This window comes from Quercus robur, chromosome 4 (assembly GCF_932294415.1).
Source record: "Quercus robur chromosome 4, dhQueRobu3.1, whole genome shotgun sequence".
Classification (NCBI taxonomy): domain Eukaryota; kingdom Viridiplantae; phylum Streptophyta; class Magnoliopsida; order Fagales; family Fagaceae; genus Quercus; species Quercus robur.
Window position 1 is genome coordinate 617,000 of NC_065537.1, and position 72,089 is coordinate 689,088.

Consider the following 72,089-nt stretch of genomic DNA (forward strand, 5'->3'; position numbering starts at 1 on the left):
GAAACTACCTGACGTGCTTGGAACTCAAACAAACTAGCACAAGATAAAGCAACTACCTGGTGTAAAGCCATTGCTGGTTGGTGCATTCGGACCTTGTTGCAATTGTTCCAGATTGTCCAAGCCGTGAATGCGAACAGCTCTAGGTTCTTGTCTTGCATAATTATCCATGACAAAACTCCTTAAAATCAACAAACCCGACAGCACTTCGAAAACCCCACAACTCCAAATTACTCCACATAACGTCTAACTTGGAGCAAGACCACAATGCATGTAATGGATCTTCAGCAGCACCGTGGCGCCGTTCATACAAAGACTCGGCAATGATGGTGCGTCGAACATGAACATGTAATGGATCTTCAACAGCCAGCTTTGTTGGCACGGAATTCTGGCACGCCCTCCACATGAGTGTCTTCACCTTCTGTGGCACACACATAGACCAGATACCCTTCCATCAGGAGAAGCTTGTGTTGCTGCTTGTATTTCCGCTTCTTCTTTAAGGAATATATACCCAAATTTGCAGCTGTAAATCCCATTGGTCTAATAGGGCTAGTATAACCTGTCCTCTGATGCAACATGGCTCAACGAAATTTTCTTTATGATGTCTGCATCTTCTGTTTCAAATAGGCCATCTACCAATTCTGTTACCGACTCTCTTTTGTTGTAGTCAATTAATGTTTCCATTGTCGAGTGTGCAAATTCTCAATTGGACAAACGGGTAGTTGTGGGAGGTGCTTCTTAGGTAACCATTAATCTTGCCATATCTTTATATTCTGCCCGTTACCAACCTTCCATCTTGCTCCTCTTTGAATTACATCCCTTAAGAATACACTTCCAAGCATATGAGCCCATTCTTGAATCAGGAGCCTCAATAATTAGATGTGTTTGGGAAATATCGAGCTTTAAAGACCTTGTAAAAAAGAGATGTTTTATTATGCAAGAGTTGCCATATATGCTTACTTAGCTAGTAGAGAGTCATTGAATAAAGCAAGATCTCTAAATCCCATTCCACCAATTGTTTTAGACTTCGTCATCTCCTCCCATCTAATCCAATAAATTTTCCTTCGGTCACCCCTTTGTCCCCACCAAAATTTCTTGATTAGACTCTCAATTTCATTGCACAAACCAAGGAGAATTTTGAAGCTTCCCATGATATAAGTGGGGATAGCTTGAATAACTAATTTAAGTAGCACCTCCCTACTAGCTTGAGATAGTAATTTACCCTCCCATCCTTGAAACTTTCACCAATCCTCTCCTTGATGTAACTAAAAGTAGCATTCGTTCCCTTTCCAACAAAAGAAGGGAGACCCAGATATCTTTCATGTTGCTTGATTTCCGGGACACCCAAAGCCAACATGATGTTGTGCTTTATTTCTGTTGAAGTGAACTTCTAAAGAATAAATGAAAATTAAAGAAAGGAGGAAAGAAACAAAAACCCCAAAAACCCACGTGTAGGGAAACCCAAGAAACGGCTTCAACACATCTTGGCAATCATAGATCAACATGTATCACCAAAGGACCCAAAATGTCTTTCACAATAAATGTGATGGGCATGGAAGTCAAAGCGATTTGACCTTTCATATTCCAACTGCGTCTGTAAATACGATGGTAGGAATAGAAGGGCAAAACCATGCTGGGGATGGTTTTGCCCATCCGAAGCATCCATTACCAACGGATCCAAAACCATTAGTATTAGCAATTACTCATATCCTAAGGGGTAGGGACCAATATAAAGGCACAAATAACCAGAGAAAGGTACGCAACGCATTCGTAAGAACGTTTTGGCCAAATAGTGGTTCTCTTTACCATTAAACTTTGATCTTATATATTGTCTAGCCCGTTAGAGACTCTTTGGCATATACCACACTAGTGTATTCCAAATTTTCTTATCCTTTTTTGAAGGATTCCACAACTGCTAAATTGACATCGTCCATTTGTATTAACAAGGAGTTCAACTGACAAATTTATACTTCATCATATAATATTAAAATGCTAAACAAAACGTAGCCAATCTTGGTCAAAAATATTTGAGACTAAAAGATTAGTTATTGTTTTTGTTGTACTTATAGGTGGTTGTACATGCCTGTGATCCACGATAAAATAGTTCAGCTAGATTCACGAGAAAAAGAGACAAATTAGATATTACGAAAATTAAACTATACTTAATAAGACTCTTTTAACTAGATGGAATAGGTATATTTTCATAATTAAGTGTTGAATTTGTTAGGTTCTAAAATTTAGGATTTTATGTATTTATAACTCTAATGTGTAATGTTGGCAAACCATGATCAAAACAATGTGTTTAGAAGTGTTTTAAAGCTAGCTCAAAGTTGTGTGTCAATGTAAAGTTGGAATCGAGTGAAAGCAGGAAGCACTGTGGCTTTCGGCCTGGCTCGACCGATCGAAACTTAGGCTCGACCGATCGAAGTTCGGGCAGATTGCTTTTCTGCAAATTCGTTCAACTCAGCCCTATTTGTTTTAAAACATTTTTAGGGTTTCTTATTTGTCCTAAGTATAAAAGGCAAACCCTAGCCACGTTTTAGTGTTGCTCATATTTGCGATTTGTGTAAATCTCTTGTGAGATCTAGAGGAGCTTTCCTTTACACAAACTTAGGGTTTTCAAGGAGGAGATAATTTCTACACCTTGATGATCAATTCAGTTGTTGCCACTGAAGCTTAAAGAATACACAAGCGGGTGTGCTTGTAGCTAGTGGGAGTCCAAGAAAGAAGGAGTCCGTGGATTCAGAGCTTGCCCGTGGTCGTGTCAGTAAGTTCTACTGGTTGGTAGCAATAAGAAGTTGAGCGTGGGGGCTTGTAAGTCTTATTGTATGAACTTCGATTCTTTCAAGATAGTGGATTCAAGTTTACCTTGAGGATAGTTAGGTCAAATCCTCCCCAGGTTTTTACCGGTTTGATTTCCTGGGTGATCATATCATTGTCTTATTTATTTTCCGCTGCTTTGCATGATTTGATCTTTTATATTGTGATAACCTAGACTTGTTTAATTGGACTAAGTAACAACTTGGCTAATTACCTAGGTTTAATCAATTGTTTAAGGGGTCTAAAAACCATCAAGTGGTATCAAAGCGGGTTGCTCTTTTGTTGTTGATCCTTTGATCACTGAGCTGATCTTTGACCCCTGTTGTCATGGAACACGGACACTCTCTAGTTATTCCTCCTCACTTTGATGGGAATAATTATGCTTACTGGAAAGTAAGGATGAAAACTTTCCTGAAATCCATTGATGAGAGGGTATGGAACTCCGTTAAATACGGATGGGAGAAGCCCACTACTCCTGTTAGTGAGTGGGAAACTTCTCAGAAAGAAGCAGCTTCGTTTAATAGCAAGACTATGAATGCGATTTTTAACGCTGTTTCTATGGAGGAATTTAAGAGAATCTCGAATGTTGAGATTGCTCATACTGCTTGGAATATCCTCCAGACTATGCATGAAGGCACAAAGGCTGTCAAAATAAACAAATTGCAGCAATTGACTTCTAAATTTGAAAGCATTAGGATGTTTGATGATGAATCTTTTGATGAATTCTATGCTAAACTGAATGATATTGTTAATTCTGCTTTTAACTTGGGTGAAATCTATTATCAACCTAAAATTGTTAGGAAGATTTTTAGATCTTTGACTGAAGACTTTAGACCTAAGGTGACTGCCATTACTGAAAGTAAGGATGTGGACTCCATCCTTGTTGATGAGCTTGTAGGATCTCTTCAATCCTATGAGTTAAGGGTATGGCTGTAACCCTATTTGAAGTCTAAGGGTAAGGCTATGGCTGTAACCCTTAGTGATGGTGAAGTTTCTGATCAAGAGTCTGATTATGATGAGGATGGAAACTTCATTGCTTTCACTGCTACTGCTGTAGTTGATGAGAGCATATCTGTTGAAGAGAACCCTTCTGATGGGGAACTCTCTGAAGATGCAGATCTTACCGAGGCCTATAACAAATTTTGCAAAGTTGCTGCAAATGATGCTATGAATGTTGAATTTAGCCTGAAGAAAATTGAATCTCTTGAGCTTGAAATGAAAAATTTGCTTGTTAAATTGTTTGATGCTAATGATCTTTTGAACAATGTGAAAACTGAAAATATGCTTTTGCTTGATAAAGTTAAATCCTTGGAACTTGATTTATCTGTTGCTAGATCTGCTAGTTCTAAACTTGATCAAATGCTGAGTGTTCAAAAGTCGTCTTCTGACAAAACTGGTTTAGGTTATGTTGATAGCATTTGTGTGTCCGCTCCTCATTCCACTAAGTTTGTTCCTTCATCTTCTTCTTCTGAACCTTCAGTAAGTGAGATAGTGAGTGAAACTGTCAAACCCTCTGTGAGTGAGGTTGCTAAACCCTTAGAAGGTTCATCATCTAAGAAGATTAGGGTTGATCTGAAAGAATCTAAGCCTAAGAAGCCTACCCTATCTAAGGACAAGACACATGATAAACCTGCATGGGTTTGTTACTTTTGTGGAAAGACTGGACACATCCGTCCAAATTGCTACAAGCTGCAAGCTGCTAAGAGAGCAAACAAACCAAAAGTATCTGTGCCTCAAGCACTTGATCCTATGATACTTATTGGTGATTTGGTAAAGACTTTAAACCTTTATTCCAATCCTAGAGTTGGTAATCATTCTCAAGTGAATAAAAACTCCAATGCTCGTGGTGCATCTAAAAGGTTTTGGATACAAAAGACTCAACCTAACTGAGTCTTTCTGACATGGTCCTTGTGCTTCATTACTCTACCCTTTGTGACCATTGTTCTTTGGTTTTTGTCTTGTTTTTTTTGTTTCTAGGATTTGCATAACATAACATTCATGCATTTCATTCTAGGTATTTTTTATTTTTATTAAAATAAAAAAAATAAATAAAAAAAGGAAGCACATTTTGTTTTGCACTATTCTTCTTGGTTTTTGAGAACAAGGTTGGTCAATTTATTTTCACATAACATGTCTTTTGTACCTTGTTTAGCTTTGATGAGCTTATTTATTGTACTTTACTAGTTGAAGATTTGTAGTGCATGTTGTGTGGGAAAGATGTATATGGTTTTTGATTACTATGTCTTAATCTTGAAGTCACATGTTTTTAAATGTTGGACTTGAACTTTTAGAAAAATGAATAAATAACCATCTCACCACTGTTCACTAGCCAATCATGAACACCTTAGTGCATATCATAAGATTTTGTGCTCGAGAAAGTGTAGCACATGCACAAAAAGAACATAAAGTGAAGCCTCGGTTAAAGTGCTTAATTCTTAAAATCTAATTGGTGTGTACTATTAGGCTTGATGCCAAACTCACATAACTTAAAATTGGAATGTATATTATGAGGCATAAATACAAGAAACTTACATGATTGCAAGCTTATGATCTAGGAGATGTGGGAGTTATATGATGTAACTCTTTAGGTGATAGTCTCTTTTAAATTCTTTGTGATGAATTTTGTAGACTTTGTGATTGATTGCTATTCACATATTACCTCACATGTATCTCAATTCTTTGCTAGTCGCACACACTACACAAGTTACTCTTTGCTAAACATTGTACATGTTATTGTGTGTGTTTATGGTCTGACCAACCAAGTTATTGCAATTACTTTGAATTATGTGCAAACTAAATTTGTTGCTTAAAAATTTGTGGAGAATGCAAAAATTTTGTTTTTGGGAATTTTGGGCTTAAAATTCTTGATTTGAAAAACATACCATCTCATACTCATGCATTTTTGTTCTTAAAATTCAATGTTTTGAGTCAAATCATCTTGTTTTTTCAAAAATTGTGTTTTTTCTCGAAAATGGTGAGTCTCTGCCTAATTCGATCGGTCCATTCTGTTTTTCGACCGATCGAAACTCGTGGATCAGGTTTTTTAAAAGGCAGAATTAGACTTTTTCAAAGTCACTTTTCAAATAGTTTCTTGCTTTTCTCTCTCTCCGCGTTGGCTCTAGGCTCCACCATACATTTTTTTGTCGTTTTCCTTCAAGTTTTTTGCAAGGTTTTTGTCTTTGGAAGCCGGTAAGTCCCTTTTGCCCTTCTTTTTCAAGTTTATTTCTTTATTTCATGCATTTTCATGCATTCTCATGGGTATTTTCGGCCTTTCAAACATATTGGGGTTTTTGATGATTCGAGCCTATTCTTGTGAAATTGATCAATGGGTTTTTGTGCTATGATGTTATATTGATGTTCCCTATAGTTTAATTTGATCAATTTTGTGGTTTTTGAAAAATTGAAAATTCTAGGGTTTTGAATTTGATTCGAATTGGGGATTTTGTCAAATTGGCTTAAATTGATGAAATTGGCTTATCAAATTGATGTATTTGGTCATTATTTTTGTTATTATATCATGTGTAATGATCAATTCTCAATATTTTTCAAATTGATCAAGTGGTTTTCTAATTTTTGGGGTTTTTTGTGTTAAAAACCTTAATCTTCAAGCCAATTTTGTAATTTTAACCTTTTGACATAATTCACTGCATTAGAACATGCATCATGACATTTAAACTTGTTCATGCATCATATAGATTTTGATTCTATATTTTGTTTTTGTGCTAACTTACAGTCTGCTCTTGGTTTTGTTTTGTGGTTTTTGTCCTTTCGCTCTGTGTTTTGATCCTTATCTTAGCACCATGCCTAGGAAAACTAGAGCTCATAGGACCACTTCCACTTCCTCTGAGTCTCCCACTAGAGTTGAGTTGTTTAAGAATGATAAGTGTAGAGAAGCCTATGATACTTTGAACTGTAAGCGTAAGATATGGTCTGAGCGAGCAGTTGTGTTAGATCAGCTTGATCCGGCCATTACGGCCAATTTTGAGTCTAGGGGTTGGTTGCCTCTCTTAGAGATAGATCATCCACCTCCAACCGCCCTGATTAGAGAGTTCTACTCGAACCTCTCTTGCCACGTCTATAATTCCAACACCTTAGTTAGGAGTTGGATACGAGGTGTAGAGTTCACCATTACCCCTCCAGTAGTGGCTGAGGCTCTTGGGGTGCCGGTTGTTCGGGATGCTGACTATCCCTATGATGAGTCACCCTCTTTAGACGTTGTCATGTCTTACATCACTGGGTCATCTATCCAGTGGGGTTCTGATCCTCGGATCACGTCCGCTGAGCTTACCGAGACGGCCTATCTCTTCTTTAGGATTGCGTGTCATTCCTTGTGGCCTATCTCTCACTTCCACACCATCCCTTTAGAGCGATGTGTGTTTTTGTACGCCTTTGCTTCTGGAGCGTCTATCAGTTTTCCTCACTTGTTCCTTCGTTCTTTGAATGAGGTTCATAGGAGTTCTGCCGTTGGGCATGCACTGATTCATCCTATCTTCATTCATAGGATTTTGCTCTTCTTAGGTCTAGATGGTTTTCCGTCGGGTGAGCCTGTTCATGTGATTGCTCCCATGGGTGCCACCTTTCTTCGTCAGAGGGCTGCTCAGTTGAGAGTTGCTTCTCCTCGTACTAGAGGTGCGTCATTTAGTAGTGTTCCCCCTCCTCCCTCTTCTACAGGTACAGCTGCTACTGAGACTTCAAGTGCTGCTGCTGATGCTGATGCTGATGTTCCTCGACCGACTGCTTCGGATGATTCAGACATTCGTCGCACGTTGGATCATGTCTTGACCGTTCAGGCGGCTCAAGGACAGATTTTGGTGGACGTGCTTGATGAGATCCGTGCCTTGCGTGTGGAGTTGGCGCAGTTTAGACCACCTTCCTTTTGATGATGGATATCTTGTTTGCCCTTTGGCATTCCGTCACAAAAAGGGGGAGTACTTTGTAGAGTTTTTTTGTTTTCAGGGGGAGTTTATTTAATTTTGGTTGGAGCTTGTGGAGTGTATAGATTGTATCTAGGTGCTTCACTGTGTACTTATGCATTTTTAGCTCTTACCTTGCTTTTGATGGGATATTCATGTTAGGGGGAGTTTTATGTTTTTGTTGGTACTTTATTTGTTTTCTTGTTTCAAACTGCTTATTGATTTATATTTATGAGGTATTCATTGATAGATGTCTTTATTTGTGTGTTGTTTGAAATCAAGAAGTTATTTTGTTTACTTGTATTATTTCCACACATGTGGTTATGCATTTTGATTCAATTGAGCTGCTGTCTACACTTGCAACTGATGGATAGTAGTTAGGATTGAATTTGGTTTATGAGCATTATTTTGTAAAGGGCTTTTCATTTTGTAAACTTTGAGCTTTTAAGTTGTGTTTTGTCACGGATTGCCAAAGGGGGAGTTTGTTAGGTTCTAAAGTTTAGGATTTTATGTATTTAGAACTCTAATGTGTAATGTTGACAAACCATGATCAAAACAATGTGTTTAAAAGTGTTTTAAACTTAGCTCAAAGTTGTGTGTCAATGTAAAGTTGGAATCGAGTGAAAGCAAGAAGCACTGTGGCTTTCGGCCTGGCTCGATCGATCGAAGCTTAGGCTCAACCGATCGAAGCTCGGGCAGATTGCTTTTCTGCAGATTCGTCCAACTCAGCCCTATTTGTTTTAAAACATTTTTAGGGTTTCTTATTTGTCCTAAGTATAAAAGGCAAACCCTAGCCACGTTTTAGTATTGCTCATATTTGCGGTTTGTGTAAATCTCTTGTGAGATCTAGAGGAGCTTTCCTTTACACAAACTTAGGGTTTTCAAGGAGGAGATAATTTCTACACCTTGATGATCGATTCAGTTGCTGCCACTGAAGCTTAAAGAATACACAAGCGGGTGTGCTTGTAGCTAGTAGGAGTTCAAGAAAGAAGGAGTCCGTGGATTCAGAGCTTGCACGTGGTCGTGTCAGTAAGTTCTACTGGTTGGTAGCAATAAGAAGTCGAGCGTGGGGGATTGTAAGTCTTATTGTATGAACTTCGATTCTTTCAAGATAGTGGATTCAAGTTTACCTTGAGGATAGCTAGGTCAAATCCTTCCCAGGTTTTTACCGGTTTGATTTCCTGGGTGATCATATCATTGTCTTATTTATTTTCCGCTGCTTTGCATGATTTGATCTTTTATATTGTGATAACCTAGACTTGTTTAATTGGACTAAGTAACAACTTGGCTAATTACCTAGGTTTAATCAATTGTTTAAGGGGTCTAAAAACCATCAGAATTCATCTTCACTATCTAACACAAAAGAATAAATGAAAACAAGACATGTTGGCTAACAGGCTAACAGCGTCCTAGATGTTACTATATGGCTATAACTCTCCGACTACTCATATCGAAACGTTGAAATTGATTATGCAATTAAGCATTATCACATATTAAATTCATTTATCTAATGCTCTATATTAATTTAATGTTAACAGTTCATTTCTCTTCTTTAACTCATATTCATAAAATTCACATCGGTTGGATTTTTCCATTAGAAGTATATAAACGCATAATGCATGCACCAGAACAAGCACCGATACCACCTTAACCATTGGTGTCATCCTTAGTACGAAATGAACATGCGTGTCCTTGAGAATTTCAGTAAATTCACCTTTTTTCTCGTTTTTTTGCTCATATTTTTGCCCTCATCAAACGGTGGGTTCTTAAATGGCTTAAAGAATGCTTGGGATAATCTGGTTGATGGTTTTCCAATCACAAGTACCATGCAGCTTACGTCTCATGTAAACCACCCTCTTTCTGTAGCTTGTGTGTTGGACGAAGGCATTCGGAAAGCGGCCATTATTAAACCAGGCCAGACATTTAGTTTCAAATTTCAAGAACGATCCGTGGAAAGAAACCACATGATGTGTTTCTTGTGGCACCGTGGTAAAAAAGAGTTAGGGTGGTTTTATCCATTATATTATGGCACAGGTCCGTGTAAGCATCTAGCTACTAATATCTGGTCCAAGGATAGAAAAATTTGTAAACGGAACCTTTATTCAAACCATGCTTTAGGTGCCGTCCGGTACAATGGAGAAACTGAAACATTCAAATATGAGCCGATCAAGGACAAATGGTGGACTGTTGTCTATCCGAGTACAAAGCCATTGTAATCTATATATAAAAGTCCCAATCCTATGTGTGGGAAAGCAAAAATGAAGTTGAATTTATAGTAATAAATTATTACTGAGCTATATATGAATGAACCATTAACTACAAAGTAGAGAGAATCAATGTCGCAAACCCGCACACGCCGCACACCAGTATGATAAAAAAAGAAAGAAAAAAAAAAAAAAAAAACAATGAGGTTGCATGATCTTTTATACCAATTAAGGTGATATACAGATTTGAAAAGCTGTTACCTACACTCCGTTTATTTCAATATAAAATATTATTATCATTAAAGAAATTTTCAAATCTTTGGTGTAATGTTTCACAATTTCAAAAGCTTTTACACAAAAATTTTCATTCAATTAAAAATATTATACAAGTTTAACCATATTTTACAAGTTAATAAATATCTGAAAATTGAAAAATATTTTACTTTCAAACAAATGGAGGGTTAGTCAAAACACTCAAAACTTAAAAATCTTAATAGCCGTAAAAGATTCTGTTGAATAAAATAACTATGGTTCATATAGACACGTACCTTTGGTAGAACGGATCACCAAATTGCCGGATCTTGATCTTCGCTTGCTTTACTAACTCCTCACGATCACCTTTGTGGAACACCTCCAAGTTGCCGGAGAGGCTACTAGCGTCCCTCCTAATTTCCACGCTGCAAATCCTAGGGAACAGTAGATAGTGTCTCAGAGAGATGGCTTATTTTGATAGAGCACTGAAAAACTATACGTATGTTCACTCACTGTGACTATTCATCTGACTGATGTCATTAAATTCTAGTAGAACTCACCTTCTATCAGATATATGTTATCCTTAAAATTACTCGATTGTTAAGTTTAAATTACTCCACTACTGATCTTGACAACTCATATCATTATCAGTTAGTTTAAATTTAAACTTACTTACTAGATAACCCATCTGGACGATCCATGGGCCATGGTTTATGGGTTGGGTTAAACTAGCCCAATTTCTAACATCTCCCACTCATCCACACTAGGTACTACAGTCAGAACTATCTCATCTCAATCTCCTGTCCAATCCTCTCTTTATATAGAAAAATGGAGTGCGGGACTTGATGAGAAGGTGTAGGTTAGAAGTACTATATTAAATCACCATCTAAATTAACATAGTATATCACTCATAATATCTCGTCTATACCCTAGATTATTTTATCACACCCGACCAAGTTTCTTTAATCCCTCATGAGTTCAAAACTCAAAGCACCACTTGATCCCATACCATATAATATGCTCATGATTATGTTAAAAACAAATTCATCATAATCGCCCAAGCTATAAGTCATAACATAAATGGTGTGTTCTAAATAATCTTCCCCATAAACTCATGTTAATTCATTCACACCTGATCGCTTTTCTAGACATGCTCCACAAGATCATATTATATCATGGCCTTGAGATGACATGCTAAAGTAGCGACGTCAAATATTCACTTCTTGACATAGTTCTAGGTTGAAAAAGGGCACAAAATGGACCATGTAATGGTCGACTTGCTTTCTCTTTTGTTTTCTTTCTAATCTTTCTTTCTTTTCTTTTATCTCTCCATGTATTATTTTCCTCTACTCTTTCTTTTTCTTTTTCTTGCATTCCTCCTCCCTCCTTTTTTACTGTTCACGGCTACCCGCACTACAACAAAATGTATTTTTAGCGATGAAAATTAGTGAGGAAATATTTTTTGTCACTAAAAATACAGATTTAGTGACGAAATATGAATTTCGTCCCTAATAGTGAAAAAAAATATAACATTTAGCGACGAAAAATAAATTTCGTCACTATTGTGATCTAAAAAATGGGCGCCAGTGGAGGGAAATTTCAGCATGAGTATAATTAATCTATAGCGACGAAATATTTCGTCACTAAAAGTTGAAATTTTTAGTGACAAAATATTTCGTCATTGTAGGTATTAGTGACGAAAATCCTTTCGTCGCTATAAGGAAGAATTAGCGACGAAACATATTCGTCACTAAAAATAATAATAGTTTTGCACTTATATATTTTTAGTGACGAAATCAAAATTCGTCACTAAAAGTATACTACAGCGACGAAAGTTAAATTTTGTCACTAAAAATGTTAACAAAAAATGGTTTCTTTAGTGACGAAAATAAAATTCGTCACTAAAAGTTTAACAAATTCTGGGTCCTTTTGTGACGAAACAGAAATTTGTCACTAAAAGTATGCTTTCGTCGCTAAAAATCTTAACAAAAAAATGGTTTCTTTATTGACGAAACAGAAATTTGTCACTAGAAGTAGGAAACAGCGACGAAAGCATTTCGTCGCTATAAAGTTGTCTTTAGCGTCGCTATTGCCCACTTCTAGTGACGAATTTCTGTTTCGTCACAAAAGTGGTCTTTAGTGACGAAAACATTTCGTCGCTAAAATACCACTATAAATACTCCAAAACAAACCTAAGAAACCATTCACCCACTCAACAAAACAAAAAACTCCCAAACCGTATATGAAGAGAAACCCACTCTCAAAAAAAAAAAGAAAAAAAAAAAAGAGAAACCCAAACAAAAAAAAATGCCGATGAACCCAAACCGTTGCCGTTGCCGTTGCCATTGCCGTTGCTGTTGAAGAGTTGTTGTTGCCGTTGAAGCGTTGCAAAAGAAATACCGACGAACCCAAACCGTTTCCGTTGCCGTTGCGGTTGAAGCGTTGCCGTTGCCGATGAAGCGTCGCCATTGCCGTTGAAGCGTTGCTAAAGAAATACCGACGAACCCAAACCATTGCCGTTTCCGTTGCCGTTGTCGTTGAAGTGTTGTCGTTGCCGTTGACGTTGAAGTGTTGCCGTTGCCGTTGCCATTTGCGACGATCGGTAAGGTTTTTTTTTTTTTTATTTTTTTTTTTCTTTCATTCCCTTAAATACATAGTTTGTTGAGAAATTTCTTTTAACACAAAAGATAAAAAAATTTCTTTTGTTGAGAAACTCTGTGCTTGTATTTTGTTGAGAATGGGTATTTTTGTTGTAATTAATCCCAGCTCATGTTTGTTGAGAATGGGTATTTTTATTTTTGTTGAGAATGGGTCTATCTAGCTGGCTTTCTTTATGTATATTCTGCAATTCAATATGTTACAGAAGGAGAGTTCTATCCAGCTCAGGTAATTTACTTCACTCTTGTTTCTATTTTTTTGGGGGGGTTTCTTAGAAGATTATTTTGATTTAACAAGTTCTTGTCTGTGATATTGAATGAATGTTGACTGCCTAGTTGGTTCTGTTGACACAAACGACTAGTGCTAATGTAAAGATTGGTATTTGAAGCAGTGTATAGTTGTATAGTCCCACTTCATAGGCACAAATTATTGTTATTACATATTTATTCATGTAGTGAAAATGTATTATATGGTTATAAAACTTACGTTTATTTGGGTTGGCATAGTGTCAAAGTGAAACCATGTATACTGCCAAAACATTTATTAGTGTCAATCCGTCCTGTTTTGCTCCTTGTAAGTTTGTTTACTTGTGTTCCTTGCAAATATGTATCTTAACAAATCTTTAATGCATCAGTAACACTGTAATGTAATATATCCAAAGTTCTTTAGTTTTCTTTTCATCTAAGCTAATTTTTAATGTGTCATTAACACTATTTATTTGTAATGATGTGTTTCAAAGCTTTTGTAGCAATTTGATCTTTATTACAATAGTTTCTTAATGCAAGCTCTTTAGCTTCACATTTTCTTGATTAAGCTAAAGGGTATGAATAAATTGGTCTAGCTTATAACCAAGCTCACTTACAGCTAAGATTTTCATTGGATTGGATGTTGTCACAGTAACATATTTAGCCTTTCATAAGAGCTATTCATTATAAAGACTGAAGTACTTATAAGTTTAACTTTTCTTTTGCAGGCTAAATACACATTGTTTGCAATAACTTTGGATTTTTTCTGAAAGTTGTAAGCTTAGCTTGAGCAAAGTAAGTAAATTTTAGTTGAAAACCTTATAAAACTCTATACTTGTGATGTTGGAAATTGGATTTGTGGTGGTATGTTATGTTGGAGCAAGCGGGTGGCTTGCATGGTGTTATAAGGTGGTTTAAATACATATTGGGAGTGTTTTACAATTCTTGCAAATGTGAATGAGTATTGTTGATTAGATGTTATGAATATTACTTTATTTGATTTCAATACTTGTAAGTACTCTATACTTGTGATGTTTGTGATTGGTTTTGTGATGAGTTGTTGTATTGGAGCAAGCGGGTGTCTTGCATGGTGTTATAAGGTGGTTTAAATTCATATTGGGAGTGTTTTTAGTGTCTTGAAAATGTGAATGGAACTTGTTAATTAGATATGATGAATATTGCTTTATTCATTTTCAATACTTGTAAGCACTCTATATTTGTGATGTTTGTGATTGGTTTTGTGGTGGGTTGTTGTATTGGAGCAAGCGGGTGGCTTGCATGGTGTTATAAGGTGGTTTAAATTCATATTGGGAGTGTTTTTAGTTTCTTGAGAATGTGAATGGAACTTGTTAATTAGATATGATGAATATTACTTTATTCAATTTCAATACTTGTGAGTACTCTATACTTGTGATGTTTGTGATTGGTTTTGTGGTGGGTTGTTGTATTGGAGCAAGCGGGTGGCTTGCATGGTGTTATAAGGTAGTTTAAATTCATATTGGGAATGTATATTTGTGTGTGCAACGTATATTTTTTTAAGTTTAATATAGACTTGTGCATTCATGAATGTGATAGAACTTTATCTAAGTAACATATAGACTTAAATGTTAGAATACATTATGCATGAGTTGTCCTTATTTTACTAAAGTAGGATTCATTTTATAATTGTAGTCAAACATGGATAAAAGTTAGATGACAATGGGTAAGACACCCGATGACAGATTAAGTCATCCATATATTGAAGGGATCAATGCATTTATTAATTCCGCAAGAGCGGTTGTGGACTTGAGTGATAATATTCTATGCCCGTGTATTCACTGTGTGAATTGCTATCAACAATCTCCTCAAACTGTGCATATCCATTTGCTTCATCGTGGAATTATGCAATCTTACATTAATTGGTATAATCATGGAGAACCTCGTGTATTGAACAAGAACATTCATGATAATGAAATGTCAGATGGTGATCATATGGATGGCATCGATGCCTTGGTAGATGACCGAATTAGAGGGGAACCAAGAAATGCAACCGAAGATGAGGAGGTGCGTCATTTTGACAAACTTGAGGAAGATGCAAAACGTGAGTTGTATCCGGGTTGCACTGATTATAGTATCTTGAAGTTTGTTATTGAGATGTTGAATGTAAAGGTAATGACCAACTTAAGTAATAATAGATTTGATATGATGCTAGAATTGCTGACAAAGGTTTTACCGAAAGGTAACTTGGTTCTAAGGTCAACTTATGAAGCAAAGAAGATATTACGTGACTTGGGCATGTCATTCGAGTATATAGATGCATGCAAAAATGATTGTGCATTATTTTGGAAGGAAAATGAAAATCTTGATAAATGTCCGATGTGTGAGGTGCCTAGGTACAAAGATACACGTACCCAAGGTAAGAAGATTCCTCATAAAGTATTGCGTTACTTTCCATTGACACCGAAACTGAGGAGATTGTACATGTCAGGCCAAAGAGCTAAGGATATGAGATGGTATATAGACAAACGTGTGGACGATGGGATAATGAGGCATCCGGCTGATAGTGAGGAGTGGAAGGAATTTGATTTGCAACATCCTGATTTTGCCCTCGAACCTCGCAATGTAAGGTTGGGGTTGGCTACAGATGGATTTAATCCTTTTGGGAATATGAACAATAATTATAGTATGTGGCCTGTCATACTTATCCCCTATAATCTACCGCCTTGGTTGGTTATGAAGGAGCCATATTTTATGTTGTCCTTGCTTATTCCCGGTCCCCATCAACTGGGGAATGATATTGATATTTACTTGAAACCATTAGTTGATGAGTTAAAGGAGTTGTGGGAAGAAGGTGTAGAAACTTATGATGCTTATAGTAAAGAGTATTTTCAGATGCGTGCAACTTTGTTGTGGACAATACATGACTCTCCTGGATTTGGTAACGTATCCAGGTGGAGGACAAAGGGTTATCATTCTTGTTACACTTGCAACGATCAACCATACTCAGAAGCTTTGGAAAGTAAAATTAGATTCATTAATCATCGAGCTTATTTACCTATGGAACATCGTTGGAGACATAGTCGATTGCATAATGGTTTACCAGAGAAATGGAAGAGATCTTTAGAGTTACAAGTGGGAAAGATACAAGAGCAGCTAGATAGAATGCCAAATATAATTTTAGGAAAGCATCCAAGTAACAAGAAGAGACAACTCATTGGGGAGCCAAATTGGTCAAAGGTAAGTATTTTGTACAAGCTTCCATACTGGAAAAATAAGAAGCTTAAGCACAACATTGATGTCATGCATGTGGAGAAGAACATTAGTGAGAGTACTTATGGTACTTTGTTGGGCATTGAGGGGAAAAATAAGGACACTAACAAGGCACGGATAGACTTGCAAAATATGAACTTCAAGCACACGTTGGATTTGAAACAATGTCCTGATGGATCATATGACAAGCCTCGGGCTTTCTTTTCATTAAGCCCCAATGAAAGAGATGGTTTTTATGACTTTTTGAAATCAGGCAAGTATTCGGATGGCTATGCAGCCAACATATCAAGGTCAGTGAATGCAAAAAATGGTAGATTATCTTGTTTGAAAAGCCATGACTGTCATGTGCTACTACAACGAATTCTTCCAATTGGGTTGCGAGGGTTTGCAGATAAAGACATTAGTATTATATTGTTTGAGTTAGGCAACTTCTTCCAAGACTTATGCTCAAGGACCCTAAAGCGGAGTGAATTGGAGAAACTAGAAGAACATATAGTTCTTATACTATGCAAGCTTAAGAGGTTCTTGCCTCCAACATTCTTTGATGTTATGGTCCACCTTGCTGTTCACTTGTCTCGAGAAGCAATTCTAGGGGGCTCGGTACAATATCGGTGGATGTATCCAATTGAAAGGTAATTAGATCCTTTGATGCATTCATCAATTGCATATTTCCCACGTGGTATAAAATCACATTCTGTGTGTATTTTTTTCCTCGTAGGTACCTTGAAAAATTGAAAAGATACGTTTCCAACCGAGCTCGACCAGAAGGTTTGATTGCAGAGGCTTACATTCTTAAAGAATGTATTAACAATTGGTCTTTGTATATTGATGGGATCGAAACTGTGCATAATCGAAGAGAAAGAAATGAAGATTTTGGTGAATCTAGCGAAGGATTGATAGTTTTTTCACAGACTGCCCGACCTATAGGTGGTAGGCAAAATGATGGCGACTTCTCTCGTGCATTGCTTGATACTACTCATTGGTACTTGTTGTACAATAGTCCTGAGCTAGAGCCTTATTTAAAGTATGTGATTTCATATGCATATATTGTTTAATCAAGTTTTGAATATTATCCACAATGCTTAGCTGTAAATTGGCGTACAAGTGCAAAGTAATTTGTCAAGTTACAACGTAAAAAATTGGAAAAGTGTTGATGCTGCTACTGGAGATGTGGTGCTTCAAAGTATCGAGATAAATTTATATTGATAATGTCTAACTTGTCTTTGTTGTCATTAAGCATATTAAATTCACATAATAATAATTTTATAATACATATATACTTCAATTTACAGGATCAGTTTAAGCTAGAAGGAGATTCCAACTTAGTAACGAAAACAATAAATACAAAATGTGGAAGATTATTGAGTAGCGGCTCTAACAAGTTGTATTAGACTTATAAAAAGCTCGAACAATCTCATGGTGCTGACCATGCAAAAACCCACCCGCCAAAGAATGTCACACTTGCGCAGTGGACTGGACTCATTGAAGGGAGATGGACCAATAAGGATTGGCTGGTAAATTTTTTATGCGTATATTATTATTATCCAATATTTAACTATATTATGTTGTCAAATGATTAGATTAATACTTAGATGAAGTAAATGTATATTGTTTTAGTCATGATCTAATAAATATCTTGAATGTTCTTTATTAGGAAAAATCAAGAATTAACTCTGAAAATAGGAGCAAAACTTCAGGCAAACATAGATGCGGGACAAAGGCACTTGCTGTTAGGGTTGATGAGGAGGTGTGTTTTTTCATTTTCTTAAACCTTAAGTGTATTACATGTTGTGATTAATTAACTATAAATAACTAACACTCGAATGTTAATTAATTAGACAAATAATAATGGCGGTCAAGTTCCTGAATTGGCAAAAATCTACAAAGATGTTCATTTCAATCCAAATACAAATAGGTGGATACAGCCTGAGGATGAAGCGACATATGTATGTGTATCATTCCATCCCTATTATTCCATCTTTATCATTTTGTAAAGCTATAGCATATGTTTTATTAATGTTGTGATTACTTGTTTTTTTCTCTTTCAAATGGTAGGAAACTATTCTCAAAGTGCAAGAGGATCATTGTCAAGATCCTAATGCAATTCTCCTTACACAAGAGGAGATCTCAAACTTGGTTTTTAAGAAGAAATCTGGTATTGTAAAAGGACTTGGCATGAGACTTTCCTCTTCTCTAGTAACCACTGCCTCATCTAGTTCCTTGGTGGAGTATATTCATCGGTTAGAAAGTGAGATAATTGAGCTCAAAGAGGCAAGAGCTAGGGACGAAGAGGAGCGAGCTAAGGAGCAAGAGGCGCGAGCTAAGCAGGATGAAGTCCAAAAGAATATTCTTAATTTTTTGAGGAGCAAGGGTTATGATGATGCTTTTACCTATGGAGGTGGTTCATCTTCAAGCTAAATCACTTATTGGTTAGTACTTTATCTTTAAATTAAAACACTTCATTTTTTATGTATCATTTGAAACTAATATTTGTCATGTGATAGGTTATTCAATCTTTAGTTTATGATACTGAAGATATAGAAGTGAAATTTCTGTTGGCACTATGTAGAATTATATTGGACTAAAGATTTATATTTAACTAAAGATTTATATTTGTGCAGATTTCTTATTGGTGGCTTTAGGGGATTTCCTTTAGGCATTATTTAAAGACATATGAGGACATCTTCCGTTAGTTCTAATTATATTATGCTACATGTTTTGTATTGTTATAAAACATCTTAAGTTATTGTATGTGTTGCAAACACTTATTGTATGGAAGGAGTTTGAATTGGATACTTACTTTAATTTTAACTTGTGGAATGTATGGATCGATTTTTTATAAATGTGTTGTTGAAATAAATATGTTAATCAAATGTGAGGTTTTAATAATGTAATGACAGGTTACAGGTTAATATCAACGCCATTAAAATAATAAAAATAGAAAATAAGTTTTAGTGACGAATTTTTTCGTCACAAATATGGCAACAAAAAATTGTTTTAGTGACAAAATATTTCGTCACTAAATGTAGAGGAATTTTGTAAAAAATGATTTTAGTGACGAAAATTTTCGTCTCTATATGTGTCTGGATTTTCTTAAAAATAGTTTTAGTGACGAATTTTTTCGTCACTATATATACCCGAAAATAATTTTAGTAACGAAATTGTTCGTCACTAAATATGATTTAATAAACCGAAATGGTTTTAGTGACGAAAATGATTTAAATGCTGTTTTTAGCAAGGAAAACATTTAGCGACGAAAACGTTTCGTCGCTAAAAGTTTTTTTTAAAAAAACAAATTGGACTTTTAGTGACGAAATTTTTCGTCGACAGGACTTTTAGCGACGGGGCTACAGCTACAAAACGAATTTCGTCACTAAAAGTCCAATTTCGTCACTAAAAGTTCTTAGTGACGAAAAACAGGACTTTTAGTGACGAATTTTTTCGTCACTAAAAATACATTTTCTTGTAGTGCTGTTTTATACCGTTTGCCATTGTGGGATTTACCCCTTTTGTCTCTCAACCATTTTTGGCTCCTGCTGGGCATCCCTCCAGGACTACCCACTCGCCTGCCGGCTGTCCAACCATTACCTCTGCCCAGAGTGTGTTCATTGCGCCACTCTCCATTTCCAAACAAAATTACTTGCCTTGTTTCTTACCTCTCCCTGTTCTTGTTTTACCCATATGGATAAGGATTAAACTAACTCATCACATACTTCTATGACATGCATCAAATGGCTCCAGCCCATACTTGCCTATTTTGGGTGAAATACCATCCTAGCAAGACATTTCCCCTAAAGAAGTTTGAGTGGAAACCCCAGAATAGACCCCCTTTTCTCCCCGTCGCCAAACCACACCTTTTGAATACCTTGACCTATAGGCCACCTCCCATGTATTGGCTGGGTACAAGTAAGTGGTGTCTTGACCCTTTGTGCATGCTCCACCTCATCTGAATTTGTTTCTTTCTGGCCCTCACACCATTTCTACTGCCCTTGCGTTGTCTGGTTCTACTGTATGTACTAGTTGATGTTTATCCTTTGTGGAGTGAAGGATGAGTGGACTTTTAGTCTCATACTTTCTTCCTTTCATCCCTTCCTAGGCTGGGTATTGCTTAGGTGAAAACCTGCATCTTCATAGCCTGCTAAGCCCATGCTTTCTTCTTTATGGTCGTGGGCCTTTTGGCCATTAATCCTACCATGCTGCTTCATTGTGTCTGCTACAGCTTTGTCTTTCCTTTTACTTCTTATTATCCTATGGGCTTGCAGGCTGATGTTCCTGTTGTATCAGCCCATTGCTTCATTAATCCCTTACTTAGAGCTTCCTTGGCTCACTTACCACATCTTTACCTCTTATGGGCTTATTGGCTATCATTCTTGCCATATCAGCCCATTTTACCACTTTATTCTTTGGGCTTCTTTAGCCCATTTACTTCTTCTTTACCTCTTTTTACTCCCATGGGTTTGTTGCTAAATTCCTTGGGCTTCTTTGGCTCTTTTACTACATCTTTACCTCTTATTATTCTTATCGGCTTATTGACCATCATTCCTGCCATGGCAGCCCATTGAGTTTACTAATTCATTCCTTGGGCTTCCCCGGCCCATTTACTTCTTCTTTACCTCTTATTATTCCCACGAGCTTACTACTTCATTCCTTGGGTATCCTCAGTCCATTTATTTCTTCTTTACCTCTTGTTATTTTTTGGGCCTGTTGGCTATCAATCCTTCTACTTTAGCCCACTGGTCTTGTGTCCTTATTTCTTTACCATTTGGCCCCTTGCTTTCTTCTCACCTTCTTTATTATTGGGCTTCTTTTGTTGTTGGGCCCTTTATCAAAAATGGGCATCAACATTCAGCCCTTTGAGCATATGGATTGCTCCTGCAATTCATATGCGAATATTTATGCAATATTCTTTTGCGGGTTTTTAAATGGTGGACCCCACCTTGTTTCCTTTTTTGCCATGAACAGGCTTGTCTCTTTGAGTTTCCCAATTTAGTAGTTATTCTGAAACACAAACTTTGCTTCACTAATGTGATGCTACTTTTGAGGGCTGACCCACTGCCACCCTTCACAGCGCTTTTATTTGTCTCAGCCTTTTCACTTTCTTTTTCTCACACTTTCCCCAACCTTCTCACAATCTTTCTTTTCTCTCTTATTCCCTTTACTGTCTCATCTTCCCCAAATCTCTTTGCCCATTATCTCTATCATTCAATCCGTCTACCATGTCGCCGGCGAAGAATGAGAGTTCTTCCCACCGTAAAGAAACAAAAACCCCAAGAACCCATGCATAGGGAAACCCAAGAAACGGCTTCAACACATCTAGGCAATCATAGATCGAACATGTATCACCAAAGGACCCAAAACGTCTTTCACAATAAATGCGATGGGCATGGAAGTCAAAGCAATTTGACCTTTCATATTCCAACCGCATCTGTAAATACGAAGGTAGGAATAGAAGGGAAAAACTATGCTGGGGATGGTTTTGCCCATCCCAAGCATCCATTACCAACGGATCCAAAACCATTAGTATTAGCAATTACTTATATCCTAAGGGGTAGAGACCAATATAAAGGCACAAATAACCAGAGAAAGGTACGCAACGCATTCGTAATAACTTTTTGGCCAAATAGTGATTCTCTTTACGATTAAACTTTGATCTTATATATTGACTAGCCCGTTAGAGACTCTTTGGCATACACCACACTAGTGTATTCCAAATTTTCTTATCCTTTTTTGTAGGATTCCACAATTGCTAAATTGACATCGTCCATTTGTATTAACAAGGAGTTCAACTGATAAATTTATACTTCATCATATAATATTAAAATGCTAAACAAAACGTAGCCAATCTTGGTCAAAAATATTTGAGACTAAAATATTAGTTATTGTTTCTGTTGTACTTTGAGGTGGTTGTACATGCCTGTGATCCAAGATAAAATAGTTCAGCTAGATTCACGAGAAAAAGAGACAAATTAGATATTACGAAAATTAAACTATACTTAATAAGACTCTTTTAACTAGATGGAATAGGTATATTTTCATAATTAAGTGTTGAATTCATCTTCACTATCTAACACAAGAATAAATGAAAACAAGACATGTTGGCTAACAGGCTAACAGCGTCCTAGATGTTACTATATGGCTATAACTCTCCGACTACTCATATCGAAACGTTGAAATTGATTATGCAATTAAGCATTATCACATATTAAATTCATTTATCTAATGCTCTATATTAATTTAATGTTAACAGTTCATTTCTCTTCTTTAACTCATATTCATAAAATTCACATCGGTTGGATTTTTCCATTAGAAGTATATAAACGCATAATGCATGCACCAGAACAAGCACCGATACCACCTTAACCATTGGTGTCATCCTTAGTACGAAATGAACATGCGTGTCCTTGAGAATTTCAGTAAATTCACCTTTTTTCTCGTTTTTTTGCTCATATTTTTGCCCTCATCAAACGGTGGGTTCTTAAATGGCTTAAAGAATGCTTGGGATAATCTGGTTGATGGTTTTCCAATCACAAGTACCATGCAGCTTACGTCTCATGTAAACCACCCTCTTTCTGTAGCTTGTGTGTTGGACGAAGGCATTCGGAAAGCGGCCATTATTAAACCAGGCCAGACATTTAGTTTCAAATTTCAAGAACGATCCGTGGAAAGAAACCACATGATGTGTTTCTTGTGGCACCGTGGTAAAAAAGAGTTAGGGTGGTTTTATCCATTATATTATGGCACAGGTCCGTGTAAGCATCTAGCTACTAATATCTGGTCCAAGGATAGAAAAATTTGTAAACGGAACCTTTATTCAAACCATGCTTTAGGTGCCGTCCGGTACAATGGAGAAACTGAAACATTCAAATATGAGCCGATCAAGGACAAATGGTGGACTGTTGTCTATCCGAGTACAAAGCCATTGTAATCTATATATAAAAGTCCCAATCCTATGTGTGGGAAAGCAAAAATGAAGTTGAATTTATAGTAATAAATTATTACTGAGCTATATATGAATGAACCATTAACTACAAAGTAGAGAGAATCAATGTCGCAAACCCGCACACGCCGCACACCAGTATGATAAAAAAAGAAAGAAAAAAAAAAAAAAAAAACAATGAGGTTGCATGATCTTTTATACCAATTAAGGTGATATACAGATTTGAAAAGCTGTTACCTACACTCCGTTTATTTCAATATAAAATATTATTATCATTAAAGAAATTTTCAAATCTTTGGTGTAATGTTTCACAATTTCAAAAGCTTTTACACAAAAATTTTCATTCAATTAAAAATATTATACAAGTTTAACCATATTTTACAAGTTAATAAATATCTGAAAATTGAAAAATATTTTACTTTCAAACAAATGGAGGGTTAGTCAAAACTCTCAAAACTTAAAAATCTTAATAGCCGTAAAAGATTCTATTGAATAAAATAACTATGGTTCATATAGACACATACCTTTGGTAGAACGGATCACCAAATTGCCGGATCTTGATCTTCGCTTGCTTTACTAACTCCTCACGATAACCTTTGTGGAACACCTCTAAGTTGCCGGAGAGGCTACTAGCGTCCCTCCTAATTTCCACGCTGCAAATCCTAGGGAACAGTAGATAGTGTCTCAGAGAGATGGCTTCTCAGAGAGATGGCTTATTTTGATAGAGCACTGAAAAACTATACATATGTTCACTCACTGTGACTATTGATCTAACTGATGTCGTTAAATTCTAGTAGAACTCACCTACTATCAGATATATGTTATCCCTAAAAGTACTCAATTGTTAAGTTTAAATTACTCCACCACTGATCTTGACAACTCATATAATTATCAGTTAGTTTAAATTTAAACTTACTTACCAGATAACCCATGTGGACAATCCATGGGCCATGGTTTATGGGTTGGGTTAAACTAGCCCAATTTCTAACATCTCCCACTCGTCCACACTAGGTACTACAGTCAGAACTAGCTCATCTCAATCTCCTGTCTAACCCTCTCTTTATATAAAAAAATGGAGTGTGGGACTTGATGAGAAGGTGTAGGTTAGAAGTTCTATATTAAGTCACCATCTAAACTAAAATAGTACATCACTCATAATATCCTGTCTATGCCCTAGATTATTTGATCACACCCAATCAAGTTTCTTTAATCCCTCATGAGTTCAAAACTCAAAGCAACACTTGGAGGGGGTTGTTAGAGTTTACTGCTTTTGAACACGCAAGAAACAATATCCCTTTCCAGTCCCTTATCACTATCGCTACTGCTGCTCTAGATTGCCCTACTATTGCATCCACATTAAATTTGATTGTACTCATTGTTGGTTTAGACCAAGAGTAAGGTCTCCTAACCTGCACTGAAGAGTTAGAGATTTTTCTAACATTAGAGTGCTCCACAAAGTTTTTGAAAAGACACGACTTTAGAGTCTCAAAATTTGGAACGTTGCCTTCAAACACCTTCTTATTTCTAAGGTTCGATATATTTTTCATAAAGTATTGCTCCAAATAAGAGGAACTCATCTCCTCTCTAGCTTTCTTCTCTTCTTCTTTCTTTTCTCCATGTAGCTTTCCTTGGATATCTCTCTATGCGGCACCTCTTTCTTTGGCACTTTACAACATCAAACAAAGCTTTACAAATTCTCCTTGATTTGTGCACTTTACAAAAAAGCATTGACACAAAACCCAAACTTGTTGTCTCTTTCCTTGCATTTTCTCCCAAGTGAAAATTCATTTTTTTATCTCTTGGTTTCACCCTTTATTTTCCCTCTCCCCTTAGGAGGATTCTTAGGCTAAAGCCATCAAATTCTTTGTTATATTGCCTATTCATAAGACTCTTTTCCTTTTGTAAAAGGAATACATTAATCCACACAAAAAATCATCGACTAAATCAACCAAGCTTTGACAGCTATGTCCTGCAATTTAGGGTCGGGGGTGGGTTCAGATTTGGTAGCTATGTCCTACAATTTTGGGGTTTTGTTTTGGGATTTTATATGTTTTTGGTTTGGTGATAGTTGGTGACTACTGTAATGTTAATCTTAGCGTTTTTGTAGTTCTGTGTGTTGGTGTATTTGTTGGTTGTTCGTGGTGATTTTTGCCATGGTTGTGGAGGTGGTTCTATGCTGTGGTGGTAGATTTTCAGACTGTTGCTATGATATGTTTTTGTTGAATTATTTTATTTTATTTTTTAATGTGTTGTATTATTATTTCTAATCTTGAAATAGAAATGTGATGTAGAGTTTGTTGTTAAACTTTATTAAAAAAAAAAAAAAAAAATTTGCTAAGGGTGTGTTTGTTTGGAGGTGAAATAGGGTGGATGGAAAACTTTAGAGAGAAAATGGAAAGGAAAACTTTTTTGAAGTGTGTTTGGTTGGGTGAGGAGGAAGGAAAATAAACACTGGGGCCTAGCTAGGTGTTTTCTCTCTGGCCCACCAAAAAGTTTTCTCTCCAAAATGGAGAGAAAACTGAGAGAAGAAAGCTCATGAAATGAGCTTCCAAAAATACCCTTGGAATGCACCTCCAAGTCTCCAACGTGTTGGCTTCTTTTTTTTTTTTTTTTTTTTTTTTTTTTTTTTTTTTTCTAGTTCTTTTTATTTTTTCTTTCTCTGGTACCAACATGTTGGTTTTTTTTTCTTCCTCCTTTGACTTTTTTTCTTTCTGTTACTAACATGTGTTAGCTTTCTTTTTTTTTTTTCTTTCTCTGGTACTAACGTGTTGGTTTTTTTATTTTTTTTGCTTGCTTGCTTTTGTCTAGACATGTTGGCTTCTTTTCTTCTTTTTTTTCTTTGATTTTTTTCTAGACGTGGAGCTTTCTTCTTCTTCTTCTTCTTATTTTTTTTTTTTTTTTTTTTTTTTTGGTGCTCATATGTTTATTCTCTCATTAATTTTGGTTGGTTTTTGTTTTTGTTCTTTTTTTTTTTTAGAAAATAGTTTTGGGTTAATTTCATATATATATATTTTTTTTACTGAAGTGTCCATCTATACACAATTTTTTTAAAATATAATGTGTTACTTTTTGTTTTATTTAATAGGGACATAATGGTAAATTTATATAAACTTTATTTTCAATCAAATAAAAAAGTTTTCCATCTCTCCACTTTTCCACCCTCCCAACCAAACACAAATGAGGGAAACTAAAATCTTTTCTATCCTCTCTCCATTTTTTATCCTTCCACTTTTCTATAATCCCAACCAAATGAACCCTAAAAAAAAAGTTGGTAACGTTTTGATGTATTAAAATAATATTTCAAACGGCAATTTCACCGGCATATGATTACGCATACTTCTGTTTCGTATATACCAATTTATTTGAGCTAAAACTAAACTCTTGTCTATAATAAAATTGCAATTTTGCTTCCTAAGTTCAGGAAAATTAAACACTGTTTTTACATCTAAAAGCCTTTGTTTCTTACCCCCACATCATTAACAAACACAATCTGAAAAAGAATTATTAACAAGTTATAAATGGAAAAACTAGAACAACATCAACACCATATGCAACTACTACCAATAATACACATCTCTCCTTCATCAACACTGCAAGTGGTACTGTGCTAGAGCTTGGGAGCCTTGAAATGTTCTTAGTTTTATTAACATTCTTCAAGGCCATATATATATATATATATATATATATATATATATATATATATATATTGTAGAATACGCAAGTCTATTAGCCCTCTTGGGCCCATTGAATTGCACTTGTCCTAAGACTCATTGTACTTTCCATTTCATATGTTTTATGTAGAATGAGTCGTACAATATTATTTATGTCAGTTCTTCCTTGTATGGGTGTGAAGGGAGGGATGCTATATATCTCTTTGCATAACTGCAGTTACAAAGTCATTTTAGTTATTTTGCATGGTTGCGTCTAATGGGATTGTGCTTATGCACGAGTTTGCTACATAGATAAACCATGACCCATGAGGTGCAAATTGAGGCCAAAAATTAGCCTATAGCTACGAGGTCATCAAGAGGTTCAGAAATATCTTAAGTGAGAGAAATCATAGATTGCACCATAACGTGCAAAAACTTTATAAACTAGCTATGACGACGGAGTGATCTGTCTTCATTAAGCTAATATTGTGGCTAGGAAAAAATATTCACGATCATAAACTACAAGAAATCAGGGTTTAGGCAATGTTTGTAAAACGTCACTAAAAACCCAAAAAACGTCGCTATTGACACAAATGGTCTACAGTGACTTTTTTTTTTTTTTTTTTGTGACGTTCAAAAACGTTGCAATAGAGCAATTGCTATAGGTCTACTGCGACATTTTTAGAAACGTCGACATATGTGACTCTTTAATGGCATTCAAAAACTTTTAGTGACGTTTTTTAAAACGTCACTAAATAATATAACATTTGTGAATATGTAGGAAAATACATTTAGTGACATTTTTAAAACGCCGCAAATAATCAAACCTATAGTGATGTTTCAAAAACATCACAAAAGCATTTGTCCTCTTGTTTTTTAGCGACGTTTTAAAAACGTCGCTAAAACCTGCTCATCAAATTTTTTTTTTTATAATATTAAAAATGCTATATAAACTACTCTAAATTCAACAATAACTAACATGAGCTTGTAATAGATCAAATATACCTATTGATCATCAATACTCCACAATAACAATTGTTCAAACTTGTAAGGTTGAATTTAATCAACCATTTTGTTGGCTTTATTCTATGCCAATTTGCTTGTAATTCAGCATTTAGAAACCCTATATTTAGGTGGGAATCATGTAAAAGTAGTGTGTGAGAGTGTGAAGAAAAGTTCAAGAGTGTGCACTCAAGTTGGGCCTCGTGACTGGATCTCGCGACTGGCGAGTCGCCAAAGGAGGCACATGTGTGAACCATGCAGGGGAGCTGAAGAGTCACGCCAGTTGGAGCACTACAAGACAAAACTTCTACTCTGGCTAGGCAGTTAACTCACAAGTCATTCCAGTCGCGAGCCCGAGTCGCCAGACAACTCTATTTGTTACAAACCTGACCTTTCACATTCTAAACACACACCAGTATAAATACCCATATACCCACATATTGTAGAGAGCTTCCAGAGAGAATTTTGAGAGAGAAACTTTAGAGAAAAACAAGATTGACTTATCCACAATCTTTATACTTTGATTCTCCAAATTCCTCTACTCTCACCCTCTCCATTGTTACATCCTTGAGGGGTACATTAGCCAAAACATTTTCTCATCATACCCATATCTATGAGGAGGCTATTTGGTGCTTGGGAAGCAGTTAGGAAGGGACCAATTGATATTGGTTGATGCAATGGGATAATTGCGGGATCTGGTAAGCTAGAGAAGACAAAGGTTCGGCGTAACCTCGTTGGAGCAAAAAGCTTGGAGGGCTTAGGTATATTAGGTAGATTAGGCTTGGAAGGTCTTCTACTATTCATGTATCCCAACTTTATTCTCTAGTAGATTATTGACCGCTTGAAGGGCGGCCGAAAGGTTTTACGCCGAGAACTTTGGTTTCCTCTTCGATAACACATCGCTATGTTGTCTTTGTGTTTGCATCTCTCTTCCCTTCATCTTTGTCATTTAATTACTGTTGTGGTTGTGATTTTTTTTGGTTTAGATTGTTTTATCAATTTTGTATTAGCTTGCTTTCATATTCCGCACATACATTGTTTGATAATAAGCTTCAATTGGTAATTCATAATTTGGGGGTCTAAACGTTCATAGGTGTTTTACACACTAATTGAACATTCAAAACTTACACACTAACACCATTTCACAAAGATTCAAGTAGATATATATATTTAATACCAATACATAACATATGTCTAAAGTATCATCTTGAATTTAACAAAACACTTGTCTATCTACACACACAAAAAAAAAAAAAAAAAAAAAAAAAAAAAAAAAAAAAAACCACCCAAATTATGACAATATTATAAACAAAGTACAATACTTCCAAAATAAATGTGGTTGTTCAAAACAACTATGTGATAGCCCATACTAAAAAAAAACAACCACCCAAACTATGACAATATTATAAACAAAGTACAATACTTCCAAAATAAATGTGGTTGTTCAAAACAACTATTTAATAGCCCATGGAGTCCTTAAAACACTGCATTTACCGCGATAAGCTAGTTTCTTGATGGGATGAAGCTTGTGATCTTTAAGGAGTTGGAGATTGATGATCTACATCAAAACCACCCTGAATACAAATTAAGAATATCTAATAAGTTCATAAAGAAATCATTTTGAGTAACAAAATAATAGTAGCTATACTTAAAAAATTTAAACACTTAACACTAAATACAATTTTAAAACATTAAAATTTAAACACTATATTCCACAGATGTCCTATCTCTAATATCCATCTAACTCTTGTCCATAGCTATAGAATAAATTTACACAATAAATACCTATAGCACGATATCTTGAAAGTATAAACCAACGGTTAATCCATATTTCAATTACCCTAACACAATTAGCATAATCACAAGTATAGAATGCTTACAAGTATTGGAAAAAAAGAAGAAGTAATTAACAAACATAACTCAATTTCCTAATTTAATAAACACTCCTAATATCAATTGCAACGACCTTATAACACCATGTAAGCCACTACTTGTTTTAATACTACAATCCACCCAATACAATTATCATAATCACAAATATAGAATGCTTACAAGTATTGAAATCCAAAAAGTAATCAACAAATATAACTCAAAAATATCCATCCAAATTTAAAAAAAAAATAAACACTCTCAATATGAATATAAACTGCTTTATAGCATCATGCAAGCCACCCGCTTGCTTCAACTCAACAATCCACCCGCTTGCTCCAACTCAGCAATCCACCCTGTAAGGTTGAATTTATTCAACCATCTAATTGGCTTTATTCCGTGCCAAATTTGCTTGTAATTCAACAATTAGTAACCCTGTATTTAGGTGGGTTTGATGTAAGGGTAGTGAGTGAGATAGAGTGAAGATTGCTCAAGAGTGTGCAAGAAAACAGAGACTCGCAGCTGGGCCTCGCGGGTGACTCGCGGCTGCAAGCCGCCAGACGCAGCACACGTGCCAAGCATGCTGGAAGGTGAACAGTCATGGAAGCTGGAGCACTACAGGACAACTGGCCATACGGTTATCTCGCGACTGGATCTCGCGACTTAGTCAAGCCGCGAGGTCAAGCCGCGAGCCACCCCTGTTTTGTAAAACCTGATGTTTCACATTCCTCTCCCACTCCAGTATAAATACCCCTTTTACCCACGATTGTAAGGGAGCTTTCAGAGAGAATTTTGAGAGAGAAACCCTAAAGAAAAATAAAATTGATTCACCCACAATCTATCCATTAGAGTCTCTTCAAATTCCTCAACTCTCTTCCTCTCCATTGTCAAATCCTTGAGAGGCATTATACCAAACTTGATTCTCACCATTATCATTACTGTGAGAGAGCTGTTTGGATTTCTGGGAAGCAATTAGGAAGGAACCAATCTTCATTGGTTGATGCTACGGTCTAGTAGCGGAATCCGGGAAGCTAGAAAAGAAAAAGGTTCGGCGCAACCTCGTTGGAGCAAGAAGCTTGGAGGGCTTAGATGCACTGGGTAGATTAGGCTTGGAGGGTCTATTGCTGTCCATGTATCCCAACTGTATTTTCTAGTGGATTGTTTACCGCTTGGAGGGCGGCGGAGAGGTTTTACGCCGAGGGCTTCGGTTTCCTCTTCGATAACACATCCCGTGTTGTCTTTGTGTTTGCATCTTCCTTCCTCTCTATCTTTGCCTTTTTATTATCTGCTGTGGATTGTGTTTTGTTTCGGCTTAGATAGTTTTTACCAATTTCATATTATAGCATATGTTAAGTTTCCGCACACTAGTTGTTTGACATATTGCTTGAATTGGTTAAGTTGTAATTTGGGGGTCTAAACGTTCAAAGGTGTTTATACACGTTTTTTAACTTTCAATTGGTATCAGAGCGGGTACACTTGTTGTGGTTTCATTACCTAAGTGTGATCCTAGACCCCTATGTTGTGGTAGTTGTTATGGAAAATACCATGCTGAATTGTAGCTTAAGTATTTGTGAAAATGATCTCATAGAGTTGTTAGAAACTAAGAAACATGCTAGAGTATTTGTTCACTTGCTGGAATATCTTGAAAATCAGAATCATGTCTTACACAGTAGCATATCTGAATCTAAATCATTGATTAAGAAATATAAAAGAAAGAATAGAATGTTGTGTGAGATGATTGAGAGTCTGAAAATGAAAAGTCAATCTGAAAGAAGCATGAAAACTGATGATGAGTTTGTGTTTGAAGGTCAAGAATGTTTGTCACATGTGAACTTATTTGTGCATACCTCATTGAAGGTGTTTAATGCATGTTTGTGGTATCTTGACAGTGGGTGTTCTCGCCATATGACAGGGGATAAGTCACTGTTTAAGACACTCAAAGAAAAGGTTGGTGACTATGTGACCTTTGGTGATGGAAGTCATGCTCAAGTCCTAGGCAAAGGAACCATTGAGATACCTGGTTTGCCGTTGTTGAAAGATGTGCTGTACATAAAAGGGCTGAAGGCGAATCTGTTGAGCATCACTCAAATTTGTGATGATGATTTCCTGGTACAATTCTCTAAGAAGGGATGCTTGATCATCAATGAAGAGGGGATTCAGGTTTTGGAGGGAAATCGGACTACAGATAACTGTTATGGAATAGTTCCCACGGCACCCATATCGTGTAGAAGTGCTCGTGTGGATATGTTGGAGCTGTGGCATCACAGATTTGGGCATGCCAACTTCAAACAAGTAGCAAAAGTCTCCAAACTTGAAGCAGTCGAGGGACTTCCTAAATTTGGAAAAGTGAAGAAGACCGTTTGTGGTGCATGTCAAAAGGGGAAGCAAACTAAGGCAAGTCATCACAAGGTAAATGTGATTGCCACTTCTCGGTGCTTGGAGTTACTTCATGTTGATCTAATGGGGCCTACCAGAACTGAAAGCCTAGGAGGGAAGAGATACATTATGGTCATTGTGGACGACTACTCAAGATACACTTGGGTTGAATTCCTTAGAGAAAAATCAGAAGCATGTGAGAGGTTGGAGATTCTGTGCAAGAAACTACAAAACGAAAAAGGGGTTCCAATTGCCAAAATTAGAAGTGATCATGGGAGGGAATTTGAGAATGCAAGATTCGAGTCCTTCTGTGAGAAGAATGGAATCAAAAGAGAATTTTCAGCTCCCAAAACTCCGCAACAAAATGGAGTGGTAGAGAGAAAAAATCGTGTGATTCAGGAGATGGCAAGAGTCATGTTACTTAACAAGCAAATACCTCAAAAATTTTGGGGAGAAACTGTCAACACCTCGTGTCACATTGGCAATAGGATTTTTTTCCGTGTTGGTACAAAGAAGACCGCCTATGAGATATGGAATGGGAAGAAGCCTAGAGTGAAGTATTTCCGGGTGTTTGGAAGTAAATGCTATATCCTAAATGATCGGGAGAATCTTGGGAAGTTTGATGCGAGAAGTGATGAGGGTATTTTTCTTGGATACTCTACTACGAGTCGAGCGTATAGAGTGTTTAACAAGAGAACAAAGACTGTGATGGAGTCCATAAATGTCAAGATTGATGATGCCTTATCTAAGGTGGAGATGATTGATGATGTAGAAGGGCCAAGCACCAAAGAGCCCGATGTTGAGGTAGAAGCCTTGGATATAGAAGGTGAAGAACCTATACCAGACGTAGAATCGACTCCCACCAACCCAAGAATGGAAACGAGATCGATGTCTAGAACATCAAGTCCTCTTACTCCTCCGGAAGTTCATCCTCCTATCTCTCGAAGTGATGAAGTCTCCACATCAAAAAGGCCATCTTCAAGAGTTATTAAGAACCATCCGGAAAGCAATATCATAGGATCTCTTGATGAAGGTCTTCGCCTCAGAAAAGGAAACATTCTGTTAGCCAATCATGTAACATATCACTGCTATCTTGCACAGTTTGAACCAAAAAGGGTTGAAGAGGCTCTTCAAGATGAGAATTGGGTTGAGTCAATGCATGAAGAGCTGAATCAGTTTGTGAGGAATGATGTGTGGGAACTTGCTCCAAGGCCTGAGAACGTTCATGTTATAGGCACAAAATGGATTTTTAAAAACAAAACTGATGAAGATGGAGAGATAATTCGAAACAAATCTCGGTTAGTAGCTCAAGGATACACTCAAGTAGAAGGAGTAGATTTTGATGAATCTTTCGCTCCTGTGGCAAGACTCGAATCCATTCGAATCCTCATGTCCATTGCATGCACTTTGAATTTCAAACTCTATCAAATGGATGTAAAGTGTGCATTTCTGAATGGATATCTAAATGAAGAAGTGTTTGTTGAGCAACCAAAAGGATTTGAGGATCCTCATTTTCCAGATCATGTATTAAGATTGAAGAAAGCCCTTTATGGCTTAAAACAAGCGCCTAGAGCCTGGTACGATCGTCTTACACATTACCTTCTAGATAGAGGTTTCAAAAGAGGGTATGCCGACCGAACTCTGTTTGTCAAAAATGATGAAGATTATCTCCTTGTGGCACAAGTCTATGTTGATGACATAGTGTTTGGGGCAACCATCGAAGATCGTGCTACTGAATTTTCTGAGGAGATGAAGAAGGAGTTTGAGTTGAGTATGGTGGGGGAACTCACATTTTTCTTGGGTCTTCAAGTCAAACAACAGAAGGAGGGTATATTTGTATCTCAAGAGAAGTATGCCAAAAACATTGTCAAGAAGTTTGGTCTAGACTCCAAAAAACATGCCTCCATTCTCATGAGCTCATCCACTAAACTGAATGTTGATTCGTCTGGAGTCGAAGTAAGTCCTACATTGTATAGGAGCATCATAGGGAGTTTGCTCTATCTTACAGCCAGTAGACCGGACATTGCTTTCAGTGTTGGCGTTTGTGCCAGGTACCAAGCTAATCCGAAGGAATCTCACCTGACTGCCGCTAAGCGAATCATTCGATATGTGAATGGTACTTCAAACTATGGTCTGTGGTATTCAAAAGACTCAAATGCTTGTCTTGCTGGGTATTCAGATGTTGACTGGGCTGGCAGTGTAGACGATCGGAAAAGTACTTCAGGCGGCTGTTTCTACCTTGGTAACAATCTTGTCTCGTGGATGAGCAAGAAGCAGAATTCCGTGTCTTTATCTACTGCTGAAGCAGAATACATCGCTGCTGGAAGTTGCTGCACTCAGCTTCTTTGGATGAAGAAATTACTTCATGACTATGGAATTCCTCAAGAAACGATGTGTGTCTTCTGTGACAACACCAGTGCCATCAATCTTTCCAAGAATCCTGTCCAGCATTCAAAATCTAAACACATAGAGATACGTTACCATTTCATTCGGGATCTGGTAGAGGAAAGAGTTGTGTGTCTTGAGTTCATACACACCGACAATCAAAAGGCGGACATCTTCACCAAGCCTCTCGATGGTCCATGGTTTGAATCACTCCGTAAGACCATTGGTGTTGGTACAATTCCTTGACTCTCTTGTGTGTTGTGTGCTTCATATATTTATAATATGATAAGTTTGTTTGTATTGAAGCACACACTTCTTTGTTAGCTCTTTGTGCAGCATGTTTAATGTTTGTCTGTCCATTTGTGAATACTGTTGCTTCTTTCTATGTTTGTTCAATCTTTTTCTTCTTTTATGTCAAAAATCCAAAAATCACATAAAAATTAGAAAATCAAAAAGTTTGATTGACATTGTTGAGTTTTTGTCTCAAAACTTGTTTTGCCTTGTACCTTTGTGCTAATGGCATTGTGCATTTTCGAGCATTGCTTGTATCTTTGCACTCATATCTCTGTGGGAGAAATCTTGAAATCTATGTGATTGTTGTAAATAGATCTTTAAACTTGTCATGAATGATTAGTGAATGGTTTTGTTGATCTTGAGACATGCATAAACTTGTGTCTATATATCTTCCCACTCTTTATTTTTGTTTTGCTAAAAAGAGCTCACCAAATGTAAATCTCCAAATAAAAAGAGATATTGAGCTGCAAAAGCCTGTCGCACATTTTAGTATTCGACTAGGAAAAAGGGTAAGCGACTTTATATTAAAGAAAATGTTTATTCAAAAAGCCAAAGGCTTGTTCTTTAAAGTGAAATGTCATATGTCACTCTCACAATGAGAGATGATTGTCTCAAAAGATCAAAATGATCAAATGTTATGTTTGAAAGTGGAGTCAAATGTAAAGCTCCAAGTTATGTTATCAAGTTGTGTGGGAGGTCATATATACATATTTCTATAATTGAGATGGGTCACATGATCTAGTGCTAATTGTGTATGTCTTGGTTGAATTGATCATTGAAGCTCCACATTAGACTAAGGACTATCTCATTGTTGATATCCACACACAACACACAAGTTTATGTTCAATAAATGTCATATTCATTTGTGTGATTGTACTTGATGAAATGTGTTTTCACATGCTCAATCTGTGTTAATTCAAGCACAAAAAGATTTTTGAGTGTTTTAGGTGTTTTTGGAAAGTATTTTGTTTAAAAAATCTGAAAATTTCAAAAATCCAGTTTTGCCCTGTTTTGGCGGCTCTGTCGCGGGTATGTCAAGTCACGAGCCTCAGTCGCGTCTTCGCGGGTCATTTTTGGCGACTTGTTCGCGAGTGGAAGGTCTAGTCGCAAGGTTTACTCAGAGATTTTCGCGGCTCAGCTCGCGACTCACTCGCGGGTAGACCTTCCAGTCGCGAAAAACACTTAGAAAAATTTTTCAAATTTTTGTCCTTGAGTGTTTTGGCAGCTTGATCTGGCGACTTTTTGGTGACTCATTTCAGTCGCGAAAAACGCGTGTTTTGGAAATATAGGGGCAGTTTTTAAACTTTTTTGTTTTCCCTCGATCCTTTTGTGACTGTTCATTGTCTTTCTCATCTGCTCTTATCCATTTACACCGTACCTCCATTTTCGATCTCCATTTTTGCCTCTTTTTAGCTCAAAATAATCGAGTAACAGGTATGGTTTTTCTGTCTTGAACTCTATTCTACTTGTTGTTCTGGTTTTCCCTCTGGATTATTCGCATTTGATTGTGTTTTTGAGATGGGTTTTTAGCTCAGCTATTACTCTTTGTCCATGTTTAGCTTATGGAAGCTTTTGTTTCTGTTTTGAGCTATTTTAAATTGTTGGTTTTGTTCTTCATCATGTGCTTAGCTAGGGTTTGCTATTTGTTGGTTTATCATCTTGTCTGATCTGCTGTTGATGTGTTGTTTCAAAATGAGCCTGTGTTGATTGTGGGTTCTTTTTCAGCTGATTGTGTGGTTTTATTTTGACCCTCTCTACTGTGTAGTTCAATTTGGGCCATTTGTGTCCCTCATTGCTATCTTCTGGTCATTTCATCCAGCTATTAGGGTTTCTTCATTATCCCTAAATTTCCACTAACCCACTGCTAATAAAGTCTGTTGGATTGTGTTTTGCCATTTCCCTTGTTCATAATACAGACTAGTCATGTCACCATTCAAGAAAGCTGCTGTGAAAGGAGGTAGTTCCAAAGGGAAGGAACCCGTAATTGATGTTGATGATTACCCACCTCAAACAAAAGGGACTCGCTCTTCATCAAAGAGATTCGATCCCAACAAGTTCAGATCATATGCAGCCTATCAGTCTTATGAGAATTACTTTCTACATGCCACACCATTACTAGAAAGAACTGTGGATCAGTCCTCACTTCATGACACTGACATTCCGAAATGGTTTGCTCACAAGGACTGGAATTACCTTCTCTCTGATCTGGATGATGCGTATGAAGATTTGGTAAAAGAATTTTATGCTAACGCAATTGTGGAAGAAGATGAACTTAAGTGCTGGGTTCGGAAAAAGAGCTTTTCTGTCTCTCCTGCGTATCTGGCAGAAATCCTTCACATCAACAGACCAATTTTCCGACATTCACCAGTTTATGATGATCTCTGTCCTGATGAGGAGCTTCTCAAGGAAAGTCTTGGTCAAGACTTGGAGTTCTCACCCAATGGAAAATCCATCAGTGTTTCCTTTCTTTCTCCGAAACTGAGAGTGCTTCCAATTGTGATGTTTCACAATTTGTACCCTTTATCAAGCACTGGGTATATGAACCTCAGTCGTGCTTTGTTTCTTCATGATCTAATCTCTGATGTGGAAATAGACATCTGTGCTCATATCTTTCATGTTCTGCGCAAAACGGTTCTTCGAACTGAGTCTCGGATATGCATTCCTTTCTGCAGTCTCATTTCACAGATCTTGAAGCTCAAGGGAATTTATCCAACGGCAGATGAATCTCCTATCTCAAAACCAAGTCCTATCAACATGCGCACATTCAATGCAAGCATTGGACATAGTCGGAAGAGAGCCAAACTAGAAACTTCTGCATCTCACAGTGGCTCTCATTTCAGCACTCTCTCCCTAGATGAGAAACTTGATCGCATTGTATCCTCTGTCCACGAGTTGAATACAAAGATGTCTGGACTCACAGCTTCTCTACACCATCACAGCACTCGATGGGATATGAAGTTTACCTCTCTTCAAACTCAATTGGATCAAATTCAGAAAAAGTTGGAAGAGGATGAATAGCCTATTCCATGACAAAAAGGGGGAGTGATAGGCCTGATCAGAGGGGGAGGATATTACCTAAGGGGGAGTGTCTTTACATTCTTCTTCAGTTTAAGTTGATATATTGTGTTTTGTAAACTGTTATTCAGGATGTTTTATGTTTGTACCCATGTGCTTTTGTAAGCTTTTAGGGTTAATGTTTTATGCATAGTTTGTAGGCTTTATGGTATGTACCTTGCTTAAGGCAGCCTTTATGCTATATTGAAATCAGTACTTTAATCTAAATGTCTTGCATTTTGATTTATGTATTGTCACTCTTGTGCCCTTGTAGGATTGTTCCTAGATGCATATACCTTGTGTATTATGCATTGGTTGAGTGTTGAACATACAAGTGTCTTGCCTTGTGCTTGTTAACTTGTATGTCCTTGTGTTCATTCCAAGTGTGAATGAGCACTGTGATCACTACCTTGTAGTGTTCACTTGGTTGATCAAGCCATGGTTTGTTTCTTAACTCCATCTTTGCTTGATCACATATTGCCTGTTTCATATGCATTTCACGATTTTCTGCTTAACAATGATCATGGTGTATTGTTGTGTTTCAGGAGTCTTATGTTCATATGATTCAAGTGCTTCACAGCTTCTAGAGTTAGGTGAGAGTGAGTTTTGTTCAACTGTTCCCAACTCACATGTTAAGTCTAGAGTCTGTTTTAGGGTTTTGTTACGGAATAGCCAAAGGGGGAGATTGTAAGGTTGAATTTATTCAACCATCTAATTGGCTTTATTCCGTGCCAAATTTGCTTGTAATTCAGCAATTAGTAACCCTGTATTTAGGTGGGTTTGATGTAAGGGTAGTGAGTGAGATAGAGTGAAGATTGCTCAAGAGTGTGCAAGAAAATAGAGACTCGCGGCTGGGCCTCGCGGGTGACTCGCGGATGCAAGCCACCAGACGCAGCACACGTGCCAAGCATGCTGGAAGGTGAACAGTCATGCAAGCTGGAGCACTACAGGACAAAACAGGACAACTGGCCATACGGTTATCTCGCGACTGGATCTCGCGACTTAGTTAAGCCGCGAGGTCAAGCCGCGAGCCACCCCTGTTTTGTAAAACCTGACGTTTCACATTCCTCTCCCACTCCAGTATAAATACCCCTTTTACCCACGATTGTAAGGGAGCTTCCAGAGAGAATTTTGAGAGAGAAACCCTAAAGAAAAACAAGATTGATTCACCCACAATCTATACATTAGAGTCTCTTCAAATTCCTCAACTCTCTTCCTCTCCATTGTCAAATCCTTGAGAGGCATTATATCAAACCTGATTCTCACCATTATCATTACTGTGAGAGAGCTGTTTGGATTTCTAGGAAGTAGTTAGGAAGGAACCAATCTTCATTGGTTGATGCTACGGTCTAGTAGCGGAATCCGGGAAGCTAGAAAAGAAAAAGGTTCGGCGCAACCTCGTTGGAGCAAGAAGCTTGGAGGGCTTAGGTGCACTGGGTAGATTAGGCTTGGAGGGTCTATTGCTGTCCATGTATCCCAACTGTATTTTCTAGTGGATTGTTTACCGCTTGGAGGGCGGCGGAGAGGTTTTACGCCGAGGGCTTCGGTTTCTTCTTCGATAACACATCGCGTGTTGTCTTTGTGTTTGCATCTTCCTTCCTCTCTATCTTTGCCTTTTTATTATCTGCTGTGGATTGTGTTTTGTTTCGGCTTAGATAGTTTTTACCAATTTCATATTATAGCATATGTTAAGTTTCCGCACACTAGTTGTTTGACATATTGCTTGAATTGGTTAAGTTGTAATTTGGGGGTCTAAACGTTCAAAGGTGTTTATACACGTTTTTGAACTTTCACACCCCAACAGAATTATCAACATCTCAAGTACAAAATTTTAAGCAAAAATTACTTACTATGCTCAAGCCAAGCAAACACCTTTCCAAAAAAACCCAAACTTATCACAATAAATGAGTGGTTAACCTACAAAAGAAAAAAGGGCACTTAAATGATGTGGAATGCAAATAAGGGTGCCATTGCAAAAAAATAATAATAATAATAATATATATATATATATATATATATATATGAATTGATCCCTTCAAATTTTCAGATCAGGTAGGGAATACTAAGTTGATTCCTTCAAAATATGCTTATGTGGGGAATCTTTATCCTTTTGTCCTTGTAGACAATGAATTATTTGCTTTCAAACTCAAAACTATAAGAAGCAAAAAAAAAAAAAAAAAAAAAAAAAAAAAAAGAGGAATACTTTCATTCTTAATAGAAAGATTGACACATTTGGGAAATAGTAACTAACATATTTTTGTCTCCATTTCTATTTATCGAAGTGCTTTTGCAAGCCAGCCAATATACGCACAAGCTTACGCATTTAGCCTCAAAGTACCACCTCCCTCTATCTCTTTCTCTTATACTCACACATCTCCCTCTATCCCTCTATCTCTTTCTCTATATTTCTTATTCTAGTTAAACTTATACCCTTGTGCCTGCCAAATTCTAACTCTACCAAAACCCAATAAAGTTCAAGCATTTCATCAATTCCATATACAATCACAAATAGCCTTTTATTATATTCAATTAAAAAATCAAAACTAAAGCAAGCATATATATATATATATATATATAAACTAAAGCAAGCAAAACTTACAAGTCCCTTGTTCTAGCATTTTTGTAAAAGTAAAAATCCTGAAATCCTCCCCTGATTGGATGATGTCAAAGTTGAATGTTCAAAATATTGATACAAGAAAATATTATTTAATAGTGTAACATCCAAAAGTTACACTAGTTGTAACTAGATCCTTACTCTAAAACAATTACTTCAAATTGAAAATATCAAATAGCAAAACATACAAGTAGAAAATAAAAGTCATGTCCACAAACCATGGTTGCAAAACTCACTAATGAAACCAGGGCCAGTTAAAGGTTCCAAGCCATATCATCTTGTTAATTTGTTTACAACTTGGTGTTGAAGTTTTCTTGTAATAACTCAGGATGATTGTACTTTTTAATTTGATGTAATATGTGTGGATGGGAAATAATTGTGTTTGAGTTTGTGTGTGATGATCCAAAAAAACCTAAATAGATATATATTACAATTTATTTAAACTATTTTCTTAACTTCTTTTTGAAAATTAAATCAGAAAACCTAATGAAAAAAAAAAAACCCATGTTTCCATAAAAAAAAAAAAAAAAAAAAAAAAAAAAAGAGTTATCTACCTTGTTATTAAGGTTTACCCTTTAATTTTTTTTTTTTTTCGTTATCTATTTCATTTTTTTTAAACCCATGTCTAACAATTCCCCTAAGTGGGTTATTTTATTTATTTTTTTACTCTTTTTTTCGTTATCTCTTTTTTTTTTTTTTTTCCAAATCAATTCTTCTTTATTTATTATTTTTTATAACAATTCTTCTTCTTTTTTTTAATTATAAAAGTTCTTCTTTATTTTTCATACAATAAAACTATCGCTATAACTTTTCATCCATATCCCTTAAATTTAGACACTACTACTCTCCTGTTAGTTTTCAAATTGCTAACCGTGTCACCACAATTTGGTTGGATCATTTTTCTAAATGGAAACTCCCACGTAAAACACTATCTAGAAAATAGGACCACACTCCCGATACACTCACGTTGATTTTCAAACTCAAATTGCTTCTTCTTCAGTTCTCCAATTCTCTCAATTCTGTTAGTCTTCTTTTCACCATTATCATCATTTTTTCTATTTGCTCTACTCAAATTTACTTCTACTCAATGGTATGTGTATGTCAATATACTTTGGTCTTTTCTATTTTGATTTTCTAATTCATGAACAACTTCTTATTTTCTAGAAACAAATCAAATATTTGTTTCACATATTTCAACCTCACCATTAATTTCTTTCACATATTTCTTCAAGGAATGTGCACTAGGGTGCCTATCTTTAAGATTTTTGTATTTAAACTTCAAGGAACATGCACTGGGGTGTTTTTCTTCAAGATTTTGGTATAACTTCAAGGAACTTGCACTATGGTGTTGATCTTCAAGATTTTCGTGTGTTTTGTCCTCCATCTCCAACGAACTATTTGGCCTTTGAACTTGCAGTGTAGTCAACAACATGTAAGTATCTTTTATGACCTCTATTTAGAACGCCTCATGCGTATTGAATTCTCTCTATTACGTTTGCTTTTATGAGTTGTCATTTAGTATTTTCTTTCCTATCATTATTCTTTCCATATCATTATCTTATATTTAAAAAAAAAAAAAAAAAAAAAAAAAAACACTTTTAGATCACACTTTCTTATATTCCTATTGTTTTGTTCAAATATAACTTCTTATATTCACCTTTTGAAGTCATATAACTCATATTAGCATGAAAATTTTTTGAACTTATATTAGAACTCATATTTTTTTTTTTGAGAAACAACCCCCTTGGGCTAATAATTTATTAATGCATCCTCAAAAGATCAAGTTGATAAACATCAAAAATATCTGGAGGAACAGCCTCCATCCAGACAAGAAAAGGATCTCTAATAGCCCGTCTAGCAAGTTTGTGGGCAACACAATTTCCTTCCCTATGAATATGCTTGACTGAAATAAAAGAAAAACTAGAAAACAACAACTTAATATCCTGCAGTACATGACCCATATAAGAGCAGTCCATATAGTCACCAAGAATAGCCTTGATAACTGTCTCAGAGTCACCCTCCAAGATCATCCTATCAAACCCAAGTTCCCTAGCAAAAACCAGAGCCTGACGAGCCGCTAACACCTCCACCATCCATCGAAGCAGGTGATGGAATTTGTTGTGATAAAGCAGCCATAACCAATCCTTGCTCATTTCGGTTTATCACGCCGGTGCCAGCTAGTCCATCTTGGGAGAAGATAGCACCGTCGAAGTTCGCCTTCACACATGGCGTAGAGGGAGGCCTCCATTTTACTGCACGGGCTGTTCTTGGTATCACAGCATGAATGGGGCGGAGCTGCTGGAATTCCTGAAGCGCACAAGTGGCCTTAAGAGCAACCTGGCAGACCGGTACAGTAGGCTCTCCCACACGAGCTTTGTTTCGGCGCTACCAGATTTCCGCTAATATCATAGCAAACAAGGCCAATGACGGTTTTTCCGCTGCCGCACGTTCCAGAACTTCCAGAAAACTGGAGCAAGATCCCGTGTCTGCCACAAGCTTTTCAAAATTCACTTTCCACACATCCTTTAGAATCGGGCAGGACCAGAGAGCATGCTGCGTGTCCTCTGACTGCACCTTGCATTCTGGGCATAACGCATCAGTAAGAACTCTTCGCCGGACCAAGTTCACCCGTGTAGGAAGGGTATCTCTCCCAACTTGCCATACGAGAGACTTTACATGATTTGGCACGTTCATGCACCAAATGGCCTTCCAAACCGGAGATGCAGTCCCAGTGTGCGTCGTACCATTCAGCTCTGTTTCATCAAGCTCCATTAAACGGTGATAACCAGATTTTACCGAAAACCTTCCATCACGGGAAAACGGCCAAAAAAGGAGGTCTTTCTGAGCAAACAAACTCAGTGGGATAGCCTTGATGGTGGCTGCCTCATCAGGTAAGAACATTCTGTCAATCTCAGCCACATTCCAACTCCTATCTTCATGGTTAATTAAGCTATAAACCAAGGCATTTGCATGGCTTTCAGGGGCAAGGGAAAAAACTTTACCGTGTTGAGACCCAGGCAGCCAAGAATCATGAAAAATATGCACTTGTGCACCATCCCCAATCCTCCACATCAATCCCCCCTTAATGAGTTCTCTACCCTTCAAAATGCTCTTCCATGCAAAAGACCCTTTAGTGTCTTTAGCATCAAAAATAGACCCATGTGGGAAATATTTTGATTTAAAGAACCTGTAAAAAAGGGAGTCTTGATTTTTTAATAGGCGCCATACTTGCTTGGCTAGCATGGCGTCATTAAAATTTCTGAGTTCCCGAAACCCCATACCTCCATAGGCTTTTGACCTACACAAAGTGCGCCATTTTACCCAATGAATACGTCTTCTTGTACCATGCTGTCCCCACCAAAATTGTCGAATCATAGTCTCAATCTCCTGGCAAAGTGAAATGGGGAGTTTAAAACAACTCATAGAGTAGGCTGGGATCGCTTGTATCACTGCCTTTAGAAGGACTTCTCTACCAGCTTGGGAGAGGAGCTTCTCTTTCCACCCTTGGAGCTTAGACCAAATCCGATCTTTAATGTAAGCCAAGCTTGCTTTCTTTCGCTTGCCCACAAAAGATGGTAAGCCTAAGTATTTTTCATACTGCTTAATCTCCGGAACCCCCAACAAATCTTTGATAGATTCTTGGACCTCAATGCCCGTATTTTTACTGAAGAACAGCGTTGTCTTTTCCCGATTTAGCTGTTGCCCATAAGCTTGTTCATAAGTAGCCAGAAGGGTTTGTATGTGATTGCATTCTTGTAAAGAAGCTCTATAGAAAAGAAGGCTATCATCTGCAAAAAATAAGTGGGTTAAGCGAGGTCCATTCCTGCAAATAGATATACCTCTAATATCACCAAAAGTGGCCGCTTTGGAAATAAGGCCATGCAAACCCTCTGTAACTAGGAGGAATAGGTATGGAGAGATAGGATCCCCTTGTCGCAATCCTCTACTAGGATAGATGGTTTGTGAAGGCTCCCCATTGATCAGAATGGAGTAAGAGACAGTAGTAATGCACTCCATCATAAGATCAACCCAACGGTTATGAAAACCCAACTTTCTTAACAAGCACTCCAGAAAAGACCATTCAACTCGGTCATACGCCTTACTCATGTCGAGTTTGAGAGCCATAAAACCTGTGAAACCAGTTTGCTGAGTTTTCATGTAATGTAAAGTTTCAAATGCCATGAGGATATTGTCTGTGATCACCCTCCCAGCTTGAAAAGCACTTTGATTCTCAGACACAATAGAAGGCAATAAAGGTTTCAATCGGTTTGCTAGAACCTTTGAAATCAATTTATAAATAACATTACACAAACTTATCGGTCTGAACTCAGCAATTTTTACAGGATTTTTCACTTTAGGAATAAGAGTCACATATGTGTAATTGAACTCTTTAGGGATATAACATGATTGTAAACAATCCAGGACAGCTTTAGAGACATCATCACCAATCAAAGGCTAAAAAGACTGAAAGAAAAGAGGAGGCATACCATCGGGTCCTGGAGCCTTGAGTGGGGCCATCTCCTTCAAAGCAAGATCAACCTCTTGTCTAGTAAAATCTCTAGTTAGGTTGGTGTTCATCTCTTCAGTGACTATTGGTTGTATCACTTCCAAAATACCTTGGGCATTGGATGGTCTCTCAGATGTGAACAACCTCGAATAAAACCCAACTATAATATCAGCCACCTGCTTAGTCTCTGTGCGCCATGAATTAGAATCATCCAATAAACCTACAATCCTATTGCGTCGAAATCTCTGAGAAGCTTTGTTATGGAAAAACCGTGTGTTTTGATCACCACACTTAAGATGCAAAGCTCTAGCCCTCTGCTGCCACATTAAGCTCTCTTTGTCCAACAATTCATTAACCTCCAATTTTAGTAATCTCACTGGCTCATAGTCTGCCCCCCTTGCCGCTGCAAATTCAGCCTTTTCCAGAAGTTTTGATTTTTCCTCCAACTGCTTCCTCACGCTGCCAAAGGATCTCTTGCTCCACTCCATAAGCCTAATACCACAAAGCTTTATTTTGTCATGCATCAACAGAGAGCTTGAAACAGGGGAAGGAGACAGCCATGCTTCCTTGACGGTATCACCACACCCATTTTCTTTCAACCACATGTGTTCAAACCTAAAGGGTTTGCAAGGTCTATCTGCAACCCCTTCAGGATTAATAATAATGGGATAATAATCAGAAACATTGGACCGAATGCATTGAACTCTAGTAGCTGGATTCTGAGCAAGCCATGAATGAGTAGCAAGAGCACGGTCAAGTCTCTCCAATACCATGGTATCACCTCTCTTTCCTCTCCAAGTATATTTTTTCCCCACATAACCTAAGTCCATGAACCCACAGTCATCCACAACCTCTCTAAACTCACTCATCGCTGCTGCACTTCTTAGAATTTCATTGAAATCGCCGGCGCACAACCGCGGAAGGGTGTATTTCCGATGGAGATTACGCAGTAAATTCCAAGTGTCACTTTTCCGGCTAGCCTCCGGAAACCCATAAATACCCGTGAACCTCCATGAATCCTCCTTCCCTTTGTTGACTATAACGTCTATATGATTAAGAGAAGAGGAGTCCACATCAATCTGAATTGTGTTCTTCCATAAGAGGGCCAAACCGCCAGCCCTTGTCACTCTTGGAACTACCCATTTCTCATCAAAATGCAAGTCATCACAAATCTTAGAAAGCCTATCATCGTCTACCCATGTCTCGGCCAAGAACAGGACAACAGGATCTTGCGCCCACATTATCGATGCAAACTTATGAACGGTGCGTTGGTTCCCAAGCCCCCGCACGTTCCAGCATAGCCAACTCATTGGAATCGGCGGGGCTGCTGGGCAGCCTCCACCGTTGAGAAAGAGAGTGGCTGTGAAGCCTCATTCTGCTGCAAACGACGCTTTGCTTCTGGATGTTCAGAGGAAGAAGCTTCAACATGGCGCTTTCCCAGCTGTGCAACGTTATTAACTTCTACGTAATGATTGTTGGGCCGAGCCATCCTCACCCATTTAGCTGAAAATTCACTTACCAGGCCCGGTCTCACAAGTGGGTCCTTTTTACTTCCAATGCTGGTTGGGCTTAGCCCAACACGGGCCTCATTACACCCAGTGAACTCCACCGTGTCATCCAATAGATTATCAGCATGTTGGCTAGCCCCATGCAGATCAGAATCCTTGGACGTGCGCTCCGAATTAATGGGATTGATTGTCTCATCATTAACGGCCTCATGTTGACTCTGAAAAATAGGCGGTGAAACCGGCTTGTCTGGATTCAAGTCAGCATTAAATTCATTCGGACTAGGCGCACCTTCCTTATCTGGTTTTTCCTGTTGCTGGCACTGGACATCCGGCTCTCCTCTCCGATTGGATTTCATCGTGAAAGTCGCCCTCTCTTTGATTTTCTGTTTCTGTGTTTCAAAATAACCAGGCACACAAACAGAATTTTTGCTTGAGGGATAGAAAGGCAAGGCTCTAATGCTAGAATCATACCTTTTGTCCTTTAGCTTGAGGGTGCCATTACTCTGAATCCATTCTTCGCAGTCCTTATCGGTATGGTCTAGACGTCCACACCAATAATTAAGAATTGGCAGCCGCTCATACTTAAAGGCCACCCATGACTGCTCACCATTTTCCAAAGTCACCACTCTACCACGACAAAGGGGTTGAGTAACATCCACTCGAACCCAGACCCTCATAAAACCTTGTCCGCCCAAGGTAGAATTCCCTGGCACATGTATCACCTCTCCAATCGATGCACACAATGCTTCTGCCGTAGCTTGGTTCATGTATGTAATCGGTATGTCATGCACTTGAACCCAAAAAACGGTCTCCTTAAACACCACATCACGCAAAGGGAGGGTTTTGTTAAAGTATTGTAGTACAATAACATGCTTGTCAAAGCTCCATGGCTCATTGCGTAAGACCCTTTCCACATCTGATTTATTTTCAAATATGAACAATAATCGATGGTCACCAAGATTTTGGATCTAAAACCCATTCTTTGATCTCCAGATAGGGTTAAAGGTGCGTGCTACTGCTTCCACATTTAGAGCTCTAGGTGTGAAGAGCTTCGCCACAATCGAGAACTCTTGAGATTTGTGCTGCGCCTGAAATTTGAATTCACCCCCTTCTCTGTCTGAGAGGGATAGTTTTTTCCATCCATTCGTGATATCGTCCATAGAGAAAAACTGTTAGATCAAACACTCAAAGCACTCACTGTTTCCCGAAACCCCAAGAAACAAAGCCCTACAAGCCTTGATAGTAATCTAGTTACTTCAAGGATTCAAACAAAACACTCACAAGAACATTCTACAGTCTAATGTTAGTAGGTGTTGGAGACCTGAAAACCATTAGATCAGAGAAACCAATGATACAAAGCCCTACAACTCAGCACACGTTTGAAGCTTTTTCCCCAATTGGGATTTAGTTATGTCATATGTGGCTTGAGTATTAGAACTCATATTGAAAACATGAATATAAAATATTTGATTCCTATTTGGACTAAAATTTTTAAATATGAGTTCATATTTTTAAACATGAATTTTCTTATATTTCTAAAAGAGAATTTTATATTTGAACTCATATTTCTAAACGTAAATATTTCAAAGAAAAAAATATTAGTTCTACTTGAACTCAAATTACTTTTTGATATTTTTTTTTCAACAAAATATTTAGCTGAACGCTAACTTAGAGTTTAGGAAAAAAAACAAAAACAAAAACAAAAAAACCTTATTCTTTTATGTAATTTAGAGTTTGAAAAAAAAAAAAAAAAAATTCTTTTAACTTCCACAAAAATACTGCATACAAAATAGGATTACACTTTTCTTTTATTTGGTCAGTTTGATAATTGTTTAATATTTTCACTAATTAATGACTCTTTTTTAAAGAGTGGGAATGATATATATTTTTGTTTTTTGTTTTGTGGTTATTGGGTTTGATTAATTTTTTTAGTGCCTGCCATGCAATATTACATAATTTTTCATCACACCCCTAGTTTTTTTTTGTGATTGGAAAATGTAGTAATCCCAAATTATAATAAATACTCTAAATTATAATGAATGCAAATTATTAACCTTTACCAAAAAATTGAAGAGCCTCTGAGCACGCGTGTGAGCGCGTGCTTAGAGGCTAGTGTATATATCATCTATATATATATATATAAAACCGAAGCTTTTGAAGCTTCTACAATTTTCCACGTCAGCACAATATTAAAAAAAAAAATCATAAACCAAAAAAAAAAAAAAAACTTTTAAACCCAAAAAAAATACTTAAACGCAAAATCAAAGCCCTAAGCCCTAACACGTTCTACCTTCTCCTTCCTCCAAAACACAGACAACGCTCTGCCATTCCCCCAAACGCAAATCGTAGCTCAACGGCTCAATGCCTCCACCTTCTCCGGCACCACCCTTCTCCAGTTCTATATTTGTCGGCTCCACCGTTTTATTATCTCTTCAGCCCTCAAGTATACTCACCCAAACCTTCTTCTCTCTAACCACTTCACCCCTTCCTAACGCAGACCTCTAGGTTTCAAAATCTGGGTTTAATCCTCTCAATCATTCTCTCTAAGGTATTAGCCCAAACTGCCGACTCTTCCAAAGAAGGTAACTCTTTTCTCTCTTTCCGATTAAATCAGTTAGTACGAATCGCATCAAATATCTGTGAAACGTTTTAACTTTTATTTATTTTTACTAATTTGTTAATGTTTGAATTGCTTTTAGTTTGATTATTGTTGATTTCATTTAATTCACACCTAAGGATTTGTTAAATTATTATTTTTTTTTTAATTTGATTTCTTTCTCTGATTTCGTAGCTGATAAATCATGTTCTTCTTCTTCATCTTTCTCCTCCAACCCAGGTTAGTTAACTTTCCTAGAATCAAAATAGTTTCACTTTTCATAGACACACACCATCTGCTTGATATAGAGCTTCTGTTCTGCCATAAGAGAAAGGGAACAAAAAAAAAAAAAAAACTAATTTTTATGACCAGGTTTAATGTTGTGCACCAGTTGTTGAACTTTGTTTTGTCCTTTCAATATTTGAACAATTGATGAAAGTTATATTCCACAAAAGCTTGCAGAACTATATTTTTAGGCAGAGCTTTATAGGAAGAAATTCTAACATTTGTTGAACTTTGTGTTGTCCTTTCAATATTTGAACAATTGATGAAAGTTATATTCCACAAAAGCTTGCAAAACTATATTTTTAGGCAGAGCTTTATGGGAAGAAATTGTAACATTTGGATTTAATTTAAGTTTCTGGGTTATGGTCAACGTATACCATGGTGGGTTTTTTTTTTTCTTTACAGATATGGAGCAGGTTTTTAATAGTTACAGCAAATATTTGGTTGCTGTTTTAAATCTGCTTTTATGCTTGGAGTTTTAATATCATAGTATATTGTAGTGTTCTATTCACAAATTGTGATGAAGAAATTGCTGTATATATATGTTTCTTTTCATATATATAAATTAATTTTCTGTAATATTTTCTTGTTTGGTATATTTTGTTGTTAGAAGTATGGTTTTGATTATGTGTGGTTTATATGTAAAATTTGTATATTGACGTCTTGAATTGAGGTTGATTTTGGGTACAGTTGAGACTTTTTAAGGGGTTGGGGTTTCATACAATATTTTCTCAGCTAACTTATTAAAGTCTTGGATCCTAATTCCTTATTAGTTTTTCCAATCTTAGTTTGATATGGAGCTCCTCTGTCAACTTCTGGTCTGTAATGTATCTAGCCTTCTAAATTCTAATGTCATCATCTTATTCCTCTCATTGCAAATTGAACCAAATTCAATGGAAATCCCCCACTTGGGTTTTGCCCTGTTTATGGGTTGAAAATATATATCTGGGTTTTTTGTAATGCTGTATTGGTGTGTAAAATTGTTGTGCCCAATACATTGGACAATATAGAGATGCTGTAAATGACACATTTGAGGTTGATGACCCCCCCCCCCCCTTTGTTTTCCCAATTAGGTAATAGTTAATAGGATGAACCTGTGGAAACATTGTGAATGTGGTTTTGTTTTTTGTTTTTTTGTAAATTGCGTAATTACTAGAAATGTGCAAATACAAATACTTTGATAGTGGCCAGTTTGCGTAATTGGTTTTTGAGCATCAGTTTGGGTGTTGAGGAAAAAAACAACAGTGAAGCAAAAGTAAATGGAAGCACAATCAATTGTGAAGGTTCCTTTTAGATACCTTTGTGAATTGTGAATTTTGCTTTGTTAATTTGCCAATTGTGAATTACTTTATGTTATTTCTACTCAGATTTTTCTATGGTATTCTATTTTATTTCACTTTTGTTGTAGGTGCTTGCATTTTTCTTTTTTCTTTTTTTCATGTTTGTAGCTAAACATGATTAAGGAGGGGTTACATATGATTCTTTGTACTACAAGACAAGGACAGTCAGGTATTTACCTTTCCTTTATTATGTACTGTTTCTTGCATATTTATTAATAATATGTTTCGAGAAAGAATTTGAAATTGGAATGTGATTGCATATTTAAGTTTCTTGGTTATCTCAAACTTGGGGGTATTCTTGAGTCTGTTGACTTTGTTTTGTATTGGTATCGGGTTTGATTCTCTTATGATGATACTATGATAGTAACGTGGGAATTTAATAGTAAATTTTTTTGTCTTGATTCTAAGCAAAAAAATAAAGTTATGTCTGATTTTTATTTTATATAAATTGACAGAGTTTATGTTTGATTGAACTTGGATCAATTAAAGGTTTTTTCACTAATTCAGTTTGCTGTGTATGTGCTATACTCAATTTTCTTTACTGAATTTAATGTGAAAAAAAATGTTTTCTTGCATGGTCTTGACATTGATTTGACTTAATTTATATTCAATTTATTTTCCATTTTTAAATTATTTAATCAAGCTCACAAATTACAATTCAGACCCTGATATTAAATTCACTTACAAATGGTTTTTTTGTCAAGAAATGTTTTTTTGCTTGATGATTTTTGCTTCCCTTATTACATTTTGTTATATGGATTGGTAGTAATGGTTTGCTGCGCAGTTTTGAACACACAACTCAGTTTCTGAGATTATAAGGAAGACAAACACACATTCAAAATTGAATCTATATTATTGGGTTGAGAGTTTGGGTCTTTGACAGAGATATAATGATTAATTGGGAAACAGAGAGAGAGAGAGAGAGAAAAGCTATTTATAAATAAATTACCACTTATCTAAAAATTGTAAATTGTTAGAAACTAATAAATTTAATCATTCAATCAAAATTCTTAATTGCTCCTATGCCTTGCTGCTTGCTTTGTTGTATATATTCTTGATGTTGGTTGTGCAGGGTGAATGGGAAAAGAAGCTGCCTTTGCTGGGTTTCTTGGTTCAATAAGAAAAAGGAGGAAGCTTTATTTGTTTTTGGTCGTGCTTTCCTTGGGTTTCTTTGAGAGGTTGGTCTGACTGTTGTGGAAAGTTGTTGGTGGTCTTGGTCCTCTTAGGTATGTGGGGAAGGAGGGAACTTTTTGTATTTCTAGGCTAGGAAAGGATTCTGTTTATAGAGTTATGGAGGGCTGGAACAGTGGTACTTTTTGTATTTGTTATGTTACTTTTTTTTCTTTTCTATCTCATTTGTCTATATTGAATTGTGCTTAAGAACAACCAATGTTATTGCCCATTATACCTAGATAAATAAATCACTTTGTTGTATACTGCAGAATATGAGTAGCAAGATAGAGTTACAAAAAATTGCCCCATTTTGTAAAATATGTTACTATCTAATTTTATAAAGAACATTTTTCTACCATTGAGTTGGCTTATCAAACTTGGAATATATGTAGTTTGTTTAAATCTATCCTACATATGTAAAGGGTTCGTGATGTTTCCCTCCTTAGAGGTATAGAGTATGGGTATGTACACTTTACATGAAACTGTAATTTGTCTTTACACAAATTTTACTATTAATAGAAAATTTTTTGCTGCGATTGTTTAAATATGAGCTATGAAAACAAGAGGGTTAATTTTTTTTAATAATTTGATAATTCAAGAAGAGGGTGTTTGAACCTATCAAATATAACTATAATGTTATATAGATTTTGTAGATATTCTTTGTGCTTTCCCGTGCATCGCACGGGTTAGCGACTAGTATTATATATAATAAAAGTTGGGCTTAGACGCTGTGGTTGCGCCACGTGGCTTCACCAAATTGCAGAAATTTTAATAAATTTTTAGATTTTAAGAATAGATATATACATATTTTTTGGATAAATATGACAAATCAAGTAAAAGAAAGTGGTATTTGATTTACAACTATAACAGTTGTGTCTATCTAAAATGTTATCAACAAATCCTAAAATCAATAGAATAGAATTACCTAAGGATAAAATTTAAATAAAAAAGAGATTCTTTCATTTTGATGCTTTTTAAATATATATTATTTTTCTTCTTCTATAATTTCTAAATTGATAAAAATCATAATTTGATTACAATCCAAATTCTTCATTTGATCCATTTCTTATTATAATATATAAGTTGATAACAATCTTAATTAAAAAAAATCAATGTAGTACACGTAAAAAAAGGTCCATCTTATCCTTCTTCTTTTTTTTCATATTATATTATATTATATATAATAAAAGTTGGGTTTAGACGCCGTGGTTGCGTCACATGGTTTCACCAAATTGCAGAAATTTTAATAAATTTTTAGATTTTAAGAATAGATATATACATATTTTTTGGATAAATATGACAAATCAAGTAATAAAAGAAAGTGGTATTTGATTTACAACTATAACAGTTATGTCTATCTAAAATGTTATCAACAAACCCTAAAATCAATAGAATAGAATTACCTAAGGATAAAATTTAAATAAAAAAGAGATTCTTTCATCTTGATGCTTTTTAAATATATATTATTTTTCTTCTCCTATAATTTCTAAATTGATAAAAATCATAATTTGATTACAATCCAAATTCTTCATTTAATCATTTTCTTATTATAATATATAAGTTGATAACAATCTTAATTAAAAAAATCAATATAGTACACGTAAAAAAAGGTCCATCTTATCCTTCTTCTTTTTTTTTTTAATTTAAATTATATTACTACATGTAAAATCTTCACAAAAAAAAAAAACCTTACTACACGTAAAAATTGCAGAAAAGTTTTTAGATTTTAAAAAAAATAAATATAATTTTTCTTCTCCGATAATTTCTAATTTGATAAAAATCTTAAAGTCCATCTAATTTCAGTTTCATACACCTTTATAAATTAGACTAACATTAGACTTTTTGTTCATATCAACTTCTTCAATGTGGAGTGTATATATATAAGATTATTCATAATAAATACCTACCCTGTAGTTTTTTTCCTCTATTATTCCCTTTCTTCTCCTTACAACCTTACACATATGTATTTGTTTACTCTAATTTTTTTTAATGTATTTGTTTAATTTAATTTTTTTTCCATCAAATTGAATAGGTTTTGTGTATTTTTTGTCTTTTGTTTAACCTAATTTCCTAAAGTTTTATCCTATTTATTTGGTTATTGTTTGAGTATCAATCGTTAAATAGAGTTAGACATGAATTTTTATTATTTTGTATATCATATATGAATTACACTCAACAATTGCACACTTCTGTTTTCGTTTAGTACAGTTTCATTTGAAATTCTGCATATTGGACAAACTGCTTCAACATAAACACCACGCCTAGATAAATTGTCCATTGCAAGTAAAGAATTACTCAATGATCTCCAAAGAAAAAGTAAGACATTTTTCCCCTTCACTTATTTTGTTCTATTTATGCCTCAATAATTTTTATTTTGTTGGTCTTTTTGCTTCTTCTTTATTTATTTTTATTTATCTGTATTACTCATTTTGTTATTTTGGGCTTTTTATTTATTTTTTGCTTTTTTTTTTGTGCTACTTATTTTGGTTTGTTAATAATAGAGAGAGAGGTTGAGATCAAATAATAGAGATTATTGTTCACAACTAAAGGCCAAAATCTTTCTCAAAAATAGAAAAAAAAAAGGATGTTACTATTGAAAGGTATCACTTCTCAATTCTCATCACATATCAATGCTAATGAATTTATTTATTATATTTATTTTTTTGGTTGGGTGAAAATCACTCAAGTTTCAGTGTCTTCTCCCATGCTTTCAAGAACAAAAATTATATTTTTGTGTATGTCTCTCTACTTTATATTTTTAAATGTTTAGTTATTTAGATTATTCTTAATTACTGAATTGAGTTTTCCACTTAAATATGCTTTCAATAATTTTTTTAATAGCTTTTAATTGTTAAATTCAAGGTTTTTCCATTTAAATATTACTTGAGCCTTAAATCTCAATATATTATGAAAAATCCTTTTATATTTCTTTTATGTATCTCATTTTATATTGGTTACGTAGTTATCTACCATCTTCCATTAAATTATTTTAGATATATATATATATATATGTGTGTGTGTGTGTGTGTGCGCACTCTTTTAAAACACTTTAGTCTCACACAATATGCATTCATTATATAACTTAAAAGTAAAATATTAATTTATTTTTTATTGTTTATTTTATTATCTAATTTTAAGGAAATTAATAAAAAAAAATTATTTACATTTGAATTTTAATTAAGCCGTGCATCGCACGGGCATAATACTAGTATATAAAATAGCAAAAGCTGAGAGTAATGGATTCCTACAATTAAGGAGGCGCTAACAAATATGATAACTGCCAATTTAAAATTTAGACGTTGTTTGACAGTGATGGTGTATATTAAAAAAAAAAACGGTTAAAAAAAAAATGTCACAACTAAAAAAACCCTAGGGGCCGTTTGGATTGAGTTTTTTGATAACTCAATTCTCTGTTTCCATAACTCATAACTCAAAAATGGTGGGACCCATAGTAAAAAGGTTGTTTGGCCAAACGATAACTCTGTTTCCATAACTCAATTCTCTGATTTTTGAGTTATGAGTTATGGAAACTGAAAACAACAAAAGGCTGTTTTCAGTTTCCATAACTCATAACTCAATGGCATTTCCGTAAATAAACACACATGAGGGACCCACAGCCGCAACTTTTGACCACCTTTTGACTTTTTTTTTTTTTTTTTTTTTTTCTGGGTTGGCGTTGGCTGTTTTTTTTTTTTTCTTTTTCTTTTTCTTTTTCTTTTCCTGGGTTGGCCGTTCAGGTTTTTTTTTTTTTTTTTTTTTTTTTTTTTCCTTCTTCTTCTGGGTTGGCATTGTTCTTTTTTTTTTTTTCTTTTTCTTTTCCTTTTTTTTTTCTTTTCTGGGTTGGCGTTGTTTTTTTTTTTTTTTTTTTTTTCTTTTTCTTTTTCTTTTCCTGGGTTGGCTGTTCGGTTTTTTTTTTTTTTTTTTTTTTTTAAGCTTCGGTGAGTTGGGTATTAATAAAAAATAATAAATAAATAAAAAACTACTGTACTGGCTGACAGGTGTGGGACCCATGAATAGTGTGAAAAAATTGAGTGATGAAAATAAAAGTGATGTTGCCAAATGAGTGTGAAAAAATGAGTGATGAGTGATGAGTGATGAGTTATGAGTTATGAGTGATGAGTGATGAGTGATGGAAATTGAGTGACGGAAATTGAGTGATGAAAAAATGTTACCCAAACAGGCCCCTAGCCTCTTCTCATCAGACTTTTCTTAACATTTTCTCTCTCTAAAAAAACCCCTAGCGATACTGCGATAGAGAGAAAGGGAAGGTGGGAAAAAAAACCTAGCCATCTCCTCACACCAAACTCTGCAAGGAGAAAAAAAAAAAAAAAAAAAACTTGCGCCACAGTGGAGATTCGTTCGGCCGGCCATCGCCATCCCTTTTTGAGTTTTTCAGGTACGTTCTTCTCTCTCTCCCTCTCTTTCTCTCTCTCTCTCTCTCTCTCTCTCTCTATATATATATATATATATATTTTTTTTTTTTGTTTTGATTACGTTTTGAAACTTCCTTGTGATTTTGGGATAAGTTTCCCTTGTTTCCGTGAATTTGCGGAATATTCTAGATCTGTTTTGCAATTAAAATCTTCTAGGGTTTTGTTATAATCGCCATTTGAAAATTCTTTGAATATATATATTTATATATACTAATTTTGGTTTAGGATTTTGTTGTTCTCTGTTACGATTGGCTTAGTTTTCGTAAAAAAGTCTATTTTTGGTTCAGGAATTCAAAGTTAAATACGATCAAACGTCCCAGGAATATTGAGATACGGGGATAGAGATAGTCACTACTCTGACAAAAGGTACACATCAATTCTCTGTGTTCCAACTTGAATTGAAAATCGGTTGTTCATTCTCTTTCTTTAGATGTTTTGTTGTGAATATTGATTCTTATAGGCTACGGCATGGACAAGAATGCCAAACCCTAGAATCATGAGAGACCATCTATAAATCAGACCAACCTCATATTTGAATTTGATTTGCATGTTAACATTCTGTGACCATCTATTTGGCCACTGGAAAAAAGGAGAATAAATTAATTGGGACATAATAATTTACATATCAATTTAATCCAAAATAAAATTTTAATTTAATACAAATAAACATAAAAAAAAAGATAACAAAAAGAAAGAAAAAACAAATTTTACATAGATTATTATCAAAGTCAAGGCCCGTGGATACCAGGATATAGATGTGTGTTTGGTAATAGGGCTGTGGGGGTGGTATTGAAGAGCCACTTAGCCAATTGCATATCCAATTACATTCATTTTTTTCCCTGCTTAATTGTCTAGGGTTCTTCTTTTATCCTTTTTAAAAAATAGATTGGTTGATTCTCTTTCTTTGGATGCTTTGGTTTGGTTTTTTAATTTGGTAACATTAAGGACTTATCCTTTGATTTATTGTAGTTAAAAAGTAAAATTTCACCTTGGATTGTTTAATCTTGCTTTAAGTATTTATTTTATATATCCTTGGCTAATGGAAGCCAAATCCTTAGTCATCATCATATGAGAAATAGCCAACAGATTGTTAAAAAACTCCTCACCCTGTTATTTGTTGAATAATGAGTTCTTTGCCAGGTACAACATGGGTATTTTGCAAGAAGAGTTGCTGCATCAAACTAAGAGGTTTGGATGGCCTGATTTTCCCTCTATTTATCTCATACTTTGAATTAAATTTTCTCCATTGATCTGTTTGGTTTTGATTTGGCTTTGAATTGCATATTTTAATCTGCTTTTATCTTCATTTTTTTTAATTTAATGAATTCTTATTTTGTATTCTACTAAACCGTAAACTGTTATGATTTTTTTTTTTTTTTGGCTATGCTTTTAGGGGCTTGCATTTGGTACCTCCACAATATTCACGTATTGGACGGACTTGATATAAAACCCGTTTCACACCAAGGTCAGCATTTTGTTACTTGATTATGTTTAGGAAAAAAACATGTTTGCCATTCAATAATGGTTGATTTCTTAATGTTGCTGTTCTGAGCATCTATTATTTGAAACTAAAAAGTCTAAAATCTCTTTAATGTTTGTGCTAAAAAGTCATGTTTTTCGTTTGATTGTATATTTGTTTAAAGGAATGTATGATTGTTTTAAAGAATGGATGAATCTTTTTTGGCAGAAAATTATGTTTCTTTTTCATTTATTGAATTTGATTAAATAGCCAACATATTGCTTAAAATTATGTCGTTGAATATTTAGGGACTATTTACTAAAGATTTTTGTGTGGTGTACACATTAATGTTTCAATTAGTTTGTCGATCTTTAGAAAAAGCTTTATATTTTAAAAGCCAATAAAATATTATGCAATATATAATAAATAATCCAGACACTAGACAGTGTATGTGTGTGTGTGTATATATATATATACTGTTCTTCACACCGCTGACTATTTCAAACACTAGAACCCCAAAGCTATAGACATCTACCTTTTCAGTTAGTCTTCCTTGAGCAAGGAGTTCAGGAGCCATGTAACCTCTTTCAAGCATTAACAAGAAAGAGTTTTTGTTAGTATAGTGAATGATTCAAAAGAATTCAAGCTCTAAATACACCAACTGTTATATAGTTTAAAGTATATTGGGCTGTTCATTTTCTACAAAATACTGATGTTGTTGGTTTCAAAAAAATTTATAAAGGGTAGCTTTGTGCAAATAATTGCAGGTTCTTCTAAAAATATTAGAACTGTGAGTTGTGTCCTAATTTAGTCTTAATGTTAGCATTTTTCTATTATTTTCAAAACAGATGTTCAGCAAGTGATCTTTGCTATGCAATCTTCAAACTCCAAAATTTTAAGCTATGGACTTTTAGTTGCTGCTATTTAAATATTTTATGCTCTTTCTAACTCCAAATTTTAAAACAATGGACTTTTAGTTGCTCCTATTTTAATATTTTATGCTCTGTTGCCAGGATTGCATTAGTTGAAATTCAATTTTTAATTCCAGCCAAGCTAAATAGGTTGCTGTAATGTTAGCTAATTGGGCAGGATGAGGTTATCTTCATTTTCGTGATTTCTCTTTTATGTACATTGCTACAACTTACAACATTATGTTCAAAATCCTAAATTGCTTGATGTCCATCTCTTTGTGTTTGTGTCATTGCTTTGGTTTTTTAAAATTTTTTTCGTAATAATGTTTTGTTATTTGAATTTGAATTAAAATCCGGATGTTTATTTTCTCTCTTTCGATGTTTTGGCCTTAGATTATAATCTTTGTTTTTCCTGCTTTACTAACATTATAATCTTTTCCAAATTGGAATTATTATATTCTTTGATTATTTACTGCCTTCTTGATTTATCATAATCCATTTTTAATGGGGGTGTCATCATGGGGTTTAGCCCTTGAATATGTGTACAAAAAAACATGTTTGTTGTTCAATAATGGTTGATTTCTTAGCATTTTTTTTCCCCAAGGTTTGTAGGTTTGGGTGTTTTGGGCTGCTCTGAATAAGTATATGATTCCTAAAGTATTTTATGTTCGCATATTTTTTTCATATGTGTGTGCATCTACCCTTTGGTGTTAGTTCTTGAGTTTTTATTCAAAATTTTGCTTTGCAACCCAATGAAAAGATAAAAAGAAGGTAGTGGGCTGATTTTCTATTGATGAGTAATGGAATCTTAGGGATGTGCTTTAGCAATACAACATTTTGAATCAAAAGGAGTCAAATATTAGGTTTTACTTTCTCTACTAATAGAGGTTATATTTATTATATCTATCCATTAAGTGTTGATTTTCTTAATAGGTTGTAGCTTTCTTTTAAGACTTTGTTAAATACTGTTTTGCTGCATTACTCAATCAAGGATTAAGGTTTGACTACCTTTTTTCCTTTTTTTTTTTTTTTTTTTTTTTCCAATTACTTGAGTTCTGTTTTGTTTAGTTTTCTTGAACTAATTATGTTTTGTCGATGACTGCATGCTAAGAGATTACTAAATCAAAAAATTTTCCCCAGTTTATCTAAAGTCTTTAACTTCTCAATCCCAATTACTTAATGCTACAAAGGATCCTCTCATTGATAAGACCACTTATTATACTTCAATAGATGAAGCTTTTTCTTTGTGTCCATTAAGGGTTGATTTTCTTAATAGGTCGTAGCTTTCTTTTAGGATTTTTTGTGTTGGCCTGTAATGATTTTTCCTAAGGGAATCTTTGCCTATATATATTTATATTTTAAATTATCAATATATATTTTCTGCGCTAGAATAGTATAGTGTTATTTCCTATTGGCTTTTCTTTCATATATGGCTGTTAGAGCCAATTTTGTGATGCCATCTCTAACCACCTATCTCTAATCACCTATGTTTTGTAATTTTTTGTAAATAAAATTATTGGTTTTTTATGTTAATTACTGAGTTTTTGTAGATTGAACTGCATTTCCTTTGATCGCCTTTGTTGTTTTACTTCTTGATATTTAATTTACTATTATTTTTCTATTGATATATGTCTCTAATTTACTAGAATGCTTATTTTGTTTTTTGTTTTTTTTTTTTTGGAGCATCTGACGCTTTCCTTTTGCGTTAAGAATAATTTCTCATATATTTCAAAATTGTTCTATTAGACTTTGTTTCTTTTAATTTTTGTACTGCTCAAGCTATTAGGCTCAGTTTATTGGCAGGTTTTTTTTAAATGTTGTTGTTGTTAGCTGTGTTAATTTTGTTTATTCATTTGTTTTTATTGTGTATGTCTTAGTATTTTGGATTGAGTATTTATAGATACTTTAATTTTATTTATTTATTTTATGAATAGAAGATTACATAATAATGGGTGAAAAGCTTCATGAATTCCATAACTTGGGTATGAGTATAATCTAATCCATCTCTGTGTAATATTGAAGCAAAGCCTAAAAAATTTGAAGAACTTTAGTGTAATTAATCATGATTCTTGCTGTCTTATTGAGTGTTTATGTTTAGGTGCTTTTGTTTCTTTATGATTTGGCTTTCATGAAAGTGTTAAGAAAAAGTTCAAGAGGAAGGATTATTCGATTAAATGAAGAGTTTGTAATAGCCAAATCATGATCCATATTAAACTTAATTTGTCTAAAATTTCCAATTATTAACTCGGTTGACCACAAAGCTGAAGCTGCAAAGGGGTATCAAACATTTACAGTGTTAATTACTCTTTAATCATCTTCAGTTTTAGTAGAAAACTTCAAAAATTAACTGTGACTAAGATTACCAATTGAAAATCAGTCTCTTAAAGAAAGATTGACTATGTCAATGACGTATATTAGTACTTTACTAATTTGTTTTAGATATGATCAAACATACTTGCAGATTGGGACAGCATTGTTTATATATGTATTTCGGTCTCTTGCATCTATCCCCACCAGTGTTTGTTTGGTGTTGATTCAAAATTTGTAATGTTTCATTTATATAAATCTGCCATGTTTTCTGAATTTTAAATAATTATAATTAATTATATAACACACAATCACATGTTTTATAGAATCTCAGTTTGTAGCAGCTCATCTATATTGACTCTTATCAGACATGTTAATTAAGAAATGAAGAAGTTGATCATATAATTACTATTTTAACACTTTTCTTTAAGTTTAGATCTAAATTCCTCCTTAATAAATGAAGTCCCATGATATGTAGCATTGTAGAAAACAACACTCCTTAACAAAAGCTACTACACAATCTGATCTTAGCCAGTAAGCAAGCACTTTTTCTTTAATAAGCATTAATTTTGAAATGATGCATTTCTTTTCAGCGTATACGTAACTATTGGTTCATTTGTATGTAAATTTGTTATTTTTCAAGTTGGTGATTTTAAATATATGATGTGTTTAAGTTCATTTTAATGTCACTATGTTAGGTTTACATGCTCAGGGTGAGGAACAAGCACTATGGTAAGGTTAAGTTTTTTGATATAAGTTTTGATGATTACTCTCCGGAGGAGGATCAAGGCCTAGACTACAAAACTGTATGGTCTAAATAGTGCTGAAATTTTCAGTAGACACAATTTGCTGGTTTACGAGAGTTTGGCTAGAGCTGTAAGATAAGGAGAAATTGAATTATGTGTGACAGTAACACTTCCTGTTAGTCACTTCAATATGACTTCAGAGACTAATATGTTACTGTCACAATTTGCTGGTTTAAGAGGGTTTGGTAGGAGCTGTAAGAAAAGAAATTGAAAATGAAGTATATGTGACAGTAACACTACCTGTTGGTCATATCCAATATGACCTCACTGACTAATATTTACTTTTTTTTGGTGGCTTTTGGGGATCATTAGAATTTTTCTGAAAAATCCAGCATGAAACCATGTAGCTCTATAGTTTGGCCATAGGAAAGTAATAATAACTTTGTAGAATACATAGTAGAGCATATTAACTTTGTGGCATGTGTATATAGAGTTTAGAGCATCTCTTTTGTCAGATTTATTACAATACAGTGATGCAGTGGTGTTGGTGGTGAATATGAGTTTAGCATGGCATAAAAAATTAAAAATTATCCCGCGCATTGCACGGGTTAAAATCCGGATGTTTATTTTCTCTCTTTCAATGTTTTAGCCTTAAATTATAATCTTTGTTTTTCCTGCTTTACTAACTTTATAATCTTTTTCAAATTGGAATTCTTATATTCTTTGATTATTTACTGCCTTTTTTGAAATAGAAATTTACAAATAATACTAAACAAAGGTGCATAATGTCATCAGGGACAATCTAAGTCATTAGATGATCTGCATTTATAGGGATAGGCAGTTGGTAAAAGAAAAAAAGGCAAGTAGAAGATACTAACTGGTATGTTAGAGACTATGATGGTCCCAAAGTGGTTGATTTCAAAGTGTATAAGCTTGATGAAGAGTGGGGTTGATGGGAGTTGGAAAAAAGCTTGGGTGATCGAGCTTTTCTTCAATGATCAAAATGAAACTCACTCATGTTTTCAACTTGGAAGATAGTAGCTCATGGTTAAAGACCATTTTAAAATCTGTCTGTCAATGATCATATGGAATTTTCACATGTGAAAGCAATCAGTTGGATGGTGTGGAATAGTAAATGTGGGTACTGGTAGAGAGAATATGATATTGTGTGTGTGTATATATATATATATATGGCTTGCGGAAAATTGTGTTCATGCTTCTACCTGCACTTCAACTTTATAGTTTCCACACAAGTTCAAAAGATTAAATTAATAGTGTGTTGAATGAATGGTCCAAACTCCATATTTTGGGCAAAAAACCAGGTTGAAGAAGGGACATAAACGTGGTATTAATTAGTAGTGCTTCATAAGTAATAGTAATCTTTAAAGTTTGCAAAATGAATCAATTTGATTGCCATGCCAATCTAGACACTAATGTGTCATGAATTTCGATAATTTAAGACCTATTTATTAACCCTTGATAAGGAGGGTATTAGCTGTCATAAAATAAAAAAATTCAAGTTTTTATCGAGAATTATAATACTTTCAACTTTAAGCATTTTAACTTATTTGCTTACATACATTCTCATAAAATCCCAATATTTTTTAGATACAAATATATTACTTCCTTTTTTCAAAATAATAATAATAATAAATTTTAAAAAATGCAAAGATAATACATATAAGAGAGATAGAGAGAGAAATCTTAAGATTTAAAAAATATTAAACCCATCATGATAAATTAGTTTTAAATTCTGATTTCGATTTTGACATTGTAAGTGCTATTTTAAAATTTTCATTTAAAAATTTATAATTTCTAATACATTAGCTATATACTTATTTAATTAAATCGTTAGATTTAATAGATGGCTTGGTCAATTAGGAATCACACCAAAGCTCTAGATGGAGCTAAATATATGTGTGTTACATTGGTGTTTTAACATTTGATAGCAGTACGATGCTTAAGGGCAGGGGCGTAGCCAGGAATTTGCACATGGGGGGGCCAATTCGAAGGTTGAAATCGATGACGATGAGTATCATTACTGTATGGATAGTCTATATTTTTAAGTTGATATGGACATTTTTTGAAATAAACTCATCTGATTTCATCTTGTTTGTTGATAGGGAATTCACATATTTGTTTACGTGATCCTAGATCACGATCTATCTCTTTAGATTGAATTCTTAAACATTTGGAGGGGTATTCATCAGGCATTAAAATATCAACATTTGTTTTTACAGCCACCGTGTCCTAATTTCTGAATTGCTAACATCTTTTTTCTTAAAGAATGCATCAATTGTTTTTCATTTGCTCATAATTCTTTTAGTTTTAAAAATATGACTAAAAAATTAACCTGAAAATAACTTTAAAAAATAAAATTTTAATTAGAAATTTTTACTTAGTTATATGAATGTTATTCATACTTAGGAAAAAACAAAATTTCCACTATAATTTAAACAGTCAACCCATTTTTAATACGATTTTAATTAATAATAACCCCTCAAACAAAAACAAAAATAATTTAATTAATTTGTCTTTTATTATGTATTGGTTAATTTAATTATATAGCTTTGATTATTGTTGTTTAGCGTAACAATAAATAAAGTGGGCCAACAGCTTTTTGTTTTATTTGGAGTACCTAAAACTAGTGGCGACTTCAGGAAATTTTTCTAGGGTATTCCTTACACAGTTTAATAAAAAAATAAATTCATATATTGACGCTAACAACAACCAAAAAACACACAAATTCATATTTGAACGAAGATTTTCTAAGTTAAAGTTAATACAAATCCGCTTAGAAGATGAAGATGAATTTTTCACAAAAAATAAATCTTAGGTACATGGTTTCTTTGTCAAATATTTGTCAATAATAACTAGCAAAATAATAAACAATAAATTATAAATTCATTTGAAATATTAATAAAATTATTAATTATTTTTATTTAATTGTTTAATTATTTTTCTTTACTAACCACTAGTAACCTAGTACACACCTCACTGTTAGTTTTGCACAATGTAAAAAATACAAGTACACTGCATCATGATTCAACCCACTGTCTAACGTAGTTCATTTTTTATTTTTTTATTTTTGTCTTTTAATAATGTGTTGTTCTGGGTGTTGCTTTTAAGTACAGAAATACACAATTACATATTTACATATATACACTTACAAAAAAAGCCAATTTAGCCAAAAGAGAACCAAAGGAAAGCCTAAGTCTAAGTCAGAGTAAAGGAAAAGAGAGATTTCAAAAGACAAAAAAATAGTCACAATGACAAGGCAGAGCAGAGATGAGATAAAAGAAAAAGAGAGAGGGAACGCCGCTCTCAGTGAGGCTCAGAGCAGAGATGAGATAAAGAAAAAGAGACAGAACTGAAATACCTTGATGTTGCCTGAGGTTCTTATCCCGATCTCGCCGTCACGGTGTCGCCAATCTCCGATCTGCGCAACGGAATCTCTGATCTCGCCGTCGACTGCTCTGGGTGTGGCTGTTGCAGTGTTGCTGAGTCGCTTTTGCAGAGGACCTGAGGTTTCCGTTGCCGTTGGTTGTTGTCGTTGAGCTGTTCTGGTTTTGCTTTTTTTTTTTTTTGATAAATGGTTTTGCTTTACTTGATGAATCTGTTGCTCATGCTCTGGTTTTTTTAGGTTAGGTTGTAATCGCGTATATTGGGTTTTGATTTCTTATTTTTGATTTTATTTTTATTATTTTTTTTTTTTGAGATTCCGTAGGTTTGCTACACTTTACCTTGTTTTTTTTTTTTTCTTTTGATTGGGTTCCTAATATGTTGTTTAAGATTGATGATGGGCTTTTTTTTCCATGGTGGGCTTGTCCTGTTACATCTTTTTTTTTTAGATTTTAGTTCAAAATTTTTTATTTGGGCTTCTCTCTTTTTTCGCTTGAAAGTAGAACAAATGAATTTTTTTTTTTTTTCTTTCTGAGGGTGTTAAAGCTGGGGCTGGGCTGGGAGGATAGTTGAGAAGTGGGGAGGGGGGGCCGGCTGTCCAATGTTGAGGGGGCCATTTATTTTTTCTTCATAGTCTAGTGGAAATTTTTTTTTTTTTGCAGGGGCCACGGCCCCCCCAAGCCTCTACGTGGCTCCGCCCCTGCTTAAGGGGTTTCAACACAAGTATGGCTTTAGGCTTGGCATTTTGTATAGTGATGTAGATTGAATCAAATCTAATACAACCGATTCTGTTACAATGAGAGACTACTATGCATATCGATTGTGTTCATAACTAGATTTCAACATGCATACTTTAGAATGTATAGTAATAAAATCTTGTTTTGTAAATGGAATTATGGAATTTTTTGGAGCAATTACTGCATTTTAAAATAATAAACAAACAGATTGATAACTAAAATATCTTACACACTTATTTCATACTTCAATAACTATATTCTCTTGAACCCACAACATTTTCATTTAACATTTTCTCTAGATCATGTGTTGATGCTAAGTTATGTCTGTCTTTTAGAAGAACATCTACACATTAACATCATTATCTAAACAACTAGCCATCAACCCCTTCCCTATTTTATCATCACATTAAGTATAATATATTAAGTTGATTGTTTTCTAATTCATAAAATGATCACGCGCATTGTGCGGGTTAAACACTAGTCTATATCTATATATTACTAAAAGTTGAAGCGTAGCGTTTAATGTTGCTGCTCTCATGTTGCACCACATCAACTGTCCCGTCATTTTTTTTTATTTTAAATATATATAATTTGTCCTACAATTTTAAAATGGTTATTACACTTTTTAGCCCTATAAATGCAGCCCACTACTTATTTATTTACTTCCATTATCACCCTATAATAAATCTAGCCCACTACTTATTTATTTACTTCTATTATCACCCTATAATAAATCTGTATAATTAATCCAGCTCACCTCTTATTTATTTAGTTCCACTATCAAAGCCCAACCCAAAGTCTTTTCAGTTCAGTTTTAGGATTTTGTGTGAGGCTTTTTAGCTTAAAGAAAAAAAAAACATATATATATATATTACTAGAAGCTGAAGCGTAGCGTTTAATGCTACTGCTCTCACGTTGTGCCACATCAGCTGTCACGTCATTTTAAAAAAAAAAAAAAAATTTGTCCTACAATTTTTAAATGGTTTTTACAATTTTTAGCCCTATAAATGTAGCCCACTACTTATTTATTTACTTTCACTATCATCCTATAATAAATCTAACCCATTACTTATTTATTTACTTTCACTATCACCCTATAATAAATTTGTATAATTAATCCAACACACCTTTTATTTATTTAGTTCCACTATCAAGCCCAACCCAAAGCCTTTTCAGTTCAGCATTAGGGTTTTGTGTGAGCCTTTTCAGCTTTAAAAAAATAAATAAATAAATAAACAACAACAACAACAACAACAACCGTTGAAGCCTTTCAAGCTTTAGGGGTTTTTTTTTTTTTTCCTATAATTGTTTTTGACATTTATTTTTTTTAATATTTACGCTTCTCCAACCTTTCTCTCTCTCTTACGATTTCATCTCTCCAATACTTCTTCAATCTTTCTCCCTCCCTTACCTTTTCATCTCCCCACTACCCTTTACGTTAATATTATTCTTCTGCTTTCCCTTCATCTTCCTTTATTTTTGTCTCTTCTTATTCACGCCCTCTTACTATAAATTTGTCACTATCTCTTCTATTCTATGCATAGTTTTCCCTCACAGAAAAAAATAAAATAAAAAATGGTTCCCTCTCTCTCCCTCTCTCTCTCTCTCTCTCTCTCTCTCTCTAAATTTTTTGGTGGATTTTTTATTTATTTTTCTTGCATCTCTACTTTAGGTTGATAATTTTTTATATTTTTTAAAACACTATTTTGGGTTAATGCGATTTAGTTTTGTTTTTTAAATTGTTGTTGTTTTCTTATTTATTTTTTATTCTCTTTGATTGTTAAATGTTATCCTATTGTGTTCTAAAGAATTAAATATAGCATATAAAAATATAATATTATTCTATTACATAGCATGATTTGGATAATTTGCTATTTATTATGTTACATAGCATGATTTTTTATAGTGCTCAATTTAGATGTTAAACTATGAGACTTTACTCATTTTTATTTATTTTCTAATCCTTTGTGGTGAGCAAAGTACTCTTAATAGTTGTATTAGAAGTACTATATAATGCCATTTATTTAAAGAAAAGCAAAGGTTAGCCAAACGAAAATAATCGAATAGGTTACAAATTTTAACTTTTGCAATTTTATTTTAATTATTATTATTTTATAATAATGCATGTATAGAAATTTAATTCTTAGATTTTGCTAATAATTTTTTATTTGATAATATGTTTTAGGTGGCCAAAATTATAATTTCTACAATGAAAATAACCTTAATAGATTATCAGAATCAAAATTTTATCCTAATATTGGTTCAATTAATTATTGTTAAGTTTTATTAATTTTTTTAATTTTACATTTTTTTGGTGTTTTGGATTGTTTCTATATTACATTTATGATTGTTCCTATAATAAATAAAAATATAATTAGGAAATACATTACTCATTATTAGATTAGTTTAAATTGTAAAAAAAAATTTTAATAAAATCACCATAAAAATGATTATCACGCGCAACACGCGGGTTTGCGGGTAGTATATCTAAAAGCTGAAGTATAGCATTTATTATTACTACGTTCCAATTGAGCCACATTAACATCCACGTCATTATCATTTTTATTTCCAATTTTCCTATAATTTTTTTTAACATTTACTCATTTTCTTTTTAAATATTTACATTTTCTCCAACCTTCCTCTATCCTTTACCTTTTCATCTCCCCACTACCCTTTACCTTAATATCACTTTTCATCTACCCACTATCCTGTACCCTCTACCTTACTTTTTCATTTTCCCAATACCCTCTACTTTAATATCACTCTTCATATTTCCCTTCATCATCCTTTTTTGGTCCTTTCTTATTCACACTCTTACTATAAAATTGTCATTCTCTCTTCCATTCTTTACATACTTTTCCCTCACAAAAAAATTCTCTCTCTCTCTCTCTCTCTCTCTCTCAATTTTTTGGTGAATTTTTTATTTTTCTTGCATCTATGCTTTAGGTTGATAAATTGTTGTGTTCTTTAGAACTTTATATTGAGCTAATGTGATTTAGTTTTGTGATTTAAGTTTTTTTCTCTCTTTAACTGTTAATTTTATTACATGTGTTTTTCTTTAAATTCTTAGTTTGGGTTGCTTCGAATCCACCTATTTAGTTGTTCTATATATGTTATTTTTGTACAACATGATATTTGTTCTATGAAATTCCTTTTAGACTTGATACATTATCTTTTCATTTGATTTTTTTCATCTCCTCATGTGCAGTGATTTACTTCTAGCAATAAATATTCTATTTATATATTTAGAAATCTATTTCTTCTTATTTCCAACTGTTTAAATTTTGTATGGGCCATGGATTCTATTGAGCAATTAATATGAAAAATAAAATAAAAGTAAAATAAATTTTACAATAATTTGCTTTATAGGGATGGACTCTTCTAAGTTATACATTGTTCCTTAAAAGTAGTGTGAGAGAAACTGATGTTTGGTCTGTCTATGTTACTAATGTTTCTAATCTTTTGAAAGTTTGTGGAGCATAAACCCTACTAATTAGGCCATCTAAATCATTTGAATTAAAAATCAGTTGTAAAATGAGGAACAAAGGGATCATAATGCATTCATGTTCTCCTCACATCGTGATAAATCTGAGTAGTTAAATAGTATTGTTGTTTAATTTACTACTACTACATATTTTTTCCTAAAAGCTACATACCATCGATTGTTACACCAAATAGATATTTCAAAGTTCATTTGCATGATTACTTTGCTGTGTGGTGAGTTGAAACATTGTTAGGTAATGATGTACATTAGATTGTATGTGTATCCTCTTGACTTGCAAAGGGTAAGTACTGATTTATGCGAAGTTTTTGTTATTGATATTCTTTATAGCTATAATGGTTGAGGTCTAATGAGGCTTCATTAATTTATGTGAGGCTTCAATTTCACCCAAATGACAAGCAATAAAACAAGACAATTCATGTTTAACTTTTACGTTTATTCTTTAAAAAAAGAAATGCTTAGCTTTCTAGTAACCACCAATTTGTTTTGTTAACTCAACATCATAAAATAAATTTAATTTAGTTATATGGATAGGGCTTATCATTTTTGAAGTTGCAATATATATATATATTCAAGCTAACATCAATAGCACTACTACGATTGACGATTTAAATTCAGTTATATCCTCCATATCATTAAATTATTAATATTTTCTCTTTTTTTTTTTTTTTTAAATGAAACATATAATGTTTTAATTAAATACAAATAAATAAAAATTTCCTTATAAAATTGTACTCATTTTTTTAACATTTACACTTTCATCAACATTTCTCATTTCTTTCACATTTTCATATCCCCACTATTGTAATATCACTTTTCATCTTTCCCTTTATCTTTATTTATTTTGTTTCTTCTTATTCTTATCCTCTTATTATAAAATTTTCATTATCTTTTCTATTCCATATTTCTATGCATAATTTTCCCTCTCACAAAAAAGATTATTTCCCTCTCTCAATTTTTTGTTGGATTTTTTATTTTTCTTGCATCTCTGCTTTAGGTTATTAATTTTTTGTATTTTTAAGAACTCTACTTTGAGTTGATGCAATTTATTTTTGTGTTTTAAGTTTTTTTTCTTTTTTGCTCTCTTTGATTGTTAAATGTTATCCTATTGCATTATAAAAAAATATAATATTATTCTATTACCTAGCATGATTTGGATAATTTTACTGAATAAGAATTTTACATAAGTTACATAGACAAAAGCAAAACAATAATATATATATATATATATATATATATATATATATATATATATTTTTATGAGATAACTCTAAAAAAATTATCATACACAACGCACGGGTGTGCGACTAGTTGTGTTTAAAATTTGGGTAAGAAGTCATTAAATCCATTTCTAATACTTCATTGCATATGATTGTGTACCTCTGATGGCACTAAACAGTCATATCTAGGTATTTATACTACAAATGAACATTTACAATAGTGAACTCCGATTCTTAAACAACCAACCAATTGAAAACCATAATATGAACTAGCAATATGCTTGTTGGATGCACAGATTACTTAAAAAAATTCATATATAAAGAAAAAAAAAATTGATAAGTAAAAAAGATGTATATTCAAAAGGCAACTATATGCATGAAAAGCACAAAGCAAACCAAAATTTACAAAGAAGAAAGAAACAAAGAAGAGAAAAAAACAAGGAAGAAAACTAATAAAACTAAAAGAAAATTATCCTAACTTATATGATGGAAGTCTATTGTTTAAGTTTTTTGTCAAAAAACTACTGATTATGGTAGATGATTTAAATATTTTGCTGCATTAAGTTGGAGGATGGAGGATTTTTTTTTTTTTTTTTTTTTGATAAGTAACAAAAATTATATTGAAAACAAAACAGACCCAAGTAAACTGGAAATGTACCATGGGTACAATACAATTAAGATCCCAAATTACAATGATCCAACAAAGCAGAAATATAAAAACATGAAAATGTTTATAAAGCTAAACTCTACTCAAGTAAAGTATAAAAGAAAAAAGACTTAATCTTAAGAATAGAATGTTCACATCCCTCAAAACTTGTATCATTCTGTTCTCTCCAAATATACCACATTATGCAATGTGGCACAAACCTCCACAAAGCTATATTGCAATGTTGGCTGAACCTGCCCTGCCATGAAGATAACACCCTCCAGATTCCAAACAAGCCAAACACCATTGTCCATAACTCATATGCTATAGGGCAATGAAGAAGAAGATGATCCATTGATTCCCCACATTGTTTGCACATACAAGTATACAACACCAGTCTATAACCATAACTCTCCTCTTCTGAAGATTATTTATCGATAAAAACTTACCCAAAGCAACAGACCATGAAAAGAATGCCACCCTAGGAGGGATCTTCACTTGCCACACCATTTTCCAAAGTAATGCATGACATTAGAAGGGAAAAAAGAACGATAATATCCATGAACCTCAAAACCTCTACTCTTAGCACGCTTCCAACAAATTTTATCACAACCATCACCCCCGCACAGATGTGGAATAGATCATGTCCATAAACAAAGCCAATGATTCTAATTCCCAATCAGCGAGAACTATAAATTCCAGTGAAGCCTCCCTAGACCAACTAATACAGTAAAATTCCCCCCCCCCCCCCCCCCAAAAAAAAGCCTCCTTAAGAGGGTAATCTCCACACCACACATC

The 72,089-nt window shown here is 34.6% G+C and overlaps 1 protein-coding gene and 3 long non-coding RNA genes across 6 annotated transcripts; 2 read left to right on the forward strand and 2 right to left on the reverse strand.

The window, feature by feature from the left end:
* Window positions 1–29,118: 29,118 nt before the first annotated feature.
* On the reverse strand, window positions 29,119–39,824 carry LOC126720269 (uncharacterized). Its single transcript, XR_007653325.1, has 2 exons — window positions 39,756–39,824; window positions 29,119–29,501 (listed from the first exon to the last, which is right to left on the reverse strand). It is a non-coding gene; the product is annotated as an uncharacterized LOC126720269 (long non-coding RNA).
* Window positions 39,825–42,279: 2,455 nt separating this feature from the next.
* On the reverse strand, window positions 42,280–46,267 carry LOC126724504 (uncharacterized). The gene is made up of 4 exons (XM_050429018.1): window positions 45,007–46,267; window positions 42,977–44,907; window positions 42,580–42,904; window positions 42,280–42,422 (listed from the first exon to the last, which is right to left on the reverse strand). Exons 1-4 carry the CDS (start codon window positions 46,265–46,267, stop codon window positions 42,280–42,282), a joined length of 3,660 nt encoding a protein of 1,219 aa, XP_050284975.1.
* A 2,501-nt stretch (window positions 46,268–48,768) lies between these two features.
* Window positions 48,769–52,103, forward strand: LOC126720270 (uncharacterized). 3 transcript variants are annotated; one of them, XR_007653328.1, is made up of 4 exons: window positions 48,769–49,116; window positions 49,326–49,370; window positions 50,824–50,924; window positions 51,828–52,103. It is a non-coding gene; the product is annotated as an uncharacterized LOC126720270 (long non-coding RNA). The 3 variants fall into 3 exon arrangements; XR_007653327.1 differs by lacking the exon at window positions 51,828–52,103 and having other exon boundaries at window positions 50,824–51,809; XR_007653326.1 differs by lacking the exons at window positions 50,824–50,924; window positions 51,828–52,103 and having other exon boundaries at window positions 49,326–49,501.
* Window positions 52,104–56,149: 4,046 nt separating this feature from the next.
* On the forward strand, window positions 56,150–62,333 carry LOC126724331 (uncharacterized). Its single transcript, XR_007654930.1, has 5 exons — window positions 56,150–56,324; window positions 56,649–56,727; window positions 57,502–57,549; window positions 57,755–57,826; window positions 61,737–62,333. It is a non-coding gene; the product is annotated as an uncharacterized LOC126724331 (long non-coding RNA).
* Window positions 62,334–72,089: the final 9,756 nt, after the last annotated feature.

Coding starts and splice junctions, on each gene's coding strand:
- LOC126724504 (XM_050429018.1), bottom strand. CDS start 46,267: ATGTGGGCGCAAGATCCTGTTGTCCTGTTCTTGGCCGAGACATGGGTA. Junction 44,908..45,006: donor CAAGGCTCCAGGACCCGATG/GTATGCCTCCTC, acceptor ATATCCCTAAAG/AGTTCAATTACACATATGTG. Junction 42,423..42,579: donor TAGCGGCTCGTCAGGCTCTG/GTTTTTGCTAGG, acceptor CTTTTATTTCAG/TCAAGCATATTCATAGGGAA.